At 30.7% G+C, this 72,089-nt stretch overlaps 5 protein-coding genes and 2 long non-coding RNA genes across 10 annotated transcripts; 2 read left to right on the plus strand and 5 right to left on the minus strand.

Moving 5' to 3' along the window:
* Positions 1–10,558: 10,558 nt before the first annotated feature.
* On the minus strand, positions 10,559–12,102 carry LOC108478240 (dolichyl-diphosphooligosaccharide--protein glycosyltransferase subunit DAD1-like). Its single transcript, XM_017780678.2, has 5 exons — positions 11,934–12,102; positions 11,795–11,842; positions 11,239–11,326; positions 11,113–11,156; positions 10,559–10,867 (listed from the first exon to the last, which is right to left on the minus strand). Exons 1-5 carry the CDS (start codon positions 12,021–12,023, stop codon positions 10,784–10,786), a joined length of 354 nt encoding a protein of 117 aa, XP_017636167.1. The 5' UTR covers positions 12,024–12,102; the 3' UTR covers positions 10,559–10,783.
* A 357-nt stretch (positions 12,103–12,459) lies between these two features.
* On the minus strand, positions 12,460–15,100 carry LOC108477022 (uncharacterized). The gene is made up of 5 exons (XM_017779432.2): positions 14,946–15,100; positions 14,757–14,830; positions 13,803–14,440; positions 13,460–13,571; positions 12,460–12,979 (listed from the first exon to the last, which is right to left on the minus strand). The coding sequence occupies exons 1-5, from the start codon at positions 15,018–15,020 to the stop codon at positions 12,940–12,942; spliced, it is 939 nt and encodes a 312-aa protein (XP_017634921.1). The 5' UTR covers positions 15,021–15,100; the 3' UTR covers positions 12,460–12,939.
* A 7,262-nt stretch (positions 15,101–22,362) lies between these two features.
* LOC128285302 (uncharacterized) lies at positions 22,363–23,210 on the minus strand. The gene is made up of 2 exons (XR_008275777.1): positions 23,094–23,210; positions 22,363–22,651 (listed from the first exon to the last, which is right to left on the minus strand). It is a non-coding gene; the product is annotated as an uncharacterized LOC128285302 (long non-coding RNA).
* Positions 23,211–44,804: 21,594 nt separating this feature from the next.
* Positions 44,805–50,222, plus strand: LOC108479146 (inactive poly [ADP-ribose] polymerase RCD1-like). Of its 3 annotated transcripts, none has more exons than XM_053023108.1 (8): positions 44,805–44,955; positions 46,213–46,360; positions 46,538–47,801; positions 48,071–48,309; positions 48,704–48,807; positions 49,293–49,478; positions 49,577–49,672; positions 49,772–50,222. In XM_053023108.1, exons 3-8 carry the CDS (start codon positions 46,660–46,662, stop codon positions 49,844–49,846), a joined length of 1,842 nt encoding a protein of 613 aa, XP_052879068.1. In that variant the 5' UTR covers positions 44,805–44,955; positions 46,213–46,360; positions 46,538–46,659; the 3' UTR covers positions 49,847–50,222. The 3 variants fall into 3 exon arrangements, with proteins under 3 accessions (XP_052879068.1, XP_017637056.1, XP_017637058.1); XM_017781567.2 differs by having other exon boundaries at positions 44,866–45,379; XM_017781569.2 differs by having other exon boundaries at positions 44,866–45,379; positions 48,743–48,807.
* LOC108479147 (probable inactive shikimate kinase like 2, chloroplastic) lies at positions 49,913–54,216 on the minus strand. Of its 2 annotated transcripts, none has more exons than XR_008276022.1 (8): positions 53,875–54,216; positions 53,195–53,385; positions 52,922–53,116; positions 52,448–52,509; positions 51,790–51,856; positions 51,600–51,718; positions 51,038–51,225; positions 49,913–50,652 (listed from the first exon to the last, which is right to left on the minus strand). XR_008276022.1 is itself a non-coding variant. In XM_017781570.2 (8 exons), exons 1-8 carry the CDS (start codon positions 54,085–54,087, stop codon positions 50,534–50,536), a joined length of 1,143 nt encoding a protein of 380 aa, XP_017637059.1. In that variant the 5' UTR covers positions 54,088–54,204; the 3' UTR covers positions 49,913–50,533. The 2 variants fall into 2 exon arrangements, 1 of the variants encoding a protein (XP_017637059.1); XM_017781570.2 differs by having other exon boundaries at positions 51,038–51,214; positions 53,875–54,204.
* LOC128285562 (uncharacterized) lies at positions 51,667–52,524 on the plus strand. Its single transcript, XR_008276023.1, has 2 exons — positions 51,667–51,740; positions 51,827–52,524. It is a non-coding gene; the product is annotated as an uncharacterized LOC128285562 (long non-coding RNA).
* A 10,040-nt stretch (positions 54,217–64,256) lies between the features above and the next one.
* Positions 64,257–69,708, minus strand: LOC108476811 (probable transcription factor KAN2). Its single transcript, XM_017779151.2, has 7 exons — positions 68,683–69,708; positions 68,403–68,479; positions 67,565–67,610; positions 66,996–67,167; positions 65,873–65,930; positions 64,879–64,986; positions 64,257–64,759 (listed from the first exon to the last, which is right to left on the minus strand). The coding sequence occupies exons 1-7, from the start codon at positions 69,353–69,355 to the stop codon at positions 64,745–64,747; spliced, it is 1,149 nt and encodes a 382-aa protein (XP_017634640.1). The 5' UTR covers positions 69,356–69,708; the 3' UTR covers positions 64,257–64,744.
* Positions 69,709–72,089: the final 2,381 nt, after the last annotated feature.

Raw genomic sequence — 72,089 nt, forward strand, 5'->3', positions numbered from 1 at the left:
AGGCCTTTGCATTAAATTCAATAGTTACACCCTACTCAACGCCTCACTAGTCATCAACATACATCTTAAATGAGGTGGGGAACGAGGGAATATTAAAGGCATTACCACCACCGATATGGTCCAGCCTTGGAAAAAGGCAATCTTTTCTAAAATGCCAATTTGTCAACGATGTCAAACAAAAGACGGAATATTGCCTTTACTTAAAAAAAGTCACTAAAACAACCATAGATAAGTACATCTCAATCAAACTATTAAATAAGCAGCTTAATGAGAGCAAGACAAGGTTGGAACCTAATGAATAAAGCTTGACACCAAGAAAGAAGACTCGTATTATAATGGTAGGAGGAGGAAACCCAACAAGAAACATCGATACTCACACCTCTTCTTACAAAGGTAATTCAAACGGAGGGTGTCATAGACAAGAAAACGAGGATAAGTAAAAATGTAGCCCTAAACGCTCCCTAAAATATTGTTTACAAGCTTTATCTGGTGAAGCAAAAACATCACCATAAATGAAATAAAATTTCAGAATATTAGTGCAAAAATTAAGGAAGTTACTGAATGTCAGCCCACGTAATAGGAACACCATCACCACTAGCTTATATTTCTTTTTCAAGGGTGAGAATGAAAAAAAGATTTCTTTGAAAAAGAAAGGGTGAAAATTTTCTCATTTTGTTGAGAAAATCAATAACCTTGCCATTGACTACCCATAATATAGTCAGTTGTGTCCTACAAAGGTTGGATCACATCCAAGCAAGGTATCTTATAACTCTACCATGAGTCTAACTTAATAGAGCTACTGCTCACAAGACCATGAGAATAGGCTCGACAATAGGACCCCCTCGTCACCCAAAATAGGGATTTAAGAGATTTCAATCACTAAACACTTATTTTATCTCCTAACTTTAAAAAAGATGACTTACAATGTGAAAAGTTTAATAAAAACTATATGTAAATTAACTTCACTGAGCGAATAAGATATCCACTTTTGGTATTAATCAACATGAGGTGATTTATCAAGGATAATTTATAAAATACAAATTGTATGACATAAATGTATGACTAAGTCCTAATTTAATTGGCACCAACATTATTACTAGTGTAAGAGAATGTAGGTTTAAACATATTAATATACCTTTATTTTTTATTTAAAAATTGTGGTGGGATGAAAGGAAATAAAAACGTTTAACCTTAAAAATTTGTTTACAATAATAAGATGGGTATTGGTTTTGGTAACAATGTCAATAGTAGCTGCCTTGACTTACAAGACTAGCAACATTAAAGATGTTTTTCATTTTTTGGGCGTGTTAATGCATTTAGATTTCAGACATAATCATCATATTAAAAAAAAAGTAAAATTTGATGCCAATTAAGTCAAAAAATGCATGCACGAATCATTTATGAAAACTCGAGAAAGAGAAATGGAACACCCTTTTCTTTAATTGCCAAATATCATCATTGAGCACAATTAATTATTGGACCATCCTCCTAAGCTGTTTAATTTCATCTATCTTTAATTTCGATGCAAACCCTTATTCATTTCACACTTCTTTTTTCTAACAGCAACAAAAAGAACAAGAATCATTTATTTTGAATATTAATCTGTCTTGCCTTGGTTTGTTTTAGTTTTCATATATACAACAAAGTCCGAAAATTGCCATAAAAATCATCACATGGAGCTTGGTAAATACACTCACCGAAGGCAAAACCCAGATCACGTGTGCATTTATATGTGGACACCATTTCCCACGTTCCTACAAGTATAAAACATTTTTTCCTTTGGCTTTAACCAACCTTAATATTTTCATATTCATTGCTGCTTAAGCATAAGAAAGTGAGATGAAATTTGTTTGTTAGTATTCTTCTTCTTTTATTGTTTCTCTTTCAAATCAATTAAGAGTATCAAAGCTACCTTTGACAATAAATTTAGATTTGATGACGAATTAAGTTTTTCTAAATTTGTATATTGATTAAGTTGTTCTCATGTGAAGTGTCATATGATTGACGAAAAATAAACATGTTAAATTGACAAATTTTAACAAAATTACCAATAAAGATAATAATTGGACTAGAATTTTGAACTTTTAAAATTTAGGGACTAAATCTCAAGTTATATAAAAGTAGAAGGGCTAATAGCATATTTTAACAAAATATCATATATAAAAGATATTAGAGAGTGATTTTTTCTTATAAAGAGTTGTGGTAGGATTATTTAATAATTGAATTTGAGATTTGTATCGATGAATACAAATTTTATCACTTCAATCGTAATTTAATTCATGATGTGAATTTGTTTTAAAAGAGTGATTCAAAATAATGTTTATGATTTTTTTAAGGGATGTTTATGATAGGATGAAATTGAAAAGAAATTTTTATGATTTTTATATAATTTTTATAAATATGTTTGGGCATGTGGGTGCTCTCACTTAACCAAGACAGATAAACAAATATTTATGGAATTTAATTAATAGTAGAGAAATCCGACTACAAATATTTTCCACTAGGAAAAACAAAACCTCCCTGAATTTATGATACATTAAATTTAAGTCTCAATGCTTTATTTCCCACCAAAACAAAGGTGGTTATTCAATATCTCCAAAAAAAAAAAGGTGCTTATTTAATGTAATATTAATTTTTCTTTAAAGTTATTATGTTTGTAAAATTGGATAATTTTGAAAAGTTCTTTTTTTTAAATTATGTTTCATAAATTTGGTCCAAACATATAATTTGATAGCACTCTCTAATTTTAATATTTATTATATTAGTATAAAAAACAATAAAGTAGCATTTAGTACGATGTAAAGTAGTCATTTTCTTGAAAATTTAATCACTGTAAAGTGATTTCAACATTTAATATGTCAAACTTTATTTATTTTATTTGGAATCTAATTTTCTTTTAGGAGTTATTTTCTAATGAACATGGCAATGTGATTCACATTACAAAAGGTAGGAAAATTAGTTTCTCATGTAAATTAGAAAGTTGAAGAAATATTAAAACAAAATTAACCATATTTTATATTGGTTTAAAGTATTAGTTTATTAATAAACTTAAAGAAAAAAAAGTTATTGTCTTCTTCCTTTATCCTACTACTAGATTTTCTCTATTGTTGTAACGGATTCTTCTCAAGTATTATATATACATAATTTTTAATTTAATCCAAAACAAGTTTTATTTATACATGATTGTATATGTACATCATTACATTTAGAAAATATATGTAGGACCAAATTGAAACAAATTTACTTTCAATTAACATTATAAATTAAAATTTATTATTAAATATTAAATCCAAATATTTGTTAAGAGTAAAGTTTATTATAAAATTAAATACATAAATATTATCTATTATTTAACAAGACTAATTTCATAAATTATCGTTATATTTTTAAGAAAATATGTAATGAATAAAACATAATAACTGTTATTTTAATCAATAAGTTTCTATATATACCCAACATAACATAACATAAAAGATAAAAATTGATTAGAGCAAAATTGAAAGGAGTCTTAGGTTATCCACAAAAGAAGTATGCCAATCTTATCTCATGATTCTATAATCCTATTCCTTCTCGAGAAAAACGAAAGAGATCCATCAATGTCCCAAATCTAATGATACAAATCTTTTGGTTGGTCCAATAGATTTACTTGTATTAAGAATCATTAATCTCTTTTTTTAGATAAATATAAACAATTTAAAAGAAAATACTGAATTGGCCAAATAATACCTCAAAGACTTACGAAAGGAATAATGTGGTCCGGTTCATTTAAACAAGTTATTTGTACAGTCACAAATTTAAATATATTTATCATTTTAAAATTATTCTATAATTAAAATATACGAAAAATAATACTCTAATATAAACTCTTAAATTTCTCAAATATTTAATTTTATAATTAACCCAATGTGATTTAAACAAGTTTTTTAGATTTGTAACGTCTTATAAGAATGGAAATCTGTGTGTTTTTGTGTTTAATAATTAATTGGTTGAAGGCCACCGTGTGATGATGTGTGGTTTGAAATTCCCTCCACCTGAAAGCACCAGTTGTTTCCCAGAGGAGGAGCAGATTGGGGTGGCGCGTGGGTCTCACACCCCACTTGTCAGGGGACATTAGGAGTATCCTTGGTGACCTTCATTTCTCATTTGACTTGAGGAAAGTGGAGTTGAAAGGGAATGCAATCAACTTATCCGGTGGTGATGCCTCACCCACTTCAACATTGTTCTGCATCATACGGCTCTCTACATCCCACTTCTCTACCAGTCTTTGTCCACCACGTGTTTTCATCGGGTCGACTCTGTCTTGCAATAATATTTTGCAAACAATTTTTGCCACCTTTTTAGTAATCTGTTTATTTTGTCCTTTTTTTTTCCTTATTACAAATCAATAATAAAAATCGATTTTGCCAAAATCATTTTTAGTTTTACAAAATCAAGTCATATCAATTCGAAGTAAAAAAAAAAAAAAAAGTGATTTCAAACAGGCACCTGCAAGTGAAAGTTATAAAATTAGCAAAGAAAGTTTAAAATTTTAAATAGGGCATAGATACACGGACCTGATTGTATGGTAAACACAAGTTGTAGCAAGACTTTGTGAATACAGGAAACAAATGTTTTTAAAATCATAAAGTTTCCAAAATCCAAATGGCCCGAAAACACAATTGTGTACCCTGTATTTCATAAAAAAATTTATTTAACTTTAAAATATTATCTCAAATATAATGATGTTAAAAAGATTACCGAGCTCATCTCCAATCTTGATGATTAATTAAAAATATTCAACAAGTTATAATTTTACTTTGAACAAAAAAATTAAAATTTATTATTCTGATAATTAATGTAATATTTCAGTCCGATTATGGTGTGGGATATAGGGATGTTAAATGCGAGTTGTATCTCTAAAACGTTAAAGTCTACATAGATTAGAAAGTGGGCATATGAATGCCAACCAAATATGTTAACAAGTGCATAAAATTTTGGCCAAATTGATTTCAAAGATTCCTACTTGATATGGCAGAGATCCTTGACGTTGGTGTCACTAGATATCTACCCCTCTGAAATTGGTTTTGAGTAACCCAATTTTTCTTTTCTTTTTTTTCTTTCAAATAATTTGAGTAGAAATGAAATTGAAGATTAAAAAAAAAATTCAAAATCAATTTCTCTTTTCCTTAAATCAAAAGTTTTATATATTTGTAGATAATCTCAAACTTACTATAAATTTGCAAAAGAAGAGTGTTTTGTTCGGTAGGATGAAAAGAAATTGAAAGCGTAGAGATCGACTGTATAAATAACGAAATAAAAAAGATATAAAAGATTGAATACAAATTTTAAATTGAAAACTCTCTTAAAAGATGATAAAAACCATGGGCAAAGAAAGTTTTGCCTTTTCACTAAATGAGTAAATAAATGAGAGTACAATATGGAGAAAATAAACCTAAACGTACTAAACATGCAAACTCAAACCCCAAAAACAAAGCCGTAACTCTCATAAAGTACTCTCTTCATAGTCACCACGAAAACTCTCATCAAAATTCATTTGCGACTACATCTAGTCACCTCCAAAAGAAAAGCATTGTAGTACTACATCTTTAATTGTCTTGCCGAAACAAGGATACAAGGCTCCTTTAAATAGGCAAAGTTTGAAGGGCTAAAGGACTAAAATATCTCTGAAGTAATCATAGTTTGATTAGGAGATGAAGTCCTATTTGGCTATCAAAATGCGGCTGTATTACTTGAGGAATGTGGCGTGTCGTCGTGACGTCCCATGCATACTTGTCATGATATCGCCCTATCTGTCAATCGAAGAACTCGTCACGACGTTCTGATGTCCCTCGTCGTGACGTCGCCCCTCATCAGGACATTGGTGTCCTCCACGTCGTGACATCGTGCATATTTCACCTATGTCTTTATTAAGTGCCTGCAGGCTATTCGATAAATGGGAGTCACTCCACAGAAAGGATGGGCCAATAGAAATATGAAATTATAATTTTCCTTTCCATTAGTGTACTTAATAGGATAGATGAAAAAATTGAAAAAAAAAGTTTTCTTTCCATTCATTACTTGATAGAGTGAAACAGTGGAGGAAAGAAAATGAAACTAATGAAAAATACATATTTTTTATTCCACCCCTCATTTTCTCTTATATGGTTCTAGTTTGGAACAAACTGTTTTTGTAGAATAAAATTGATGGAAAATAATCATTTATGATGTTTTCTTTCTTCTCCCTTTTCTTCCGATCAAGTATACTCAAAATTTAATTTTTTTTTCTATTTTTTCACAAAAAAAACTCATTGGCGTTGAGCGTGAGGGAATGCTAGACATTTGATAATTTCTCCTCCAGCCAGGAGAAAAGATCCCATTGAAGCAGCCAATCCCATGCATATTGTATGACATCTGTTGCACAAATTGCATAGTATCATAAATAGCTACTCCAAGTATTACCCATCCACCAGGAGAGTTTATAAACAAATATAGATCATTGGTATCATTCTCTATACTGAGATATATAATAAGAGCAATAAGTTGATTCGACATGTCGCTATCAACCTCTCGGCCTAAAAAAAAAAAATCTTTCTCGATAAAGTCGGTTGATTAGGATAAAATTGTATCCCTTAGTAGTTTTCTTTTCTACTCAGGTAAGCACACCATTAATTTTTCTTTAATAATGTTTTTATATTTAAAAATATTAAATAATTTTATATTTATTACATTTAACTCAATATATAGAAGTTGTAGTTTAGCCCACCTAATATTCGACATGTCTTGATATTTGTAATTTTTTTGAGTATTCGCCATATCTGTATTATGATTCATGTTTGATGTTTGTGGTTATTTTTTTAATAATATCATCTCCCGATTTAAACATGTATCTCTATTTAAGAATAAAACATGTCTTATCATTATATCCAAAATTATATTGGTTTCATTTATACTAAAAATATCCTTTTATATATATATATTGGATATAACCTTTTGTTTTAGTTTATTAGGAATAGGACCTTAACTAATATCAAAGACACATTTAATAACTTTGGGGTTTAATCTAAATCAAATCAGATGGAGAAAGAAAGAGATAATGAATAATCATAATTAAGGTAGAATAATAAATCATAAATAAATAAAAAAAAAGGAGATAGGGGATGGTGGAGGACACAATTAGTTGAAGTTCTGGGAAGAACATAATTAGTTGGGAGAGTAATAAGAACAGGTAGCATGGCATGGCATGCATGCCTAATGCCTTTTTTTTTTTTTTTTCTTTGTTTCTTTCAAACACGACTGTACTTCATAATGTTTTACATGGAACATAATAACCATTCATTAAAGACATCATATCTTATCAACAAAATTCAATAGGTGAAAAAGTTTTTGTTTTTTTTTTTTTCAGTCCAATTGATTAAATCTAATTATTGAATTAAATAAATTATTTAATAAATATATAATTAATTTAATGGTATTATTTCAAACTCGTCATTTATATATAAAAATATTTTTTAAAATTATATCAATATATATATATATTTACTTCAACGATTTTTACTAGCTCACTAAAAATTGGATTCATAATAATCACTCCTTTTATCAAGTCATTGACCCCTTTTTTAGGAATGCAATCATCTCTGCTTTTTGGGGCAAAGTTTTCTTAATTTTCTGTCCAACATGTAAAATGGTATAATTATAAATTGGGTACAAATGAAAGGTAGGTTTAGATGGGTGCATTTAGTTTGTTTTTTTGGCTCCTACTACAGTTTTAATTTTACTGTTACCGTTGTTTTTACAGTAATTGCAAGTAAACGCATTGCTCATCCAAACTCACGAAGCTAAAAAAAAAAAATTATAATTTTATATATCAATTAAAGATACATGATAATTTTATAATTTATTTGTAAAATTAAAATTTCACTACTTATATATTAAAGATTTGTTGTATCAAAAGAACATGCATAATGACAAGTATATCTACAGTTACTTATTGATGATATTTAATTATTAACCGATACTGATTATATTGAATTGGGTTACGGGTTAATCAAGATAAATTCAATTGGAAAAACAGTTAATATAATCTTATTAATGATAATTAGCATTATATTTAAATAAAATAACTAAAAAACCACAATCCAAGAATTAAACAAATGTTTGTTGTTGAATAAATATTTGATTTTATCCACATTCAAAATTTTAATTAAAATGAAATGTATTGATATTATTTTATTTAGTTGCATTATGGTAGTTTGAAATTTAGGAAAGGGTTTCTTAAGCTTTGAACTCTAGACGTCATATACTAACTTAGAAACTAAAAATGTGGAAGTGAATTTTGTGATTAGATCTGTTGCCTGATGACATCCATTATTTTTTATTCAATGTGATAGTAAGATGTTTATTTCTATAAATATATAATTATGAGGTGTCAGAAATCTAAGGCTAATTAATTAATTACATGCGCCCTAATTGAACAACTGTAAATTTTATTTTATATTTGTGAAGGAAGAACAACTGTAAATTTGGTTTAGAAAAGAAATAAATAAGAGAAAGACAGGCATCATAAATCAGGTTTAGTTACCAAGAAACTGGCAAATTTTAAAACATAGTTGGAGCACTCACTCATGCTAAACAAATGCATCTGTCTGTTTCTGAGTATCGTTACAAGCAAGATGAAAACAATTTTTGGACATTTATCAATGTGAGATGATACGAAAACCTCGTGCATCTAACATTATTATATAATAATATTAATAGATATGCTGTAGGGGGGTGTAATCTAATCCTCATTGAAAACTAACATCAAAAGAGTGAAAGGAAAGCATTCTCGTGCTTTGTTCAGTGCGTTTTTAGTTTAACAAATGGGAAGCTGCACAACCAACAATAAACATCGAATACAAGGAGACAAAAAGAAGGATTTTTTTCTTTTAAAAAGAAGAAGAAGCTTTGCTAGTATTTTCTGATGTTTTCTTCACTCACCATGTGAGCTGCACCTTATATATACACTAACTACATATTACTGCCTTTTGTAAATCTCCAGAAACAGACATAAACATTAGATGTATGTCAGGTCTCTTTGTTATTTAATAATGGAGTCTTTTGTTTTGTTTTGTTTTGTTTTTTCACAACTTTTGTGGTTGTTAGGACTCTCATTAAGGCCTTCGTAAGAGGCAGACACCACCCACCTCATCGCATTTCCACTCCACGGATCTCTTGCTTGCACCTGGCTCAAATATGTCATATTGGACAAGGTTAGGCCCAATATAAGCATATAGTCTTATGAGAATGCATTAGATTTGACAATTCCTACATGTTTCATGTTTTTCTTTTTGGAAATAGAAGAGAAGGAAGTTCTAAAGCCGGTGTTGCAGAAACAAGTCGTGGTAAAAGTAAAACCCACTGCATCGATGTGAAGGATGGTTTCAATCTCCTTAGTCATAGAACTTCCATGTATCAGCCGCACGATTAGATATGGTTTATTTGGACCTGTCACTGCCTATGAGTAACCTGAATAAGGTTATTTACCATGCTAAGATCTCTCCTGATCATTTCTTTCCCTGTTAGAAGCTTCACAACAGTTTCAACATCATTCGAGCTTCAAGCCTTCATACACCCCCCACAGTGCAGGCCCTAAGCTTCGAGTCATCCTGATCTCCAATCACCTACAGACTCCGCAGCTGCTCTATTTCCACATTGTCTTGCAGCACTGTATATTTAAGCTTGAACCAGCCTTCCTACGGTTCTTCCACCCAATTTGCCTCTCCATCATGTATGGTCTTCTCCCTCCATCGTTATCTGCCCTACTTGCATACCTTATCCGAGTTAACATCTCCAACAGCAAAGATTATACAATTTCTTGCTCAAGCCCACATATCCAACAAAATGGGGTCATTCGCCATTTCACGCTTACATCTTTCATTCATTATATTTATAACATTAATTTTTCATGTTTATGCAAATATATGGCATCCAAAATTAGCTTATATGTAATGTCTACGGATAAATGAAGTACGGAAAATGTTGAATTCGCATACGTTTCAAGCCCATGAATTGCCGATTGTAATGGTTGCATCGACTATCCGTAAAACTATCCAATTAAGAATTGATGTTCTGTTTCAACAAGGTAAATAGAGACCTAACTTCTTATCATAAAAATTGATCAGTTAAACCATGTATCACACAATTCTCATTGGCATATGCAACAAAAGGGTTTTTGCTCACTCTTAGGTCTTGGCACGTTACTTTTCTGCTTAAGGTTGCAATACTTTAATTGAACGAGCACCAATAAAGAATTACAGTGGCAAGTATATTGCTGTAAGAGATATTTAAGCAGTTGGTAGGCACTTCCTAGTCCACGTACCCGCTTCATTAGTCCTACAACTTTCAAATGTTCCATCCATGTATATCCTAGATTAGAAAATCATGAGCCAGTATATGCTCTTAGTAGATGTAAATTTCTAAGTTGGATTTAAGTTCAATGTGAATTTTATGTTTTTCCTTTTAAAATTTCCAGCTACAACTTGTCAAACTATGCATGAAAGAGATCCCAAAATATAAAGTGCTTGTCTAAATGACAATGATGTAAAGAAATCAGAACGATCAAATCTGTACTCAAATGTCTTTTGTTTCTCATCAAGTTATCTTGAAACTCTTTTAGCCAAAGATAAAATATCAAATTCCTACTACAGTTCTGGATCTATGCTCAAGCTCATAATGATGATCTAAGAACTTCATTTCATGCTAAAATTATGAATCACGGCCGGAAACTGAGAAAACAGCAGTCCAGCAAAACCTGGAAATTATGATTTTATCCAAGGAAATTCATGATCACCAAATGGAGCACCAAGTTGCAAAGAACAAAATCTGCAAAAGCTCTCTCAGGTGGTAGATCCTGCAATTGATATGAACATTTTCAAGTTGAGGATTTAACATGCAATCAAATGTTCACACCTATATACATACACCCAGTTGAATTCCCCCCAAATCCAAAAACTTCAAAGGAGAAAAGATGTTATTCCATGAGGTTAAATTGAACTCCTCAATTTGAAGTTGGACGGACAATAAGACCATCCAATTTTGTTTTTATTCTCCTGCCCGAAGAACTACTGGAATGTAAGACAACTTTGAAATGCTTACCTTGAATTCCTTGTTTTCCTTGTTAACCTGAATGCGAAGACAAACTGCATCAATCAAAACCAAAAGGGTGTCAGATAAGTCTTCTATCTAGTAAAGCCAAAGAGCGATGATGCAAAGTCCACTTACCAGCAAGGACAGCAGTCCCAACACAAGAAAGCACTCCAGAAAGAAAAGAGTTGAAAGGAAATGATCCCACACTAGCCATGTAAACCACCTGTGGATCCTCAAGGTAACTCAAGATTTAACAACGTATAATGAACTAAACTAAATATATTCGATAGAATTACACAAAAAAAATCATAAGATACACGACTCAGTACAACAATTAAACAGTCGGCAATCGACTAAGTACAACAATTAAACAGTCGGCAATCGACTCAGTACAACAATTAAACAGTCGGCAATCGTTTGACACTATTATAAGCTGGTTTTCATGGAATTTCATTCAAAACATTGAGCATGATTATATACAAACTCATTAATTCCTTCAATCTATACTTACATTTCCAATTTCTTATTCTGATTATCTATTTTTTTTAAGTGCGTTTCAAGGAAGACAGCTACGATGGATTAAATATAGAGCGAAGGCAAAGAATTAGAGACCTCAGAAGAACAAATCAATGTATTTCAGTCACTAAAAATGAGGGAGAGAAAACGGATTTCTAAAGATGAGCGAAAGTACCTGGATCAGAGCGGTGAAGACTGCGAAACCCACATACAGATCAATGATCTGTACTTAGAAAACCCCCCAAAAAAACACACAAGGATTAGAAAAAGGAAGTGAGAGCTAAAAAGGGAAGGAAGGAGAGTGCAAGAGAGACCTTGAGATTGACTGGAGTGGCAGCATAAGCAGAGCGAAGAGAATGGAATAAAGCTTGAGCATTTTCTTTACTGGATGATGTTCTCGCCATATTTGCTCTGCCCTAATTTCCCAATTGCCCAATGGGTTTCCTATTGCTGAACTAGCTAACGCCATACTGAATCGTCTCTCTTATAATAACAATGAACCTTTTCGGTCTACCGAGATCGATTGTCAAGATTAAATCTCCACCATTCATTCTTCTAATTTTATTTAAAATATATATTAATCAGTTTATAAAAAGAAGAAAGAAATTAAAAAGCTAACTGATGTTAAAATTCTTCAAATTTATAAGTTTGATTAAATAAATTATTAATAAAAAATATTTAAAATTAATTCAACCAATTTTTTAATTCACCGGTTTGTGAATTAGTTTCTCTTCATATCAATGCCTCAACCAATTAGTCTGATTTAAACAACCATGATTAATCCTACCATAAGAATTGAGTGATAATTCTAGTAAATTTAAAAGAACTAAATGTTTAGAATTTATTAGCTACTAATGCAATGTGACGATATATAATATTAGTTTTTTATGCCAACGATCTTAAGTGGATTTGAGCTTATGTTGAATCCAACCCAAATTAACAAAAATGAATGTTGATCACTTTGATGGCCTTCCCATTACTTCTAACACTACAAGCAACACATAATAAGCTGTGCAATCCAAAGTATCTAACAAAGTAACATGCCTAAGCGAACTTAGCACTATTTAGACTCCAACACAAATCCCTATTAACAGGATCATCAGCAAAGCTGTTCCTTAAACCATGCAGCCGTTATCTGATAATTTCTTGAATTTGTTGCAAAATCCGAGCATGTCTACTACACTTCGTATCTTGGTCATACATTCTCACGTTCCTTTCTTGCCTACCAAATAAATGTAGGGATTCCATGCAATGTGCAGGACGACTGATATCTGGGATCTCGCCCTGTAGCAGTCCACATTGCATAATAAGAATTGCTTATCACTGCCTTCTCTTAGCAATACTCTGCTCCACAAGGTACCTGCATATCAATGTTAAACTTCTATATGATTAGAGAGCTCAACACAAGTCTATTATTTTATTTGATACATAACGTTTAAAAGCAATGTATTGGCAGAGTTAACAAAATACTTTTATATCTGAGATAGGGAATGTACTGGCATACCCAATGAAAGAAATAGTCAACACATCCAGCAGGCATGTATCAACCTAATTAATAAATTCTCTTAAGAGATTACATCAGACTGGATACCTGATTCTTAGTGAATAGTACTTGCCATTTAAACAAATTATCACAAATATGTATCCCACAAGACATATTTATTAATTTCAGATGCTTGTGAGTTACTTATTAGTATTAGCGTTAATACAAGACTGTCTGAGACGAAAGATATATTTTTGCAAATGCTCATTCATCATAATCATTAGGGGAAAAGAAGAGAAGAAAGAAATGTATTCAGGTTTCTGACAATTCGAGAAGTGGCTTAGTGGAATCACTTACTTTCCTGTATAGAAGCCGGCAGAATACCATGCATTTAAAAGTACAGTGAGATCAGTTTCACAACTAGTACTTTGATTCATTTCCTCTTCACCATCTTTCTTCTCCTTGTTCTCTGCATTCAATGCAAATATAAATCTATGAGAAATTTAATACACATCAAAATAGTGCTGAACAAGATTCAACCATTATTGAATAACAAAAAAGGCAAGAGTATACTAATCAACTTGGGCTAAATTTATGGGCATAACACTTCACTTTTGCTAACACATTACGGAAACAAGCTTGAGACGGTAAAACAAAAAGCCTGATAACTCTTTACGACACTTGGGAAAGCCATAGTTACCTTCATTTACATTAGGATTAATAGAAGCTTTTGTTGTCATAGAGGATATAGCTTTTTCTGCAGCTCCCATAGCTGTTTTAACAATGTCGGAATCTATGAAAGGTGGTAAGTTTCCATAAGCCATTGCACCGTTTGGTTCAGTGCTAATTTTACCAACAGATGTCCCAGCCAAAGAACAGCAAGGATATGATGTGCATGTTGTTGCCAGAGATTGACATGCATATGGGCAACACGAACAGATGACAGTGGAGTGTGCAGCTTGACTTGTAGGAATTGGATACTCCTGAGAAGCACAGGAGGTACCCCACTGTGCAGCTGTGCTAGAACCCTCACCCGAGTATTGATAATTCCAACTACCAAATTGCTGAAGCTGCTGCAGAATCATTTGCCTCTTGTCTTCAACCTCATAATACTGGTTGAGTAATTGGTTATAATCCTGCGCAGCTTGCGAATCCGAATAGGCCATATTCCCATCTTGCTTATCCTGCATTGGCAGACTAGTTGATGAATCTATGTAAGTCTCAGGAGTCTGTAACTTTACAGTATGATTTTCTTTAACTGGTTCAACATCCTTCGCCGCCTCCATTTCCATCCCAGTATTAGCTCTGGAACTGCTGTTCTCTCCTGCATCCCTGGGTCTTTATAAACCAGAAGTATGTAAAAATGTAACTAAACAAAGAAAATTTTAAGTAACCCTAAAGAAGGAGAAAGGCAATAAAGATGGGAAGAAATCAAACTGAAATAACATATCTTGATTCTTGAAATTCAAAATTATCAAAATTGAACTTCATATCAACATCACATTTGATCAAGAAGAGAATTATTACATTCCCAAGTGGTTAAAAATATATACCGTCAACAGTATATTTCATTCAATAATAATTTTTGAATATTAACCAAAATCGTATTTTCTGCAAATAACAAAGGAAAAAGAATAAGGAAACAAAGGCTTACTTTATGGCCTCATCACCGGTTTGATGAACAGAAACAGAGACATTGGCCTCACTGTTTTTCTTTCCATGCATTTTCTGCAGCAGAAATGCATATACCATTAAAACAACAAATTATAAACTTGAAAAAAGTTTGATTGTTGCAACCAAAAACCCAAATTAAAATAAACGAAAAGAAGAGGGAGGGGGAAACCTTATATTTGGACATGGCGTTGTCGAAGGCATCGATGAGGGCGGAGTCGTCCCAAAGCTCACTTTCTTTGCCCATGTTTTCGTTCGAAGGTTTCCAGAGCAGTGGCAGGAAGGGCTAAAACCCCTGTCCCCTTTCATAGTTTCTTTTGGGCCTTAAGCCCTAAACCCCCTTTGTGCTTTTCTTCTCCATAATAATATCCCTATTAAATTCTCACCATGTTAAAGCACTTAATTATTAGATATGAATTTTGTTTGTCGAGATAATAACATTTCAACTCATGTCTCTTTAATTTTTTCACCTTTCTATTTTATCAATAAATAAAAGCTTAGTTTACTTTAAATAAAATAAATTATATTTTTAAAATATATTTTAGTCTTTTTATTTTTTAAAGACAATAAAAAAATTGCATGTGCAGGGATTTAAGCTTAGAAGTGATAATGGGTTGTGCTCATGTAAGGTATCTAGTCAATTTTTCAAGCTCGAGTAACCCAATTCAAAAAATAGGTTTATTTTTTATGCAAGTCCAGCCCAAATTAAAAAGATAAATCAAGCCCTACTAGACTTTTCCATATTTGATTTTTTTAAGATTAATCTTTATCTAAATATATTTTTTAAATATATAATACACTAAATACAGTAAAACTACCAAAAATAAATATTTTCTTACACATTAAAAATACATTAAAGAAGTATTTATATTAAAAATACCAATATAAATGTAATAATGATTTTATTATATTAAATATATTTTTTAATTTTTAAAATTTTGGGTTAGGTTATTTAGGGCCGGTTCGAATGGACGTTATAGTATTACTATAATATCTAATATCACTACTACTGTTGTTTTTAAACTAATCACAAGAAAATGCACCACCCACCTAAAGGGGCCCTTACTTGGGTAGTTTTTTTGGGCTTTAGATAATGAGTTTAATTATTATTGCACGAGTGACTCAATATAAATATGTATAATTATTATTTAATATATATAATTAATTTTTATAATACAATATATTATGAGCCGAGCTTTCAGCCAAAAAAATGTTATCTGAATTCCAATTTATATAGAAATTGATTTTAAATTTTATTCAAATCTATTTTTTTAATTAGTATTTTCATTTAAAACTTTTTATTTTTTGAATGAAACTTCAAATTTAGATGAATAGCCCCGCCATAAACATTTATAGCTAGCTACGTAGATTTGGAATGTGCTTCGAAATGATCTGTTAAACATGAAGGTTATGTGTAGTCCTTTGTTTTGTGTTTAGGCTTTACAGCCTCTTTGTCACCGAAAAGAATAATTATCCTAACCCTTTTAATGTTTTCTATAAATTTAATTATTATCTAATTTCAATGATTTAAAAATATAAAATGTTGTTTGAGACAGAACTTAAGCGACGTAGAAAGTTCAGACGTACCCCTGAAATTTAGTCCAATATAGGCCCAATATGGTTTTCCCAAGTCTTTAAGTCTAAGTCTTTGTTTTTTTTAAATTAGAACTACAATGCTATCATATTGAAACCCATAACAATACCGTCCAAAAGTTAAAAAACTAATTCGGCTTTATTGGCAAATGGCAAAGTAGTAGGCGAGAAGCATCGTCTTCATTTCTTTTTTGCTGGCGTTATAAAATAGAGTGAAATAGATTTGTCAACACGTAAAATCAGAAACACCCAAGGAAGATTCTAATGTTATTGTCCTAAAAAGACTAGACCCAAGTGTATAAAAAAATCTGGATACTGTCAGGGGCAGAGTTGGGGGCTGGTAGAGACCCCCTTCTAAAATAGAAAATTATTTATTTAAATTTTTTAAAATTTTAAAATTTTAAATTAATAAAAATAAATTTATACTTTCCAATTTCCTCCTCTAAACTAGTTTTTTAACTTCCCGTAGATAGTGTGAAGCAATAAGCACTAAGAAGGAAGCGTTGAAGAAAAAAAGGGCAGATCAATTTGCATAGAATAAAGAAATTTGAATAAGTGGAATTATTCAGTGTAGAATAGCCGGCACATAAAAAAAAGAAATTAATGTTGCGTGGAATATATTTAATTTTCTTTTTGGGTCGACTACTTGGCCAACAAGTTTATGAGATCACCACCCCGCAATTATTGTCCATACATTCCTATCCAACTAAACAAATATCTTTTACCTAATTAATTTATTCAACCTTGTACCAAGTCTTTCTTTAATAGGGATGTTTTAGTTTTCGAATTTCTAAGAGTTGGTTTCAATCTTATTTTATATATGAGTTTTATTCAATTTATATTTATTATTATATTTTAATATTAATTTTATTATAAATTTTATCATAATTATTTTTATAGAATGTTTAAAATTACATAGAGCTCATTTCAATCTTTAAATGAGAGAATAATATATTCAAGATACTCAAACTCACGACTTCTCAGACGACAATAATATCAATATTGATCGAGTTAAAATTTAATAATACCGTTTATATGTTTGAAAAACAAAGGTTGTTTACTATGAAAAGATTATAAATGATTGACATGTTTAATATACTAAACAACATCGACTTTTTTACAATTTAGGCTCCATTTGATTTTTGTTAATATAGGTTAGTTTTATTTTAGGTTTTATGTAAAATAAAAATACTAAAAAAATGTATTTAGTTTAATTTTTTTAAAATTATTTAATATATTAAATAATATGTTTGTTACCCTTAGTTTAGTGTAGTAATTACACAAATAATTATACTAAATTCTAATTACCATGCTGCTTTCAAATACACTCCTACTTAATTTAAGTTTAAGAAGTTATTTTTATACTATAACAATAATATTTTAATTTTAGGTCATATATATATATATATATATATATATATAATTATACGTTATTTTACTAATTTCATTTTAACAATCTATAAATTTTATTTACTAGATAATTATTCATACATTTTGATCTACTAAATAATTAACTAACTTAAATAGTATTATTACACCTTATATCCTATGAGACGCATGGATCTCCTCCCTCGTTAGAGTAACTTGTTATAAAGATTCTCCTGTAAAGGTCTAGTTCCACGTCCCCGCTTAAGCTATATCGACATTCTTTTCTCCCAAATATCACAGCATTGGGACCCTTGCAATATATATATATATATATATATATATATTAGAAAAAAAAACCCCACGAAGGCACCCATCAATCCATCACATATTATAGCTCCTTTGCTTGGTCCCTTCAAGTCAAATCTCAGAGCACCCTTGGCTAACACCTACCACCTTACCATGGCACTTAAGCTCGGTGGATACTTAACATTACTCTCCTCAGATCTCTCTTCATCACCTCTTTAAGTCTCCAAGTATAGCTATTCTCTACACCTCCTACAATATGAATCATCGTCGCCCTAGCAGCTCTTTGCATCCAATATAGTGTAAGCAGTCATTACAAGCCACCATCATATTTTATGTTGTAACAAGTATTTATTGTGAATTAATTGTAATTGCTTTAACTAAATTATAAAGCATTTACTATTGATTATCTATACTTAATCAATAATCAAGCGCTGATGATAAAGAGTACACGTTTAATTTTAGAGAGGGAATAACCTAACAAATATAAAATGCTTGAGTAAATAAATAAATTTGCATGGGATGTTTTATTTTTTGTTAATTCTACTAGTAATCATATTGTTGATTACTACTAACATATTATATTTGATGATTTGATTTTAAATAGTTACTTGTTTAGAGATTTTTTCTCAATTACAATTGATCACTTTTATAATAATTAATATATTTTAAAAATTTTAAAATTATGTAGTTATATAATTACAATTTATGCTATCAAACATGACATAGAAAATTGCAATCTAATTGCATTTCAGTAAATCAAACACATCTAGGTAATTAGAATTATCTAATAATTACACTTTCATCTAACTAATTCGTGATGTCCAAACAAACTCTTAAAAAACTTCATTTTATTGAAAATGAAAAAACATTGACATCAATATTTTAAATGTGTTTGATGAATGTGTTTTTTTTTTTATCTAATATAAAATTCTCAACAAAACTTGGTAACTAAGATAAGTTGCCACCTATCTCTTAATATTGAAATTGTAAAGTTGTTTTTTTTAAATAATTATATTTGAAATAAATTATCTCTATTTCAATTTCGACATATTACTTTTAGGGACAATAGCATATTTGCCCCTTGCACTTTATCAAATCTTTCAATGTGGTATTTACAATTTCAAATGTTTAATGTTCCCCAATAATTTCATTTTGTCTTCTAATATGGTATTTAGGTCTAACGACATTAATGCTTGACTTGTTAAGACACATAGACCACTCTTATGACGCCACTGTCGATATCATTTTTTATTTGAAAAAAGAGAGTCGACTTAAAAACAAAAATGGAGTTGCCACCGATCTTTTTTTGAGATGTGATCGGATCACCTTGAGATTGATCATTTTAATAAAACATTTTGATTTATTAAAGCAATGATTTTGGATCTACGAAATTCGAGAAAAAAGGGTTCAGGAGTCGGTTCCTCACGAGGAAGGGTTAGCACCCTCGTAACCCCCAAAATTAGTACCAATTGATTAATTAATGTCCTATTGTCTAAAATTTAAAAAAATATTTTGAACTACAATTTCTTTTAAAACATTTGAATAACTCAAATTGAACATTAAAATTCTCTTGTTTCGAAGGAATATAATATCACATCCAGTACGTTAGGACATGATTATTTCAACCTTCGAAACCACGATCAATTCTTGATTTCCAAAAGCTCATACATTTGAAAATTACAAAAGGTAATTCGATTATTTGGTCCAACAAAAAATCGAAACCCAACACGTTAGGGCACGATTTCTCAAATTTCCAAACATAAAACATTGCCTTTATTTTTTTAGAAATCTTTATCTCGAGATTCAAAATGTCATATCAAATGAGTTAGGACACAACACCTCGAATTCCTGAGAATAAACTTTTATTTGAAACTTAAGCGTTTTGATTGAAAAAGGGGTACTCGGTTACTTATATTCAACGAGGAAAATTGAAACCCAGTAAGTTAGGGCACAATCTTCTCGAAGATGCCAAATACCGAGTATTGCCTTATTTTGAAAACTTTTGAATAAAATGATTTTAAAACTTAAACGATATTAAAACACGACCTTTTAAGCGAATAAAATGCGATAGAATAATAATGTACAACATAAAGTAATAATTCATAAACAAAATGTTATAATAATGAATCACAAATAACAAATAAATACAAAGTAATAAAATCTAAAATAAAATATAAAACAATTCTAAGCAAATGATACATAAAAAGAATTTAAAATGGTTGTTATAAAAGCGATCTAAAGTATATAAAATAATTTTTAAAAAATTAGTATTCATTCAAGATAAAATAATATATAAAACTCTTTAAAAATAATATATAAACAATTCAAAATATATAATGTATAAAAAAATTTTGAAATACATAATATATGAAAATATTAAAGTAAATAATGTATAAAATTTAAAATGAGCGTTATATAAAAAGTTAAAACAGATAATAACAAAAAATGTAAAATAAATAAATAAATAAATAGAATGTTAATAACAAAAGTAAAAAACATATATAAGAAAAATAATAATGAAAATAATACTAGTATATATATAGAAATAAAATATAATAAATAGAAATATAATATTAGTAGAAATATAAATAGATAAATAATAATAGTATTAGAATAACAAAATAAATATAAATAGAAACATAATAATAATAGCAATAATATATTAAATTAGTTAATTTGATAATAAAATAGTGAAAATAAAAAAAAAGATTAAATCGAACCTTAAAGCAAAATTTTGGGGCAAATCAAAAATAAATAAAAGGAAATGGACCAATTTGAACATGTGAATAACAAGAAGGGACCAAAAAGGGAAATAATCTCCACCCTCCAAAATGCACAGTTTCAAGGAGGACCAAAATGCAGTCAAAACAAATTTTAGGGCAAAAAAATGAAAACTTAATTGCAAAATAATAAAAAAATAGAAAGGCTAAAAGCAATTGGACGAATTTAGAAAAAACAAAGAAATTGAAATGAAATGGATAAAATTCCCACGTAATTGAAAGAGAAAAGAAAATAATTCAATTCTAATGGAAATAGGAAAAGAGAGAATAATCCAATTCTAAATTGAAGTAAGAATACAAAAGTCCCCTCTTCAAAGAACAAAATACCCCTATTTATATACATAGATTTACTAAAAATAGCCTAAATAATTTAATAATAAAATAAAATAAAATAAAATATGTAACACCCCCCTAACCCCAAACCGTCGCCGGAATGAGGTTATGAGGCATTACCGGACATATCAGACAACTTACGAATAATTTACAATTAATATAAGTTTCATAGTATAATATAATAATTAAGTCCCTATCTTGAATTCTCGAAGTTCAAACACATATTAAAAGTAGAACGGAACTTGTTCGAGTATTCCAATTTTATTTTTTTTTATAAAAATTTCGGCAGCATTTCTGCTTATTTTTACCTAAACCTCCTGCAAATTCAAACCAAAACGACCAACACCAATATTTCGCATTCATATAACAACTTAATGTTCATGTATCAAAATATCATGTACTTTCCTTACCATTTCATTTAACCATCTAAATCTTATAATTTATCCTTCACTACTCAAAACAATATACATATTCGGGTGACTAAACAACACCTATGTACATGCCACCTTTACCCAAAAGAAAAATATACATCACCAAGTTTGTGTTGGAGTCGGGATTGTTTTGGATGTTGAGCGGGACACTTGACTTCTACTAACTGCTGCACGGAAACAATCAAATGCATTTGAGTATGGATATACTCGATTGGTATTACTATAAATCAAGACTATTTAACATTAATAAATTATAAACATCAACCATAAATTCTATAATTATTTAAACTACTTTTATATATAATTATTTTACTTCATAAATCTTAAATTCATAATTCATTTTTCTCATACTAACTCAATTCATAATTTAGTTCATACATTCTTTCTCGTACTTTTCAATAGTGCTAAAACAAATAATCTCATTTTTAAAATTTCATTTCAATTATTTACCCTATTAACAAAGCTCTGACTATGATGAGATACACGGATTTCCACCCAAACACACCGAATATCCAACCCAAACACACTCGAATATTGTAAATCCTCCGTAACACACGGTATAATATATCCTCCCAACACACCAATAAGGCATTAAATGCCTATTCGGATAAACCAAGTATATAATAATGAAACATCTTCTCTACGAACTACAATCTCTTCATCACATCATAAATCCAATGGCATGCCATTTGTATCGAATCTAGTCCGACAAGTTAATAGGGTATTATTTTACTTTTTTCTAATTTCAATTTAATTTACACAAAATTTTCAATACTCATTCAATTCAAATATCTATTATCTTAATTCATATACAAATTAATTTTCACACAAGTGTATACCATCAACACCATACAATTGTCACCATTTATTTATTTTTCAATCAATACACTTTTCAAATAATCACATACTTACCTCAAGTCTTACTTACCATACATAACAATTAAAATTTCAGCAATCAATAATAATTAAAATTTGAATTATAGTAATACACACCGTAATTCTCCCGTTTTAGTCCTCGATGACTTTCTCATTTCCTTTCGATGCTGATGCTTCAGGTTCTTTGTTGGCTACGAAAATAATAGTAATTTACATTATTATTTACAGCATTAATTATAATAAATAATTAAATTTCTAAATAATTCCTACTTTATTCCCAATTTAATCCTAACTAAACTTAATTATTTTCTTAATCCAATTCACTCTCTTTTTCTATTCAAATTTTGTCTAAACTTATATTTAACTATAAAATTTCCAGCATATTTCCCTAATTTCGAAATTTCTTCAATTTAGTCCCTACAACATAAAACTTATAGCCTAGTTTACAATTTAATCCCTTAATCAATTCTAACATAGAATTCATTCAATTAAATCCCCAATTCCATAATTTTTCCAACATGAACCCTACTTGGAAACATATGAACTCTTGAACTATCAACTTAATTTCATCAAAATCTTGTTTCAAAGCTTCTAAAACATCAAAATTAAGAGAAAAAAACTTAATTGACTTACCTTTTAAAGCTTCAAACCTTAAAACCCTAGTTTTTCCTTTCCCTTTTCTTTCTTTCTTTTTCTTTCCCTGTTTCGAAATGCTTCTGTTCTGTTTCTTCTTTGTTTCTTTTGTCTTTCTTTTTATTCTTTTATTATTTCATTTATTTTACTTATTTATTTTATCATTTAACTAATATATATTATTATTAATTTAATAACAATATAATTAACACATTTGTATATATGTATCTTTGTACATTTGTACACTATTATTACCATCCATTTGTCTTTCTTTTATTTATTTAACAAATAAAAATCTTATAATATTAATATTTAATTAATAAATATCTTTAACTTAAAATTTAAGTAAATACATAATTATAATACAAATGTATATATTTATATTATTACAAATGTCATTATTTAATTTGTTTTTCATACCAAAAATCTTATAATTTAATTATTTAATTAACAAATATCTTTATACTTAAATTATAAGTAATTAAATATTTAAATTACAAATATACCAATATAATTTTTATACATTTATATTTTATTACCATACATTTGTCAACTATTTAATTTATTTAAAACATAATATCCATTAAATAATCATAATAATTATAAAACCATAATAATAGTTTTATATAAAACCATGATAATAATTAAATATATTTAATACATATATTTAAGAAAATCCTGATTTTTTTTACTAATTACTCTAAATTAAGCTAAATTCACCTAATTAAAACCTAATTAGACACACCACTAAGCTCATAAATATTTTTAATAATTATTTTCGAACTTATTTCACTAAGACGGAGGCCCTATAACTCACTTTTCCGGTGCCCGTGAATTTCAAGTCATTACAAAATAAAAACAAAAAAAAATCATTTCTTCCTATTTTTAGCCTTTTACCAAGTCAACAAATTTTGAACTCCTTGGCTTTCTCCATCTTTTTTATTTGACCACAATTTAATGGTTGTCTTTCAATTTGGCCCTTTTTGACTCGTTTTCGACCAATTGCATCCTTTGACTTTATTTATTCAGTTATTATTTTTTGGGAGCCCAGGCCAAAATTAGCCCATTACATGTCACATTTGTACAGAAAAATAAATTCACATGTCAAGTCAAAGGACTTTGAAATAATTTTACAAATTTTTCTTTTCCAAGGCAAAAAAATTCATACAGTAATAGAAGCGACGTTAGAAGTAAGTCGGCTATCTAAAGGTAAGCCTTTTTCAAGTTTGAGTGAAACGCTGAAAAAGTGAATTTTGAACATTTTCATAGTGGCAATTGTTTTGATGCCAACATAGTTGAAGAGAGGATTGGGAAATGACCTAAAGATTTATGAGATAGAAATGTGACCAAATAATTTATTTACAAGAAAACTCTTGTAAAATTTATAACAGCTCTTTTTTCAGTAATGTAGGAAATAGTGGTTTCGGGGCTATCAAATTCGACGAGTAATTTTGTAAATATTATTATTTAATATTTACGAGTTAAATGTGATTTAAAAAAGATTTTTATTTGATAATTTATGTTATATAAGTGATTTATTAAGTTCAAGTGGTTTTAAAAATGAGGTATTAGAGCCTTATTTTTTATAAACCGAGTTGTAAATATTTATAAAAATATTTACATAGTGCCATTAAGGTGATATTAAAGTTTCATTGAAAAATTTTAACGCTTCGATACTTAATTAATTAAAAGAACCAAATTAAAAAAATGCATCCCTGGGACTCTATTTTCATAATCGAACTCGTAAATATTTATTAAAAATATTTACAAATCTAGTTGTGTAGTTAATTAGGTTTCGATTAAGTTAATTTGCTTGAATTAAAAGTAATTAGGTATAAAGACTAAATTGCATATAGGGTGAAAGTTGAATTATAGATTAAAGAAAAAGTAGAAGGGCTACATAAGAAACTATGTCATTGCTGATAAATGAGGTGGCATAAGTGTTTATTATTAAAAAAAAATTAAAGTTAAAATATGTATTATAATATTGTAATATTATATCTTAATGTTTGAAATAAAAGAAACACAGAAGCAAAAACGAAGTAGGAGAAAAAGAAAGAAAGGAGAAAATTGAGGTTTCAAAGTTGCAAGTTTAATTGGTTAGTCAATTTAGTCTATTCTTTTATAATTTTTATGTTTTTGGAATCCTGGTATTAAATACTACCCGACTCATGTCAAAATTTTAGAAATTACTGAGTTTTTAAATGTTGTTAATGTTGAATAATTTTAGTATTAGGGATTAAATTGATAGATTTTTAAGTAAGAAGTAAAAAAGGATTTAATTGTAGAATAAATTGTAAATTTTGAGTAATAGAGACTAAATTGTGAAAAGTTTGAAATTTATGGATTTAAGTGGAATTAGAGAGTTAAATCTAGTTTAAAGTGAAAACTGAATGAAAATATACAATTTATTGTGAAGAAATAAAATTAGTCTCGATTTAGGGACTAAATTGGAATTTAGACAAATGTTGAGTAAAAATTGAAATATGCAATATGAAATTGTATTGTATTGTATTGTATTGATGAATTTTAATTGTTCTAATTCTATAGCTAACGTCGTACCGGAATCTTAGACTAAAAAGGGAAAAGATAAAGTCGACGTGGAATAGCTCGGAATTCCTGGTCTGTATTTCTATAATCCGAAATTAGTTATTAATTGTTGTAATTTTTATTTAATGTATATGGTAAGTGTTGATGTGAGTAATTGATATTTTGATAATTGATTGAATGAATTGAATTAGTAGATATATATATATATTGAATTAATTAATTTTTAATTAAAATAAATATATGTGTAATTATGTGATTATATGAAAATCAGTATTGGAAATTGATTATATCTAAAATGTGAAATTAAACCTTATTAATTGTATCGGGCTGAGTCGGATATAGATGACATGTCATAGGATTGGAAGAGTTTAGGGATTTCTTCAACTTCGAGTCGATGAGACACTGGATGTCAGTTTATTTCAGTTAAGCTGATGAGACACTGGGTGTCAAATTATTACTTCGAATTATCCAATGAGGCACTGGGTGTCAAACTGGTGTGTTTTGGTTGGATTCGTATATCCTTTCGAGTCCGAGTCATGTTAACGGGAGTAAATGAATAATAAAGTTTTATAATTTATATTGAAATGGTATGGTACGAGAAATGGAAGTGAAATAGTGAATTGAAAATAGAATGTGAAAATATATGGAATATATGAGTTATATACTCATGAAATGACTATGGAATGGATATTACAATTGTATAATGAAATGTGAAATAAATTGTGAAATGCTATTTATATAGCAAGTATGAGAATTGAGATATTTGTGAAACAAATGAAATATGATATAGTTGTTGTAATAATTAAATATTAATATGTGTTTATATTTAAATTGCATATTTGTAATTTCTTATCTTTAAATATTTGGATTATAGAAATATCACTGAGTTTATACTCAGCGTACGGTTTTGTTTCCCGTACGCAAGTTAGGTACTTAACTTTTGATTGTCGATTCAACATCCAATAACGATCCCGAACTCAAAGGTGGTGATGTTTATCCTTTGTGTCGGCAGGTACCTAGGGCGTCTAAATAATAGTTATTTTGTGGTTTTATTGTAAATGAGGTTATAAGTTTAATTTTGGTTGGTTTAATACATGTAATTATGTGTTTATTTTTGAAGTCATATTATAGCATGGTAAGTTGAACTAAATCTAGATAGGTGCATGTGAATTTAATTCTATGTTTATGTGCTCATGAACTAGGCAAAATTGATTTTGATTTGATATGTTTAAAATTTGGATTAAAATGATGCTTTGATGACTTGTTTGATGATATGAAATGTTTGAAAATTCTGTCTGTTTGATCTGTAAACTTCGGTATTGCTCCGTAACCCAGTTTCAGCGAGGGATACGGGCTGGAGGTATTACAAAACTCTTGTATCATTTTCCTATAAATAGGAGCTATGAATGGACCTAATTACACAAGAAATTGGGTGTCGTTATTCTATTAGAAAATAGTGGTAATTTATTCACAAGAATAAATTCTATTTCTTGAAAAGCTCAAAGTTTCCCGTTTCCATAAAAAGAAAATTAACTTTCTCATTGAAAGTTAATAAAATTTTTCATTATATGCATTCAATTCATTTTTTTGTACCCATGCTTAAAACAATTTAGGGTTCAAGGATTATAAAGAAAATCGATTGGTAGAAAGCCAAGAAACAACCTAGACCACCACGCATAAAGTACATATAATAATTTGATTTAAGGTTTATTACTATAAATACCTTAAGGCTCAATTTTGATAAAAAATTTAAACTTTCGCTATGCCTAAAAAATCTATTTTCAAAATCAAAATTTCCAATAGAGATTTGCTTTATGGGCTTGGAATAATATTCTTGAAAGAATAAAGCTCCTGAAATGATAGTTGTGTTGGAATGTTGGAAATGGTCGTAACATTTTAATTTGGTGGGACTAATGGATCCTTAGCATTGAAAGATCTCAAGTTTCAAAGAACTTTACCAAGTGGATGCTACTTTGGTGAGTGGACTTACTCTAGTGACTCTTTTCTCATAAAAAAGTTGAAGCTATTCACACTGGAAACATGTAAAAAAAGGGTGACATAATGTGGTATTTCACAAATAAGATATGAAGTATATAGTGAGGTAAAGGTATAATATACTAGTGAATTCACCAATGGGAGGCATAATGGATTAAACCTTTAATCAAACCACCAATAAAACAAAAATTTAGAAATCTATTTGGAATCTCAAAACCACTCCTAAGGTTAAAATTTTTGTTTGATATATGTGTATTGATGTTATTGCTTCTAAAGAAAATATGACAAAATGACATAGAAGTTTCATGGCAGATTGTCATAGGTGTGAGTAGGGTAAAGAATATATGGAAGACATTCTTTTCTATTCCTGTTGGAGATCGATCTGTATAAACAATGAAAGAGAAAAATATAGAAGATCGAACATACAATTTTTTTTTGTGGAAAACTCCTCCGAATAAGATAAAAACCATGAGTAAATGAGGTTTTGGCTTTTCACTAAATGAGTAAACAAATGAGAGTATAATATGGAGAAAATAAACTTAAATATACTAAACATACAAACCCAAAACCCCTAAAATAAAGCCTTAACTGTAACACCCCCTAACCCCAAGCCATTATCGGAATAGGGCTACAAGGTATTGCCAGACTTATACACTAACATTTATACAAAACCGAGTCATAAACTTTACATTCCGGATCAATATTCATTAAACTTCATCATAAAGTCCCTAAAATCGGCCTACGGGGCCCAATATATGTTTTAGAAGTGATTCGGGACTAAACTGGCAACTTTAGAAATTTTTTCTTGAAGATAGGGACACACGCCCGTGTGGCCTGGGACATGACCGTGTGGCCTGGGACATGGTCGTGGGGCCAGGCCATGGGCAGATTCTGACTTATTCACACGGCCTGGGCACACGCCCATGTGACTTGGCCGTGTGAAAACATGATTTTTGACTATTTTTAAGCTATTTTCACATGCTAAACACATCTATTTCATGCCCAAACATTTATTAATAGTTCTTAAATCAAATATCATTCATTATGCCATTCAAACTTAGCAAATATTCATTCATTCACTCAATACCTCTTAAGAATTATGTACTACAATTCATATCAAAATTATACAACATTATCATACTAGTCAAACTCATGTAAGTTTAACTTCCAAAATATGCATATTTCATACCATGCTTCAACAACTTTCATGTTTATACACTATCATATACAAAATAACATCTTAATAACCTAGGTACATGCCATTTTGACAGAATAAAAGTATTCACTACTTTGAGTTCAGGATTGGCTTGGATGCTGAGTCCTTAACTTTCTTTCGTACCTAGACCTGCGCATGGAAACATACCGTACGCTGAGTATACACTCAGTGGTATTTCTATAAACTAATACTTAAAACAATAATAAGCTATGTATATATATTGTAACATAACTTTTTATTTCATAATCTTATTAGCTTCATCACTTACCTTTAACTAAGAGCTCTTAAATGTATTTAAACTATTCTTTTTATACTTTTCATATCCTTCAATATCTTTTAATACTTGTATAACAGTCACAGGCATAATCAATAGCAGTCAGTCTTTGTCTTTAGTACTTTCAATTACCCCTATTAACATAACTCGGACCTGGACGGATACACGGATCCAACCCACACACCGGGGATAATATATAGTGCTTTATCGGCCGAAACCGAAATAACCAGTAACAGTCATAGTCAGGTATAGAGTACCTCTTCGGAACGAATCTGGAACGGTCACAGTAGTCGACACATATAGTGTCTCATCGACACACAGTCGAAATATCCCTAAACACTTCCAATCCTATGTCATGCCAATTATATCCGACTAGTCCGACACTTGTTAATAGGGTGTAAAATCGTTACATTTCAATACAAAAGCAGTAATAATTTCTATCATATCATTCATTATACATTCTAACTACTAAGAATAGCAATTATATTGTATCAAATCATTAAGCATAGTTTATAGAAATACAAACCAAATTTCTCGAGTTTACTCGATATCCTCGATCACTTTCTCCTTTCCCTTTTTTGATGACGTTTTCGGTGCTACGTTAGCTACATAAAATTTAACATTTAAAATTATCAATATATATTATTTAATAACACACTCTTGTATTTTCATGGATCTTTTACTTAAATTTCAATTTAGTCCTTCCACCATAACCATTCTTTTCTTCAAAACAAATCCTATATTTTCATCCAATTATCATTTTAAACTATTCTAACTCTTAAATTTACAGATAAAACACTAATTATAACATCTTCTCAATTCAATCCCTATTATTGCAAGACATATATTTTCTTTTACAATTTAATCATTCTCCCACTTCTAACTTGAATTTCCATCAAATTAATACTTAATTCTTCCATTTATTCAACTTAATCAACATCTAAAATTTAATAACTTTCTAAATTTCAACATAACTCGAGTAGTACTCTTTCCTAGATTCCATAGACCTCAAAATTACAAGAAAATGGATCAAATTGACTTACCAATCAAGTTTGGAACTCCAAAACCTTAAATTTTCCTTCTTCTTTTTCTTTCTTTCTTTCCTGCTCTATTTCATTTTCATTCTTTCTTTTATTTCTTTCTTTTCGTAATAACCTAAATTTTTAGTGATGTTGGAGCAAGTGATTTGAGATCACTAAATCCGACAAATGAGTAGAAAATATTAATAATTTAGTGAATATAAGTTAAATGTGAAGTTAGAAAAATTTTTGAAATAGCGAATAGTGTACTAGAAATAAATATTTAAAAAAATTAGAATCGAAAACGAGGTATCGAGAGTTTAAAATTTTAAACGAGCCATAAATATTTTTATAAATATTTATGGAGTGTTAATAAGTTAGTATTAAAGTTTCATCAAGAAATTTTAAAGTTCCGATAGTTAATTGAATAAAAAGGACTAAATTGTAACAAATTTAAAATTATGAGAAATGATTAAATAGCTTAAATGATAAAAGAAAAAGGGTTTAAAAGGCAAAGAGACCCAAGGTCTATTTGGGTTGGACGGCAAGGGGCATGAAATCAGCAGGAAAATTGATGAATTAAGGGAAAAATTGAAATATTGCAAAGTTTACTTAATAAAGCTAGGACTAAAGTGGAATTATCTAGATTTCTCTTTATTTTTCTGAATTCTCATCAGCAAAAACACCATAAAAGGGTTTTCTTAAGCTGGTTTTTCATATTTTTACTGCAAGTAAGTTCAATTCTTGATTATTTCTTTAAATGTTTGTGTTTTATGACTTTTACAACTAGGTCCACTTGTTGAATTCATTAGTTTTAATTCTATGTTAATAGGGTGTAAAATCGTTACATTTCAATACAAAAGCAGTAATAATTTCTATCATATCATTCATTATACATTCTAACTACTAAGAATAGCAATTATATTGTATCAAATCATTAAGCATAGTTTATAGAAATACAAACCAAATTTCTCGAGTTTACTCGATATCCTCGATCACTTTCTCCTTTCCCTTTTTTGATGACGTTTTCGGTGCTACGTTAGCTACATAAAATTTAACATTTAAAATTATCAATATATATTATTTAATAACACACTCTTGTATTTTCATGGATCTTTTACTTAAATTTCAATTTAGTCCTTCCACCATAACCATTCTTTTTCTTCAAAACAAATCCTATATTTTCATCCAATTATCATTTTAAACTATTCTAACTCTTAAATTTACAGCATAAAACACTAATTATAACATCTTCTCAATTCAATCCCTATTATTGCAAGACATATATTTTCTTTTACAATTTAATCATTCTCCCACTTCTAACTTGAATTTCCATCAAATTAATACTTAATTCTTCCATTTATTCAACTTAATCAACATCTAAAAATTTAATAACTTTCTAAATTTCAACATAACTCGAGTAGTACTCTTTCCTAGGATTCCATAGACCTCAAAATTACAAGAAAATGGATCAAATTGACTTACCAATCAAGTTTGGAACTCCAAAACCTTAAATTTTCCTTCTTCTTTTTTTCTTTCTTTCTTTCCCTGCTCTATTTCATTTTCATTCTTTCTTTTTATTTCTTTCTTTTCTGTAATAACCTAAATTTTTAGTGATGTTGGAACAGTGATTTGAGATCACTAAATCCGACAAATGAGTAGAAAATATTAATAATTTAGTGAATATAAGTTAAATGTGAAGTTAGAAAAATTTTTGAAATAGCGAATAGTGTACTAGAAATAAATATTTAAAAAAATTAGAATCGAAAACGAGGTATCGAGAGTTTAAAAATTTTAAAACGAGCCATAAATATTTTTATAAATATTTATGGAGTGTTAATAAGTTAGTATTAAAGTTTCATCAAGAAATTTTAAAGTTCGATAGTTAATTGAATAAAAGGACTAAATTGTAACAAATTTAAAATTATGAGAAATGATTAAATAGCTTAAATGATAAAAGAAAAAGGGTTTAAAAGGCAAAGAGACCCAAGGTCTATTTGGGTTGGACGGCAAGGGCATGAAATCAGCAGGAAAATTGATGAATTAAGGGAAAATTGAAATATTGCAAAGTTTACTTAATAAAGCTAGGACTAAAGTGGAATTATCTAGATTTCTCTTTATTTTTCTGAATTCTCATCAGCAAAAACACCATAAAAGGGTTTTCTTAAGCTGGTTTTTCATATTTTTACTGCAAGTAAGTTCAATTCTTGATTATTTCTTTAAATGTTTGTGTTTTTATGACTTTTACAACTAGGTCCACTTGTTGAATTCATTAGTTTTTAATTCTATGAAAGAAATTGGAAGTTTCTATGAATATGTGCTGGAAGTATATGATGATTTAGCATGGAATTAGACTTTAAATTGTTTATATGCTGATTTTATTGGAAGAATTGAATAGAAAGTGAATGTTTGGGACCTAATGGTGAAAGAGTTTGAAGTTAAAATTTTATGTGGAAATTCTGAATTTTAATAGTTGTGAAATAACTTATAATGTCTAGGTAAAGTATTGATTGAGAAAAATCAGCTCAATTGAGAGGCTAATTGAGTAGGGATGAAATTGTTATTTATTAAAAGCTTAGGGGAAAAATGGTAATAAACAGCTTGCACTAAAACAAATTTGGACAGCAGCAGTAGACTAAATTTGAAAAATCACCATAAATTGTAGAAATCGAATTAGAAGGTGAAAAAATATGAAATTAAATCCTATTGAGTCTAGTTTCTCATAGAGAAATTATGTAAGCAATGGATTTTAAAATCATGAGATATAATGAATTTTGTGAGATAAGGTCAGAATAAATTCGGGTTCCCCTGTTCTGAATTTGAAAAATCATAAAAAATTGACTAAAAATAATTAGGGGCTTAAATTTATATGTATAGAATCCTGAATGAGTATATTTTCAAGAGAAACAAATGGGAACATCATCCGAATTTCGTACGAGGAGATAATTAATTTTTAGTGAAGAAGGGCCGGAACTGTCAGATGGCAAAATAGGGGGTGACTTTAAAGAATAAAATGTACTTATTGGATAAACCAAAAATTCTAAAAAATTTATGATAAGAAGATATGTGAGTCTAGTTTCAGGGAAAATTAGCAGATCCTAATTTAGAGTTCTGTAGCTCAAGATAAAAATAATTTAGTGACTATGACATGGATGGAGAGCATTGAATATACATAGATAAATAGTGAAATTGCAAATAATGTTACTTATAAGCGAGTTATAAACTTTAAGGATGTGAAATAGAATAAATGTGAAGTCAATACTGATAAGTGAAAAATTTTTATATTATAGATCAAGAATTCGAGGATAAACGAGGAAAAGAGAAAATTCCGGAATAGTTCCAGAAATCTCTACAACTACTGCAAATTGTTCCGAGTAAGTTCGTACGGTTAAATTATTAAATTTCAATATTATTTTATGAATGGTGATTAATATTTATGTATGTTAATTGTTGAAAATAAGTAAATTGTGTACAAAATATATGAAACTGAACTGAGTATTTCGGAGGAACGGAACGTTGGAAATGAGTACGATCTTTCAGTGAACAAGATGAATTGACGGTAAATTACCCAAGTAAACCGAGATTCAGCATTTGTTGCGAATTCTTGTGTTTGTTTTCTGTTTAGCTCTTACGAGCTTCCATTAACTCATATTAGTTTCAGTTAACCCTTTTGGGGTTTCAGTTCAGCTCTGGTGAGCTTGATTAGCCTTCTAAGCCCGCTTAGCACTTATGTGCTTCAGTTAGACTTCGGGCTTCAGATCACAATGTACTCAAATCCGTAAGTCATTCCTTAAATGGACAAGTTGGTAAGTTGTAATTGCAACGTGTGGAAAAAGAAATGTAAGTAATATTATCATTATTTTTTAGCTCAATTAAGTAATTTATTTTTAAAATGAGATTATGACTTAAAGGATGAAAGTAACTTACTTGAAATGTCCATATGATTTGAATTTTGGAAACTAATATTTGGTAAGGTTTATGGTTTAAGCCGACGAACTTACTAAGCTATAGTCAGCTTACTTGTAATGTTTATTGCTCTTTGTAGATTAATGAGAGGGTCAGAGGATCGGATCATCACGCTCAAGTCACATTATCTCGAATTTCCGGTAGATTTTGTTATAAGTACTTTAAATGGTTTAAATCGCATGTATAGGAGCTTATATGACTATGTTTTGTATCAACTCATGAATATATTAGTTAAGTTAATATAAGTTGATATATGATATGAATGGATATAATGTTAGATAAAATAAGGATTAGTGATATTGTTATGAAACGAATGTGATCTGGATGAAGATTGTAGTTGTTGAGTTGTTGTTGTAAATTTGAAATTGCAGGGAAGGTTAGATGTTTCTAAAGGGGTTATATATTGAATTTTTTTTAAATAATAATTATTATATTACGAAAAATTTCCGGAGTACTTGAATAAGTCCCTATTCATTTATAATACGTGATTTAGGCCTCGAGGGTTCATAAAAGAGACCTAAATATTTAATTTTAATATATTTGTTGTTTATTCATGAATTGTTTGTAAATTAACCAATATGTTCGGTAACGCCTCGTAACCCTATTTCGACGACGGTTTGGGATTATGGGGTGTTACATTTTCTTTTATTTGTTTTATTTAATTACTTTATTATATTATATTATTATAATATACTTTAATCATTATTATTATTTTCTTATAAAATAAGTAAATAGACATGTTTATTACATGTGTACCATTTATATTTTTACACATTTGTCACCTTATAGCCTAATTGCTAATTTAGTCCCTTGGCTTTCCTACAGTTTATAATTAAACCTTCACACTTTATTCAATCTAGTCCTTTCACTAAATTAGCCTTAATTCAAGCTAATTCACTTAATCAAAGTCTAATCAACTACACTACTAGCTTCGTAAATATTTCTAATAAATATTTACGAATTCATTTTGCAAAAATAATGACCTGAAAATTTCAATTTTTCCAATGACCTTAAAATTTGGGTCATTACATTAACTCCCATAAAGTTCTCTTAAAAATGGTAAAAAATTATCTCCATAATTACTACGAAAACTCTCGCCAAAACTCATTTATGACTATGTCTTGTTGTTTCCAAAAGAAAAGCATTGTAGTACTACATCTTCAATTGCCTTATTGAAACAGGGATACAAGGCCTCTTTATATAGGTTAAGTTTAAAGGGCTAAAATGATAAAAATATCCTTAAAGTAATCAGAGTTCGACTAGGAAAAGAAGTTCTACTTGGCTGTCAAAATGCGATTATATTACTTGAGGAATACATCGCGTCATTGTGACTTCGCATGCATGCTCTGCACAACGTTGCCCTTTCCATCAATTGGAGAACTCATCGTGTCATCACGACGTCCAAACAACCCTCGTCGTGATGTCACCTTTCGTCACATGTCGTTGTCATGATATGTATCATTCTCATACTATTTTCTTATAAAAATATATCATTTGTTTTCCTCCTCCTCCTCTCCATTCCACATCCTTAATGTATATAACATTCTTGTGAGTACAATTTCACAATTTACTTATTAATGCTCACATTAAGCTGTTCACACGAGTTATAGTCACTCAATCATTTATAATTCAAGATACAGAGCTCCAAATTAAGATCCGTAAATTTTCCCTGAAACTACACTCACATATCATTCCACCATAAAATTTTCAGAATTTTTGGTTTAGTCAATTAGTACATTTTATTCATTTAAATTTCCCCTATTTCACTATCTGACAGTTCTGACCTCTCTTCACTAAAAATTAATTATATCACAGTACAAAACTCAGATAATGTTCCCGTTGATTTGTATTGAAAATAGACTCATTGAGGATTCTAAAAATATAAATTTTAGCCTCTAATTAATTTTCTCCAATTTTTGGTGATTTTCCAAAGTCAAAATAGGGGAACCCAAATTCATTCTAACCTTGTCTCACAAAATTCATTATATCTCATAATTTACAATTCAATTGCTTACACCGTTTCTTCAATGAGAAACTAGACTCAATAATATTTAATTTCATATATTATTAATCCTCTAATTTGATTTTTATAATTTATGGTGATTTTTCAAAGTCAACCTACTGCTGTCCAAAACTGTTTTAGTTCAAGATGTTTATCATCATTTTTCTTCAGCAAAAATGCCATGGGAGGTCTGAAAGCTGCTGGTTTTTCATACTTTGACTATGTGAGTTCAATTCTTGCCCTTTTCTTTGAGATTTTTATGTTTTTGTGACTTTTACAATTAGGTCCAAGTGTTTAATTCATTAGTTTTTGATTTTATGAACAAAATTAAAAGCTATCATTGATAAGTGTTTGGCTGTTTATGATGAAATAAAATGAATTTGAAGCTTTGATTTTGTTTTTTTGATGATTTTATCAACTAATTTCAATAGAAATTGATTTTAGGACCTAATTGTGAAAAAGTTGTGAATTAAGGTTTAGTGTTAAAATTCTGATTTTCAAAGGTTGTGTAATAGTTTAGAATGATGGAATAAAATGTTAATTGAGAAAAATTAGCTTAATAGATGGGCTAATTGAGTAAGGACTGAATTGTATATACGACTAGTTTCAATATGATGCTTGTTGGGTATGAAGTTGGATTGAAATGTCTAAGGCAAGTATTTTATTCCGCGCATCTGAAATGTGGTATTTTATAAAAATATGATCTAGCTTTAAATATAAATGCTTGATAATTAAGCTAAAAATATTTGGTAATATGATAATCATGGTATAAAAGTATAAGTGGTACCATAATAGACAAGGTAAAATGAGTATGAGAGACACATGTATGATGACATACAAATGCTATGTTTGTAGTTTAATTGAGAATGTTTAATCATTAAATGAATACCATGTTATATGCTTTTGATTTTGTATAAGTGTGTAAGAGATTAAGATTGACCAAGGCTTGGAAATAGCTTAGATATTGACCACATAGGTAGAGACACGGCCGTGTGTCTCAGCCGTATATGAAACAAGACTTTAGGACACGGGCGTGCGATGTGGCCGTGTGCCCCTAAATTGATGATGATGTCATAAACAGAAAGCTCCACGGACAAGGGACACAGGCGTGTCCCAAGCCACATGGGCGTGTGGAATTCACACGGCCTAATCACATGGGCGTGTGGGTATTGTTCACAAGTAAAATTTTTTAAAAAAAAATTAAGCGGAATTTTTTATGAGAAATCAGTTGAGCTCCGACTTGATTTTAATGTTCATGTTGGGCTATAAAGGTCGTTATATATATATATATATATATACATATATGATCTCAGAAAGTGAATAGTAATGTTTCGATTAATCTGTAAATGTTCTGTATGTACTGGTAACATTATGTAACCTTGTTTCGGCGACGGATACGGGTTAGGGGTGTTACAGTCGTTGTCCTCCACGTCGTGACTTTGTGTCTATTTCTTTTGTCTTAGTTAAGTGCCTGTAAACTGTCTGATAAATGTGAGGCACACCCAACAAATCTTCACCTTAACTCATATTTATCATACATTCTTCTCCAGGCCCCTTCACGGGTCGAACTCAATATTTGTAAAATGTCAACCAAGCCCAAACTGTTCTTGAACTTGGAAACTGAAAGACTCTTAATCTTCAAATCAAGGTTTTATAATGCAACCACTGCTAGTGATACATGAACGGACGTGTGCTTCACAACAGTAGAGAAACACATTGAGTAAATCAACTCCCTCCACTTGACTGTCACCTTATACGACCAACCTTGCTTTAAACATTCTACTTTATCTGAAATTGTTACAATCCAAAATCTCTGACTCCAACAAACTTCTTGATATTGAAATTTGTTGTCGCCATCCCTGAATGAGTCAATTGCGAAAACATAACCTTGCTTTGATATTAGTTTGTTGGGGATTGTCCTGTATAAACAATAAAAGAGAAAAATAGAGAAGATTGAACACACAAATTTTACGTGAAAAACTCCTCCAAAAAGGATAAAAACCACGGGCAAAGGAGAATTCGACTTTTCACTAAATTAGTAAACAAAAGAGAGCACAATATGGAGAAAATAAACCTAAATGTACTAAACATACAAACCCAAAATCCTGAAAATAAAGCCCTAACTTTTATAGAGTTCTCTCAAAAGGGGTACGAAATTCTCTCTATATTTATTACGAAAATTCTCACCAAGACTTATCTGTGATTACATCTTGTCGCCCTAAAAAAAAGCCTTATAATATTACATCTTTAATTGTCTTATCGAAATAAGGATATAGGGCCCCTTTAAATAGGCTAAGTTTAAAGGGTTAAAACGATTAAAATATCCCTAAAGTAATCAGAGTTTGACTGTGAGAAGAAGTCTTGCCTGGTTGTTAAAACACGACTGTATTACTTGAGGAATACGTTGTTGTTGTGACGTCCCATGCGTGCTCGTCACGACATCGCCCTCTTCGTCAATTGGAGAACTCATCACAACGTCCCTCGTCATGACATCGCCCCTTATCACGATGTCGGTGTCCTCCACATTGTGACGTCTTGCCTATTTCACCTTTGTCTTTGTTAAGTGCCTGCAAACTATTCGATAAATGCGAGGCACACCCCACAATTCCTTTTTTCCCAATAAATGTGGAAGGCATCTAGTTTTATTTATACTCAACCTTCAATAATTCATTTTTTTTCTGTTGATTGGCGGGTTAAAATCTTGGACATGATCAATTAAAGTGGGCAAGGTAATAACCTAAGCCCTATTGCTTAGATTTGTTGGAGCATGTGAAAAGCTTGAAATGATTCTACTATTAACAGAATCAAATCAAGTCTAGATGGTTTGGTAATCAACCATGACCAATCACCGTGAGTTCATAAGCCATAATATATTTATTTCTTCACCAACAAAGAAGAGTACAACATTCATTGAATGGTACCCTTCGACAATTGATACAATCAAGATTAATATGAATTTTGCTTGGCAGATAGGATTGATGCTTTTGGTTTAGATATCAAAGTCAAGGATGGCAATATTTGATCATGGAATTTGATAATTTGGGTTTGATTAATGTGTTTAATGGTAAATGTGATGCATTTAGGATATTGATGTGATCATTTATGATATCCAACAACAATTGTTGTCTCCACACTCTATCATTAAGTTTCTCTATATCTTTTGTTTAGGAAACAAAGTAATGGATTGGATGGTTAAGAAAATGATGAATTGAATCTACCCTCCTAATTGAATTGTATCCGTCCTTAATGAGTTGAAATATTTGTTGTGTTTTTTTTTTTTTGAATCAAAAATATTTTCTACTTCCATTTTACAATCTACGGAGACTTAATATTTTTGAGTTTTATGATTACCCTTTTTAATAATGTTATTTTCAAAGTTTGAATCGAAATTCTCCCACTAAGAGTGTGTATTACCATTATACTCAACACATACTTGTTAACATTAATTTTTTTATATATAATTCCTACTACTCATACCCACAATTTTTAATTGGAAGCCAATCCTCCTAATTGTTGGAGCAATAATAATAATAATTGAGTTAAGACTTAATTCACGTTATTATTTTTTTAAGGAAAAGAAATTATTGTTAGAGTGTGGAAGGGGCTATACCAAGAAGAAAAACCCTTAAGAGTGAGTCACCCAAATCCGATCCTAAAGCTTATTCGACATCGAAGTCATTAACTAGAGTTGATTTTTATTTCTAAGCATATCTCCGTACAGTTGATCCCTACAAATATCACCTTACTCGACAAGCCACATGATTTAACTTTACAATACAATTTCCATATGCATACAGTTGTATACGTTTGGTGGAGGAAGCTTCTCTCTGCTACTAAGGCTCTTGGACCCTTCTCATTTTACCCGAAACCAAATAATTTAGTACTAACAAGAAGTTGATAAATCATAAGAGCAAAGAAATATTTGTACTAGTACGTAGGGCTAATAGCAAATCGATTTTAATTCTACTGTTTGGTTTTATTTTATTAAATTCCACTTGATTTTTATTTAACTATTACTTAAATTTACTCAGTTCGATTTATAAGATAACTTTTTTTTTGTTATTGTTTAAATCAAATCAAATCAAATCAAATCAAATTTTAATTTTTATTTAATTTATAATTAAATTGCAAATTATTTTATATTTTATATAATATAAAATAAATATTTTAAATATAAATTAGAAAAATAACATAAAATATATGGAATTATACTTTTATTTTTTTAATAATCATTTAACCGAAACAATTTGAAATGATAGATTTCGGTCTGGTTAAATTAGTTTTGATAGTAAACAATATGATTTGTACGCTTTATGTTAAGTTGATTCTTTATTTGTAAATTATAAAGTAAAGATTTGAAGGTTAAAATATGCTCTAAGTCTCTATACACTTTTTATATTTAGAATTTAGTCTCTACTTTTATTTTTAGGAATCTAATACTTCTACTTTTTAAATTTAAAAATTTAGGTCCGATTGTTATCACTATTAAAATTCTTCTATTAAATTTACTGGAGTGACATTTTGAAATTATATATATATATATATATATATATATATTCAATTGGTAGTCATGTAACAATAAAAATAATGTTGTAAATATTGATTAGGATTTTTTTTGTTAAAAGCACTTGTTCGAATTCATCATGATAAAATAATTTTTTGTTGTAGTGTTCTTAAGAAAATTGATGTCCACATTTGGTTTATACAATCATCAATATTAACTATTTAGACTAACCAATGACATTATAAAGTAAATGAACCAAATTATATAAAAAATATTAAATCTCAAGTTTCAACATAGTATGTGAATCAAATTGAAGTTTCACCATGATCTTATAATGTCAAAAAGAAGAAGAAGAAGGTAAACTCAAAAGAAATGGAAGCCACTCTTCGGTCTCTATTTGGACTAATTAATAGTGTTATAAAAATATAAAGACTAAATTATGTTAGAAATTAAAATATAGAAATTAAATCACAATTTTAGGCATAATAAAGGGACCACAATTGAAATTTAGCCACTGATATAATGTAAAGAGACAGAAGAAGGTGAGCACCATGACTTGCCATGTGTTGGACTTCCTTTCTTATATAGAGTTAATAATATTTAAATAATTTAAAATAATAATATTTGTAAATACAATTAAATAATTTAATATAACAATGTATAAAATAATATTTAATATATTTATACACCTTTTAAATACTTAATGTCTAATTCTCCATTGATATTTTGGTTAAAAATGTCTTTTAAAAGTGTTACGAAAAATTGTAATTTATTAATTAAATATTTTTTAGATATGATGTTGAAAATTAAAAATTAGTTAATTTATATAATATTTAAATAATTTAATATGATGATACATAAAATATAAATTTTAAATACCTTTTAAATAATTAATATAAATTACTTGTAAAATTAATTATACATAAACAAAATATTTTAAAATTTTGAATATAATGATAAACGATATTTTAACAATTTAATATAATGATATTTTAATAATATTTAATTAAATCAATATAGTGATAAATGATATTTAAATAATTTAATATAACCATACATGAAATGTTTAAATAATTTAATATTATGATACATAAAATATAAGTTAATCTACTTTTTTATATAGGGAAGGATCCATTTGCACCAACTTAAAATTTAAGTAGTTTTGCACTATTTCATAACCTTTTATATGATTAATACTTTAATGATCCTACCATTGAATTTATTAAGATATTTGTACTTGCCATGCATGTAAATTTTTAACTGGTCCGATATCTCTATCATATCAATTTAAAATATTAGTTATATATTAATATATATTTAATGATTGAAAGTTTTTTACATAAAATGAATCGGTAAAAATTTTAATTTATGCAAAATTGAACATGCATGATCTATATTAATGGAGCATGAAAGATGAAATATATCAATTGGATTGTTAAAATACTAATAGTATAAAACGTTACGAAAAGATATAAAACCATTTAAAATTTTATATTTGTAACAATCTGCTTTCAGTTGAATCGAAAGCAGTAGTTTTGGAATCACAAATCCAAATCCGAAAAGAAAAATATTTTAAATTTATTTTATGATCTACAGTATGATAGGAATATTGTATAAAAATTTAGTTAGGAAATTTTATCGATTACATGTTTAATTGATAAAAGGACCAAATTGTATAAAATGCAAAAGTTAAATTTTAGTAGCTAAAATAATCAAATAGCTATAGAATTCAAAATTGAAGGTCCTTATATGGAAATAGACCATTAAGAGGGGTTAGTAGATAAGTATGATGATTCATCCATGAAAATTTAAGAAAATAAAAGGACTAAATTGGAATGTAAAAATAATAAAAGATGATAAATGATTAAATAAAGAAAATGTCATCTTTTTCATCATTTTTCCCAAATAAAAATACATGGAAACCCTAACTAAGAGAAGAGAACTCAAACAAGCTATTTTGGCTTAATTAGGTATATTTTATTGTCCCATTTTTAATAATTTTCATATTTTCAATATTGTAATAGCTTAATCTAACTATCTCGTGGATTAACTTATAAAGTTATCAAAGTATTAAAGTTTTGCCATGGATGAATATGCATGAATTATGAAATTTATGGAAGAAAATGAAAGGTTGTTGATAGATAAACAACTTTTGTAAAGTAATTTTTTATGAAATTGTGGTTTAGGGACTAAATTGTAAAGATATAAAATTCATAAAAATTTTGAATTTTATGAATTACATGAGATGTTAATGTTACATGGGAAAATCGACTAGGTTTGGAACAATGATTAAATTGTATGAATTTCATTTTTTGAGCCTAGGGATTAAATCGTAATTAATTTTGACAATTTAAAGTTTGTACACTTCAAGTGTACTTCCTGTGTATCCATCGATATTTCTAATAAATTAAATAGGCAAAGTCCCGACATGGAATAATCTGAATTTGAGATGAATTATTATGGAAATGTCCATGTTATATTGATATATGATGTAGAAAGCATATGTATATGAGAATTTTTATTTGATGAGCTCATATTTGATTCTTGATATTCACATGAAGTACATGACTAACATATTTTTTTGAGATTATATGTGTTTAGACAAATTATCAAAATTTCTTTGGATGAATTTTGCATGCTTACTTTTAATATAAATGAATGGTAAGTTAATTTCTCGTTATATGAACTTATTAAGCATAATATGCTTACCCTATATTATTTTTCCTGTTTTATAGTAATTCGGAAGCTCGAATTGATTAAAAGAGAGTCGGAGCATCTTCACACTATCCTTCAACTCATTTCAGTATATGTAACGAACTAAATTTTGGTATAATGGCATGTATAGGTTCAATTGGGCCATTGATGGTAAATATGTGTTTTGATTATAAATAGCCATTGAAATGACTTTAATTGGATATACTTTTGTTAAATATATATATGTGTGGCTTCTTCATGTTTGTTGTGTTTGATGTGGTTGAATGATGGATAAGTTATAGGCATATTGATGTACGAGATGAGGATATATGTCATGTTTATAGCTTGATTTTGGTGAATTTAAATGTCTTGGATTGGCTTTTGAATGTGTTGGAATGCTAGTGTAGGTGGAAGACCAAATGGGTGAGAAATATGGCTTAGAAATGACCTTGTTTTGTCCAAACGAGCGTATGCCGTGTGTAACACACGACCTAGCACATAGGCGTGTGTTTTGGCCGTGTGTTCCCTGCATCTTTAAAATTTCAAAACAGAATGCTCAGAATTGATCACATTGGCGTGTGGCTTGGCCGTGTGACCCAAGTCAAAGAGTTACATAGGTACGGATATGGGCTGGAACACGACCGTGTGCCCTATTTCGAATGCCCATACGAACGTGTGTCCCCTGCACCTTCGAAAATTTTTGAGATTTTGCGAAAAATTCTCTAAGTATTTAGTTTAGTCCCAACTTGTTTCTAATGTATGTTTTGGGTCTCGAGGGCTCATATAAGGGACTTTATGAATAATTTTTGACATAAATGTTAAATAGTGTGAAATGTCTGTATTTGTTCTGTATATTCCGATAATGCTTCGTAACTCTGTTCCGACGACAGATATGAGTTAGAGGTGTTACAATACCAGTAAAAATGAATACCTCTTTTATTTTATATATCTTTTAATTATAATTAGTATAAATAATAATATTTTGATAATTTTATTTTAAAACATAAAAATAAAAAATCTAAATTTCAATGTTTATGTTTTTAAAAATAATTTTTAACAACATTTCAACTCTAAAACCTATATATTTTTCATTAGTACGGTGAAAAAATAATTTTGATTTCGCCACAACAATGAAAAAATCGTTAAGTATTTTTGATCGATATTGCGACGAAAAAGCATTTTTGAACTTTTTAAATAAAAAGGACCCACAAATTTTTAGAGCATCGGCTACGAGACACGCCGAAAGCCATCGTGCGTTAGGCTGTGGAGTCCATGCGTCTTCACTTGATCACAATTTATAAGGTTGCCACGAACCTCGCTTATCTCCTTCTTTTCAACTGGGCCCACTCTATGAATTATTTTGTCAAGGTGATCATTCAAAAAAAAATTATAACACAAGTTATTAAGAGTGTATTCCCACTCTACCCCAACAAAAAGTTTTGATTCCCCAAATAACCCCTCGCAACAACCGCCTCCGTGTATGATTTCTTCAATCCCGAAAATGACCCTTATCTACCCCAAACGCCAAACCAATCAAAATGTTTTTCATCCAGGGCTGAACTCCGGAGTCAAAGCAAACCACGGATCTTAAATACTCCAAACAAAACCGACATGGTGGTGACAGAACAATGTATGACAGCAGGTAACTTTATCATCCCCCCGCGCAATATGGAACGTTGATGTTCCGATTCGCCCTTGCTTTTTGTCCAAGTAAGGGAGATTAGAAGAAGAAAAAAGAAAAAGGAGAAAAAAAAAATTATTCACGGAAAATATCAAAAGCAAATGAGAGCGGAGAGATACAAAGACCGCCGACTCTGAAAACTCCGTCAACGCTAGAGCGATATAAGAGGAAGACTCGTTTCTATAACGGCGTCGTATATCATTCAGTGTTAGGGCTTTTTTTTTCTTTTTTTTTTCTTTTTCTCTTTCCCTTCTTCCCTCCCCTCCGCCTTCTCAAAAAGAAAAAAAAAAAAGAAGAAAAGAAAAGAAAGATAAAAGAATAAAAGGAAATGAAAAATTTCTCTCGTTTGAGAAGTGAATCACTATAAAATATATATCTTCCGCAGGTAATATCTTTCATTTTCTTTTAGTTTAAGGTTAATTTTCTTTCTTTTTTACTGGATTCGATTTTTGAGGGTGGATTCGGCATAGATCGGGCCAGATCTTGCGATCTGCATGTTGTTGAATTAATTTTGTTGAACGACTAATTTGTTGATGGTTGATTTCTGTAAATATTGCTTTTTATTTGGGGATCAAGAAAGATATTTTAGTATGTTATTTTGAGAAAATTATGCTCTAGGGTTTTCATTTAAATTTTTTCGATCTTGCAGTGTTTGCAAGAAATTAAGATTTTCTGAACTCTTTATTTTTATTTTTGATTTGTTTCAGCTTTTCGAGACAAGAAAAATGTTTAGTTTGTTAATTTAGTTTGTCAATCCTCAATCTCAAGACTCTCAAGTTTTTTACGAGAAATTACTAGATTTTTTTCTTGGTTTCTGATTTTTGGCTCAATGTTTCTTGACTGTAATCGGCGTAGAGGATTTAAATTTCTAAGATTCTTTTGGTTGTTTTAATTTTGCCTCGAAGGCCAACGGTGTTTCGTATAAATTTTCGTATTTTGTTACTCTTGTAGAAAGTGCTCATTTTTTCAAGTCAGCGCTGTTTCTGTTTCACGATTATGTAAAAAGTGATGTGGCTACTTACTCTAACCCGCGTGAAAGTTTACGATTTATTTAAGATCAACTTGATGTTCGATCTGTAAAATATGTTGCTAAAAAATAAAGAAATAAAAAAGAAACCAAATAATTGTTGAACCATAATTTATGAAATTCTTTGTTGAACCATAATTTATGAAATTCTCTGCCACAATATTCTTATGTGCTTTTTTTTTATGTAATAGGAGGCAGAACTACTTAGGGCTGTAGAGTAGAAACCGGAGGTTGCTTTCTCTTTTATGAATTTCTTGTAAAGAATAAAGAAGAGAAAATGTACAAGATGAACATGTGCGACATGGATATGTACAGCATCAACACTAACTGCAGTTTTAGGTATGTATTCCTTTGTCTGTATGGTTATTCTGATAAGTTCCGTTTGATATGCTCTCAGCCACTATGTTTGAAAAATTGGTTGTGCGCAGTCTGAACTTTGTTACTTATGTTCCACGGTGTGAGTTGTGATATTTATGTCATTTAATGTCCTAACTATTATGTTCATTTCATTTTCAGGATTTTCATAACAAGTTTTAGGAGACAGTTTCTTTTGGTTTGGTAGAAGATAGGCCTCATAGTCGTTTTTACATTAGAAGCGTTGGTTTTAAGCTTGTTGATAGGGATTGATCTAGGTAGAAATGGAAGCACGGAACGCCATGGTATCGGATAATAAGCCTGGGTTTCTGCACAATAGGAAGAGAAAGCGGGCTGCGCAGCATTCAACTTATTTTCCTGGAGCTTCGCATGTGATATTACCACAATTGCCCAACTTGTGTTTACCATCCGAGAAGCGTGGCAAGCTGAGGAGATTAGAGGATCACAAAGGCAAAGTTGTTAGTTGTGCTCATCCTTCGAAAAGATCTTTGCTGCTTTGCTATTCAAATTTTAAGAAAACTGGCATTCCGAAGCGCATCATGTTCTTTGAGAAAGGTGAATGGACTGATTTTCCCAAGGATCTCATTGCTTCAATTAGGAAAGATCTCATCACAAAGAAGCCATTTATTGAGCTGGAGAAAGATGGTCAATCTTTTGTGCTTGATTTCTTGCATATGTTTCGACTGGATGGGAAAACTGGCTTGAAACAACCAATTGCTTGGATTGACGAAGCAGATGGCTGTTTCTTCCCGGAGACTTTTTCTGTAGAGGATGAACTATATCAGGCTCATGAGTATGAGAGTGATCATGAATCTATGTATAATGAATCATATGTTCCCCCTGAGATCAAGCTACATCTTGAAATTGACATTAATGGTGATCAATCTAAGTTGAAGGAATGTAGTGGGGAGTCAAGTTCTTTTGTTAGCAATTTTCAAATTGCTCAGAAACCTGCCACCATTTGCTGTGCCATAGAAGCTGAGGATAATTGCAACAGGGATGGTGATGCAAAACACAGCAAAATCATTGAGGATATTCAACAACCAAGGTTAAATTTTCCTGAAAAGGAGTTTGTGGATGTAGAATTTGGAGAACAGTTGGATTCTCAAACTGTGGAGACGATGTTCCTGTTGGGCATGAGCTCTTCTTGTGGTTCAGATATTATTGATATAAAGCCCTGCTCCAGTTCTTCAACACAATATAGGTTGGAGCGTTTCCTGAAGCAGGTTCAAATTATGAAGAAGTATCGTGGTGATGCAAATGTTCAGCATGCTTGGCTTGCTTGCTCTCAGTCAGACTTGCCAATCATCATGATGCACGGGCTCGGGGATTGTCGCCTTTCCAGAATTCCACACAAATATGGCACTGGTGTTCATCTTGCCACAGTAGAATTTACTAATACCAGGTCGGAGTTATTTTTTATTTATTTTTTTGCTATGAATTCTTTTGAATATGCAAGTCTTCTATTGTTTGTTTTTCTGAGAGAATGATGAAAGGCTTCTACAATTATTCTTTTAATGACATAATACCTGTGAATGAAGGAAAGTACTATTGAACTGTCTCCTTGTTGCCTTTTTCTTCTACTATTTTAAGTTTCTTGACAGGGAACATTATCAACTTCCACCTTTTTGGTTAGTGGTTTTGAGGACTGAAGTTTATCTTTTGTCTGTGCAGTGCAAACTATTGTGATGTTGACGAAAATGGAATAAAGTACATGATACTATGTCGTGTAATAATGGGAAAAATGGAGCTTCTTCGTCCTGGAAGTGGACAGTGTTATCCTAGCAATGAAGATTTTGATAGTGGAGTGGATGATCTTCAGCATCCAAAGTACTATATTATCTGGAACATGAATATCAGCACTCACATTTATCCAGAGTTTGTTGTTAGTTTCAAGATCTCCAATGCTGAAGGTGATATATTTCACCTTTAGAATGTTGTTTATTTGATGAATATGTTCATTCTTCCTTTCTTTCATCTAACATCAAATTGGAAACTCTACATGGTGTTAAATTTTAATGGTTTGCAACTTAAATGTCCTCAAACGTTCTATCTCCATTTCAAACATGGATGGAAAATGTTTAAGTTTGTTAATTTAAAGAATCAAGGCTTCTTCCATGATGCGTTGATATCTCCTCTGGTGGGGCTTTTAGTTTTTTTTTCATTCCAGAATAACAGATCACTCAACTACTGGTTCAATGAGTTGTAGTTGGCTGTGTCTTCTGCAAATTCTGTATGACTATCATATGTTTCCTTTTTTGAAATATTTCAGTTCTTTAGTTCTTGAGGTTTATGTTGTTCCCACAGGGCATTTGATTGGAAGTGAGACTAATCATGCTGTTTCAGGCGTCACTGCATCTACTCCAGGACTTCAGGGTCGTTTACCAGTATTATCATCTGCCGGTGAATTGGTGAGTAATATATCTGAATTATGCTTTTCTTCTCTCTCTCTCTCTCTATATATATATGTATGTATGTATATATGAATGTATATATTCAGTTTGACAACATGATGGCCTAGGCCTTATGGTAAGTAGGATAATTAAAAGACTTGATCCTACTCTGGTGGACGACACTGGTGTCTGACAATGTACATACTGTGGTTATGTATCATGCTATTTATGAACTTGTACAATCGGGAATAGTTTGGTTATTGTAAGGGTATGTGTTTCAAATTTGCAAAAGTTGCAAAATAGCATTTGGCTGTTTTTAATATCCCGACTTATGCTTGGTTCCTGCTGATTTATTTGTCTGCTTCTTTGTCCTGCAACAAAGTGCCATTTCTGGTTGCTGTGTGCTGTTTTTAGCACTCAAGAGTTTTATCATACGGCAACTCAAATCACCTCTGCATTAATGATAGTTGCTGTGTGCTATGTGATGTTTTTTTTGTCCTTAGGGGAGTATTAATCACCAAACCTCAGAATCAGGTGGATCCCACGAAAATGATCCTAGCCTGGGTTCAAACACTTCAAAGACCCCTAAATCTCCTTGGATGCCTTTCCCAATGTTGTTTGCTGCTATCTCAAACAAAATCCCTCGTTCAGATATGGATCAAGTTACTAATCATTATGAACTATTCAGGGTATGTTGAATCAGATGATTGATTGTTAGCTCCATATGCTTAAAAAGAAAAAGGTTTTTGATTCTTTTGCATTATTGTTTTTTTTGGACGCTTATCAGGCAAAGAAGATAAGTCGTGATGATTTTGTCAAAAAGCTGAGATTGATAGTCGGAGATAGTTTGTTGCGATCAACAATAACATCTCTGCAGTGCAAGGTATGATTTAAACTTTAGGAATGATTTATCAGCTCTATAATGCAATAGGTTGATTTTGATATTAAAGTTAAACTAATCAAGTTTTCTGGCTATTTTTAGTTTCCATCTAGACATGAATTAGAGGCGGCAGCAGCGGCAAAGCAGAAGAACACGAATGGTCCTGGCGGCCTTTGAACGTGGTGATCTCAAGTTGACGGTTGTCTTTCAGTTTGGTGCTTGTTACAAAATGTGTCGACATGATGTGGATATGTTTATTGAAGGTAATGTTTCTCGTAATAATGGTGTAATTGCTAGGTGTCTCTCTAGTAATGAGGATTTGGCTATGCTGACGACTTGTTTTCATCGGAACTGTCGTGGTAGACCCGCGCATTCTAGTGTGTTTTTTTTTTTTTTTTGTGGTTCTCAATGTGGACTCGTTGCTTTGTTATCGTATAATACAAATTGTTGTTGCCTGGGACTTACAATTTTTTTTATCAGAGATGTGATAAAGCGGAAGTTTGAGGTGTTTCAAAAATGAAGACGTCTTAAAATTCCACTTTGTTAAGTCAAAGATGAGCCAAATCTACTTAAAATACGGTGTGCCTTCGCGGATATGCATGTATAATAAAAAGACTTTAGACAGCATGAGAAAAAAATGCTCTTTCAGATCACATATATGATATAAAACTAGTAAACCGCGTGGAACGTTGCTTTTTTCTATTCTGGTAGGGTCAATGCCAGTGCCATAGATAAAAGATAAATCTTCACAATAGATAAATTGACCTAAAAAATAAGCATGATAGAAAAAAAAAAAAACTCTCTTTTAGATCACATTATATATATGATATAAAATGCAAAGCATGTTGGTGTTTAAAATGAAAATTAATTTTGCAATGTAGCAGGCGGGGGTGCATCAGTAGCAGTTGATGGATCCCACCCCGGTGGTTTGATGTTTGGCCAATCCCCGCGACATCCTAACCTTATATAAAGGCTCTTCTTACCTGCTCAAAAACACGCTACTTAGCTCACTGAGCAACAGCAATTTCTCCTAAATAATTGCTTGTTATTATTCAAATTAGATAATAAGAAATGAGGTTTAAGTTATTCCTTACACGATTGGCTAGTTCCTTAAAAACTTAAAAGCGCAAAGGGTCTTAAGGCCAAAGGCCACTACTCACTGTTTAGGAGAGAGGGTTTTGGGTGGCACCAATGCGGTCTTTCCAGTCAACACCTACAGGACTGCTTATTCACCCGGTCCAAAATATCTCCTTTTTCTTTTTTTACTTGGAAAGTAATTTACTCATTGGAATATCTTTGTGCAACACAAGTATGCACCAGAGAAAAACTGAGGACTAAGGAGGTCCTATAATTTTGATGGATGGATACCTGGAAGTTTCTTGTCAGATAGAATTAAGCGTTTGAGGGCACTCAAGGATGCCTGAGCTACACTTTTGGCATGATCAGCATCCCAACCCTGGAGCTTCACAACCACATCTGCATTCGTGTAGCCAACATTACCATCTTCAATGTGCCTTCTCGCTTCCTCCTTTGCTGAATCCTCATCTGCACAGTGACTGCACGACTTAATATAAAAACCATTCTACTCCCTACTTTTTATCCACCTTTACTTCTTCCACAAGTATTAGGGGCCTAATTACAGTTAATGGTACTCATACCAGCTAAAATGAGATGCTTAGTATGCATTTTGATGCACCCAAAGCTTATAACAGGATTGCTTCATGTAAAACTCAGGTTTGACTTTCTAGGTAATCATTTATATTTTTAAAGAAAAAGATATTGCGAAAACACAGGATTCATACTATGTCAATAAGCAAATCAGTTGGCCCGAAATTGTCTGAAACAACTTGACCAGCAAGAAACAGATTGATGACTGTAGCTTCAGTCTGTGACAGATAAATAAATTGATACAAAGTAAATGCAAATTTACCTGTAGCTTCAGTCTGTGACAACCAAATACTAAACCCTGAATAAAGATGTCTCCATTTATCGGTCCTTCCTGCAGCCCCATGAGACCCTCCTAAGGTTGCAACAACAGCCCGGACATGACTGCCAGGACAAGCAAGCCAAGGTGATGCCTTTTTACATGTTTTTAATAATAACTGAGACATACACCTTACCAACTTAAGCTTTCTAATATTGCACTTTCTGCTTCAGCCACAGAGTCAGAGCCTTTAGCGAGCACCCCTGCGACAGATCAAACTAATTAATAGCTGCAAGCTGGTTACGACATAGCACAATGAGTTTCTAGAAAACTGTATATTGAAATATCATTTCATGAAATAATAGTAAATCTCATTTTTCTTTGAGAAGTATAACTTCAAAGTAGCAATTAGCGAAGATATCTATAATCAGTGGCTAACATGATCGCGTATGAATTACATAGCTAAATTGTGGGAAAAGGTGCGCAAGCTCTGACATAAGGATTTGTACTGCCATACTGTACAAGACAAGATGAAGAATGGCAACTACCTTTCTCATCAGTGATTTAACGAATCCACTCAACATGTGCATGGAGATTAGATGTAAATATGAGTGACATACTTATAGACTTGTGGTGCTTCTAAAGAAAATTTTATCGACTTTTAGAACTACAGATACAGAAAGACGGAGAGGAAAACCAGGGAGGCATATCCATATCCATGAATGTGTATCATTTATGTAACCATGCATGAGTGATGGAATTGAGGTCCAGTCATGTGCATATCCTTGGGACTAAGGAGCTAGTATTAATGATTAAGCATCCCACATTTAGTGAAACAGAAAGATGTAACTCACATGAATCAACAGTTTGCTTGGCAAAAGTTTCTAATAGTTCTTTTGTAACGAGTGGCGTGTACCTGCGATCATATAAACTTATTAAATGGTAAGGGCAGAGGACATGTGCGAAATAAATGTTTGTTTGTACTCATTTATAAGCTAAAATATAGCTATAACACAGTTTTTGCTTTTAAAAACTAAACCTAGAGTATTACTATGCCACTCGAATTATTAACTTAGTTTGAGGAACAATGGCTACTTTTCATTTCATCTGCTGAAATTAGGATGACAGGCAGGAAAAGGAGACAGTTTAATTTAAGAACACATGAAATGGAAATGTTATAAAGGAGAAGAAGCAACAAATATTCATTTCATCTGCTGAAATTAGGATGACATGCAGGAAAAGGAAGACAGTTTAATTTAAGAACACATGAAATGGAAATGTTATAAAGGAGAAGAAGCAACAAATATGTAGTAGGACAAGTGGGATACCCGAGAGCAACAGCGAGTTCTCGGGCCACTTTTTGGTTAATTTCAGTGGAATCCCCAACAATGTAAATTGATGTTCCTTTAAGAAGTTGCATAGAACCAGCTGACAATGATTCCCATGATTCCATAATATCTGGCCATTTCAGATTCGGATCCTGCTTCTTTAAGCTAATAACAAGTTGATCATCGTCTATATACCTGCTTAAGACAAGACGGTAAATCTAAATGCGTAGTGATCTTACATTAATGAAGTTCATTCAAAATTCAGCGACAAACCATATTGTTTCAGCAGGCTTTATTTTCTCAAACAGACTATTAGTATCTATAAGTGTGATGATGGACCCAGCTTGCTGTATTTTGACTGTTAGAGAAGTACCATCCACATCTACAAATATATCTTTAGCACTTAGAACATCTTGACCACCAAGTTGCAACCTTAGTTCCACTTCAGAAGACCCATCAGAGAACTGTATCATGCTCCATAGTTAAGTATGGCTAAACAACAAATCCCAAATTGTAAAAATGATTGGGAAATCAAAAGAAAAACATTCTCAAATTCATGAACTCCGATATAGAAGGATACCCCTTGCAAGGTTTGTTATCATACATGGGCACAGTCAATCTAATGAAATGAATTACTATACAAGTTTCATTATAGGTAAAATTCAATGGGCATAATTATTTGGTTGTACTGATAACTAAACTTATAGTGACCCAAACTAGAGCTATATACAAGTTTGATTCGTTCAGATTCAACCTTGTTTGGATTATTACACCATAAGAGCCCAACAAAAGGAAAGCAGAGAGAAAAAAAACTTAGGAATAGACGAACAAAAAACAGTTCTAGTTCCTGTATCAGTCTTTACTTAAAGCAGTAGGCCTAGTCAATTTAGCTTTGAGGAAAACAAGTAAGAGGAAAAAAGGAAAATAGATTAAAAAAGGCAAAGATTGTTGACCTCATAGTGCGTAGTGTTGGTGGAGGAACAGTTGCAGGAGAAGCCACGAAGTGGACTGATGGGTGTGACTCCCGCAGAGTACCGACGAAAGGCAGGAAGGTGGGGTTTTAAGAAGTGAAAAGAATGTGTTTTGATAGAGAAATGAAGGGTTTTGGTTGGGTTCTGCAATGACAAACAAAGCATGGAACTGGCGCTCGCAGCTGCACTAGCCATTGCTTTACTTTCATCTGATATTATGGGCAATCAAAAGGAGAGAGACAGAGTGGATAAGAAATCAGACAAGTACCGTGTTTCAACTACTGGGCTGAATCCAACAGATTGAAGTTGGGTTCATGGCTTAACTTCCAACCCAAACATGCTTTGTTGTTTTCATTTCATCTTTGAGGTTAGAGGTGGGCCAACACACAACTTGTTATGGATTTATTTTTTGATCCGATCCTATAATACACCGGAAGAAGCAAGAAAATGTTCCATTCGCTTTAAATGCTTACATAGAAGCATCTGAAATCTTCCCCTTCCCCCCCTAAATTACTAAAGCATACCCCCAAATTCCTAACTTTCCTTTTCAATCTCTTCATAAATAAAAAAAGGGTGGGCATATCATCACATGAAATGTTGTTAAAACCATGGGATATATCATTAATGCAATTCCAAATTAATACAATTCAATACTCTTCTTCTTTGCCTTTATATGTCCATATATCTAACCACTCCACCATCTTATTTTTTAATATTTCCTTTACAACATTCTTTTGGTGTCAGTCAATTAAAGAGCTTACCAAAACCGCCTTAATTAACACTGTAATGCATATCATTAACTTTGGACCAACATTACAATCAATGTTGTATTCTTTACACGCCTTTAATACCTTATTTAATTTAGACATAATCTACTCATTGATTTTAAAGTTATATATATATATATATATATATTATTTTAGTATTTATTTTTTTATCAGTCAAGTCAAGCAAGTAAACCTTGATGTTAAAAATTCATCTCCAATGTCTCAACTTCGAGAAGGAAAACTTCGAGAATTGTTGGCATTACTAGGCATTATAAAGGAGGAACAATGAAAAATAAAATAAAGAGATAGAATGATGTAAAGGAAAATAAAAGAATTTTAAAAAGTATTTTTTAAAGTTTATATGACGTGGCAGACTATTATTAGTTGGGATTTTTTTAACAAATATAAAATTTTGGTATAAAATGGGTAATGAAAGAATAATTTAGATACCATTTGTGATTTGTGACAATAAAATGTTTAGGCATCAACTTCGGAAAAAAAAAGTATGGTTTTAAGTATTAATTCGTGAGTTAAGTTTTTCTTTGAAGAAGAAAATAGTCTTAACGACATAACTAACGGTTGGACTAACGGAGGTGCCAACTTGTGAAAAAAAGTTGTTTAGCTATTACTTGTGGCTAAAAAACTTGGGAAAAATAGTATAATTTAAGTACTAATTTGTGAATTAATCTTTTTTTAAAGAAAAACTTTAAGAGTTCAATTAAAGGAGGTATGGACTTAGATGAAAAAGAAATTAGGTAGTATTTATAAGAAAAGAAAAAGAAATAGAAAGATGAAAAAAAGGATTAAAGTAGGAAGAAGTGAATTAAAATTGTAATTAAAAAGGGTTGGAAAATTATGGAGGAATAGAATTTAGGAAATAAGTAGGAATATGGTGGTGAAAAAGATAAGAAGATTGTTGGTGGTGTTGTAAATTGTAATTATTCTATATTTAGTTTGTTTGTACGTTAGAGCCCTTATTAAGTGCCGGGCAGATAAAGACAGGACTGCCCTTAGGAAGGGGAAGAAGGGACGTATGGTCGCCATCACACTGCCCGTGTTGCCCCTTTTTTTTACATATATATTACTAGTTGAATGAAACGACAGAGCTTTTGCTGCTGTTTTTCTTTTTTCTTTGTTGCAGCAGCAGCTGCTTCTGCTACGCTGACAGCGCTGTCAGCGAGGCATCAATCATAAAGCAATGGATTGCAATATGATTTTTGCCTTAATTCTCGCGCCCTTTTTTCCCCTCTCTCTTCCCTGACAGTGACCCTGTGTCTTTGACCATATCCACCCCCTTTGGCTTCCACTTTCTGCAACGTGTGAAATGCATTTTAAGAAAATGTTGCTTATCAACGTTGTGTAATTATTTATTACATGCCTTCTGTTTTGTTCCACAATGAAGAAGAAAGAAGAATGGCTCCCGCGAGATTCTCGCCTTATTATTCGTCGTCTTGTAACCAAATTCACACTCGCATAAACTAACTTCCTATATTACACCTTCAACGGGAATTAGGATGTCAGAACAGATTTTATAACGGTCCAAATCCTTTTCTTATTTACTACTTTTAAAATTATCATTCCACCCAGTTGAAAAGGTAAGAGTTTTTGATTCACTCCTTCAATTAAATTTAATTTTGATGTAATTATAGCTTAGGTTTTCACAAAAATGTCTAGACTGTGTAATGATAATTCTTTGGGTGGGGTTGCATAAATAAATGATATATGCTGGCATCCAAAGAGAAAGTTAAAATTATTTAATTACTTCACGAAATTGAAATTTCCGACATGTAAAGTTGGAGGTGGACCAATATGCTTTTGCATGGTACGTGATAGTAAGGTATAATAGGGCTCTTCTATGCATGACAAGGATTTTACTCTACTAATTAATTTCAGTTTTCACCATTAATCTGGGATTGAATCTTAATTCTAAGGTAAGATTATATTATTTTCAAGTTAATGTATTAAAGTACAATTGGGTCTTTGTAACGGGCCATTTATTACTGTTATCTTCTTAAAAAAAATTTTCCTCATTCAATGTCTAGTATTAGGTTTGGACAACTTGGAAAAAAGTAGATTGATAGACAGCATTAAATAACACCTTTTTGTTGGGATCTAAAATTGAGAAAAGTGAGTGGATTTTTTCTTCTTTTTAAGTATTTAAATCAAGTTTTTGAATCTTGAAATTGGCAATGTTAGGATTTTATTACTCAATCCCATAGATATAGACTTTTTTTTTTAATAAGAGGGAAGGAGAATAAAATTTTCTAAATTTAGATTTTGGAGTTAAAATGAATAGTAATGTTTTAGCACTAAACAAATGGGGCTGGTGGACTGAAAAAGGCAAGTTTGTTTGAGGAAGAAATAAATAGTTGTAAATGGCAAGAGCTAGAAAAGGCAAAGAAGGGAGTTGAATATACCATGCATCCATTGTGTGACATTATGACTTTAACATTGGGCCCTCTTTCCCTCCCACATTTTCATGCAAAAGTTCTCGAGCTACTCAATCACTGCAAAATATTTTAATTTATGAAACAAATTCAAAAAAAGGTTTCTTCATTAGATGAAAACAAAGAGCGTCAAATATATAGGTGGAGGTGACAGGGTGGGTGCAGGGAGGGGTCACTATCCCCTTATTCAAAGAGCCCAATAAATCCGATGGCTGACACCCTCTCCACTCGTCCACATCAACCCAACTTGATGTTGATACGTGTTCAAAAGATGGTGGACAGGGAATGAATGAATGAATGAATGATAGTGTAATGATGATAAAATTATTATTTTGACATTCTGTAGACTGTGTTTTCTGAAAATATAACACTGGTGAGTGCTGCAGCTTTGATTTATGAATAATGGATGGATGGATGAATTTTTACTGGCTCTGACCCCTATAACCAAAACAAGAGTAAAAATGAACCCCACTGTACGGCCTCTCTTCCCAATACTGATGGCCCTGGTTTCATTTGTTTGAGTAGCTCAAGGCTTCTAGCCTCTGTCTATTGTTTTACTTGTTCCCACTGCTACTCCACTTTCTTCCTTTGCTTCTCTCTGTTTCTACTCCTCCCTCCAAAATCAGCAATTTGATTTTGATACATCATTTCTTTCTCTTCTTCAAATTCATAAAAACGTTTTAAAATTTTATTTAAACTCATGGCATGTGTGAATGAGTTTGTGCTTCTTTTTGTTCTATCTATTTTTCTTTGAGGGAATTGGGTACCGTCCTATATGCCATATGAGGCCGGAGAGTGTGGTGCATATCTTGGTCAATTTCAAACTTTTTACTGTGCTACTCTCTCCCTATACGTATAGTTGAGGCCATTCAACTATATATAGTACACATTTTCAGCAGCTGAACAAGAGGGATTTAATGTTCTTTCAATTCATTAATATTCAAAATTAATCCTATTTCAATATATGTTCTTTTCTCCATCAGGGGCTTGCTTGTTATAGACTTCCTCTAATTCACTTTTATTAGCCTTCGTCAAGACCTCAAATCCAAGGAGTAGTTAGCTAGTTAAATCTGAAGTAAAGCACCCAAATCCTGTTGAGGTTCAATATCTGAAAATGAGAAAACCTCATTAATGGCTACCAAAACAAGTATTAATTAATCTTGAGGGTTTCTTAAATATTCATATCTCTTGGCGCCCTTACGACCCATTTGAGCTTAAAGTTGTTAAAAGTCAACAATCATGACTTAGTGCTTCATTACTGGATGAGTCGACGTTTGATAATTGAAGCATAGCATTGCCAATTCCCTTCATAATTTATTTGATTTGTCACCATCAAACTCATTCATTACAAAATAAAGTCTTCCAATTTGTCTTTTGCATTCAATTCCTCCAACTTTGCTAAACATTCTATTTACACGTAATTCCATTTATCTTTACAATATTAAAAGAGAAGAGATTAAATGACACTAATTGAAATCGTGTCATTTAAATACCACACAACATACTACTATATAATTATAATATCTAATAAAATAATATGACCCATTAAGCTCAAATTTTACCAGATGAGTGAGATAAAATAACAAAGGTTGTGGACTTATTGGGCTATCAAAAAAATTATTACAAGTTCTTGTATTTTTAAAAGTTATAATTTAGTCATTCTATTTTTATTTTTAGGAATTTAATTCTTCTATTTTTCAACTGTAATGACATTTTGAAATAAAAAAATACTTATTTGATAGCCATGTAATTAAAAAATGACATTATAATGAATATAAATTTAACAATATAATTTTAACCGTGTTAATAGTTTCACTTGAATTTTGATATTTGAAAAATAAAAGAACTAAATTTCTCTAAAAAAATGACTAAATTCTAAACTTATAAAGAATACAAGGACATATGTTATATTTTAACCAATTACAAATGGTTGAAAGGTCAAAGTTAAAGAAAAGCAGTTATGATCCGGCCCTGATAGTCCAACAATTATTGAATTAGAAAGATGAAAAGCAAGTCTACAAACTAGAAAGCCTATTTACTCACCATGATTAATTTTCAAATTAATGCCATAAATTCATTCAAACTTCTCAACTCTGTGAAATGAGGTCTACTCGTAGAATTATTTCATACTCTAAATTTATATAAAAAATTATTTATTTATTTTATCTTTTTAGTGTTTAAATTTACATTTTTATCAAATCACTCTAAAATAGATTAAAAATTAACCGTTTGTTAACTTTACTGACATGACATACGCGTGGATTACCACATGAATGTCACATAAGCAGTTAATTAAATTTTAAAATTTTAAAATTAAAAATATTTTAGAAAATCTAAAATTAGTAAAATTACTAAATAAATATAAAAATATAAAAAATTCAATCAATTGTTGATGTAGCATACATGTGGCAATTCACGTCTATGTCACATCAGTAAAATTTAAGAAATTTTTTCGTTTATTTTGAAGTGATTTGACAAACAATTCAAATTTAAGAAATAAATGAAGTAAAAAATTAAATAAAAACTAAAATGAATTTAAAAAAAATTAAAGATTCAAATAAATTATTATACCTAGAAATAAAACTTTTGAAGAAATTGAATGCAACTCCCTTCCCCAATTCATAAAATAACGCACCGACTAAATAAATATTGCCTGTAATAAAACATATTGCTAATAAATATATTTGGCACACATGTAATTTTGTAGCCAATGTAAAATTTAGCAATGATGTTTACCTATTTTGTTAGTTTCGAGTTAAATTTAACTCTCAATTTTTTAAAAAGTTAAATTTGGTAATCAATATTTTGTAAAAGAGTTAAATTGATTTTTTAACGAAAATACGGACTAAAATATTAAAATTTTAAACAAGATAGTCCACTTGACAATTCAAATGTGTTTCATGTACTTTTTATTAACTTTTTATATTTTTTTGATTTTTTTATAATTTTAAAATTATTTGTTGGCATATACGACAAATAGTACCATGAAAACATGGAGTGCACGTGAATTGTCAAAAGGCTAAACAAGAAAAATCGAAAAATCAAAAACCAACTTGAATTGATGTGTTTGTACGATTTATGGAATGTTAGTTTAAAAACCTCAATTATTCAAAGCCAAAACAAAACCTATTTTTTATTTAGTTTATAATTAATTTTATATTTTTATGGTATAAAAATAAATATTTTATATTTAAAAATAGTGAAAATATTTTAAAAGTTGTTGAAAAATTATTGTATTTTAGAAATTTATAATTTTTTTGAAATTAAATAATATTCAAAAGCTATAAAACAAAGTTCATTTTAATATTGATAAATATAAAATTCTAAAACTAAAATTTAATATGAAAAACCCTAAGATCTTGAACTGAATTGAATTATAACGGACAGTTAAAGAGTTTAAAAAATCTGATTGAATTGAACTAATATCATCCTAGACTATCATGCAGATAACCACATTAACATTGATAGAAAAATAATGTTTTAATTAAAAAAATTTAAAAGAATTAATGGTGAAATTAATAAAAATGTAAATATTGAAAGAATATGGGTTAAATTAAAATGAAGTGAGTGGCATGTGGGTGAAGCCAAGAATAGGGATTGTGAAAGAGTAAAGAGGCAAAAGTCAAGCTTCCTTCCCTGGACCTTGCACAAAAAAGTAATAGTAATTTAACTCACCATAATTTCCATTTAAAATAAAGAAACGAAAAGATTGAAGAAATAAAAGAAAGAGGGGGAGAGGTGTAATGATGAAGGCAATAATTGCTAAAAAGCTACCATGCAGGGAGGAGTGTAATAAAACGGCAACGTGGCGGCACCACAATCATCATGTTTCTAATGAAGACAGCCGGCTCTTTCTTCGTTTCATTCTGTACTGTCCACTTCAAAAGTTTGAAAACTCCCCGCCACTACCCTTCACGCGCCTATGGTGAGTGAGTGAGTGAGGGGTCCATTTCTCTGGTTTATATATTGTCCCATATGACTTTGAAAAAGAAAGACCGACAAATTTCTTATTTTTAAGTAAAAATAATTTCCCACCAAATATTCACTTGTCCATGCAAAAGCAAAAGATAAAGCTAAATTCCATGCTACGCAGGTATTGGCCTGCATGCACACACACAAAAAAAAACCCACTTTTTTCCTTTTGTTTTGATTTTTTGTTTTTTGTTTTTTTTTTTTACTTTGATCAAAATATCAAATCATTGTTCCTTTGTCCGAATTTATTTCTCAAAATCCCATATTTATTTGGTCAAAATATCATTTAAATTTGAGTATTATCGATAAATAACAAGAATTTTTTCATTAGTTAAAATGTTTGATCCAATTCAATTGAAACCCACATGATTACAGAACACCAAACATCTCGTACCCTTAAAAAGAAAAAATCCCAACACGTACTTTAGTGAGGGTTGGTAAGAATGATTACTTGTTTAAGGTAGATTGTAAATTTTAACTAACAAATTTAGTAGTAATGATTAAGTAGATGAATGATTACTTGTTTAAGGTAGATTGTAAATTTTAACTAACAAATTTAGTAGTAATGATTAAGTAGATGACTTTGAAGTTAAGTTTGAATTAGAAAATGCTGGGGAATCCTAATTACGATCCATATAAAAACATTGTACGATCTATAAACATACATCTCCAGCATTCAACTTGATCCAATTGTGTAGGATTTCTTTTTTACATAGCAATAACATTAGAAGATAAATAGTCACATATATGTTTAATTATAGTGTTGATATACGATTTCAGAAGGTGGTAGGAAAGTGTTATATGGACGCAAAGGTTAGGTTACATCTGATTTGGTTGGTGGGTAAAATTTTTATAGATGCATTTTCATGATTAATATTATACACAATACTAACATTTTTATCATGAGATATGGACAATAACTTTCATCAGAGGAATGTAATGTATCGATTCTAAAATAAATAATACTTTGAAAATTGATATATCATATGGATCCTTAATTTTAAATAATTAAACCTTAATTAAATTCTTTAAAATTTTTTTTCAAAAACCCAAAAAGTATAAGGATTGATACGATGAATTGGGTTTACATTTTGTTGGTAAGAAAATGCATGAAATGATGTTTTATAGGTTGCACGGTTGAAAATTGATGAAATTCCTAATAGCTTTTTAGTATTGCTTTGATTTTTTTGGCCATAACTTTATTTGATTCTTATGGGTTGTCTGGTTAAAGCTAAATCCCATTATATCACTTTCTTCTTGCTCAGTTTGATTTTAATTTATCGGTTTTCTAGCCTGCATTTAATACTTACTTTGATCCTTCTGCTCCATTAATATCTTCCTCACATGTATATGGCTTTCGGTGGTATATATATGTATATGTATATTTCTTCTTAATCCTTATTAAAAATAAAATACATGCACATCACTTATTTCAATTCCCAATAAAATAAGTGTCTCGTGTGACAATGGGGCCTGTAAGCTTTAAGCCAAACCTCCCTTTGTGTAAGACCTCAGCAAAGCAAATAAAAGTTGAAAAACAAAATAAAGGAAAATAAAGGAAAAGTTATTCCTTCTTTTATTCTCGTGGATTTTAACACCAACACCCTCTTCCCCACCCCTTTCTTTTATTTTATTTTATTTCCTTTTTCTTTCTTTTCATCTAATCACTTTATCTTCTCCCATATGTGCTAATGCTTAAAGTCTTCAAGTAACCTAATCAAAGCAACTCAAAAAGAGAGAGAGAGAGAGAGAGAGAGAGAGAGAGAGAGAGAAATCCATTTCCCCCAAAGGTTTTATGAATTTTAACCCATTGCCTTCTAATAGAGAGTATGCAAGTTATCTCACAAAAGCCTAAAAGTTTATGGCTAAAGTTACATCCAAACCTAAGTAATGAGTTAGAATCATAAGAATTACTTATTTATAATGTGTGAATCAGTAATTTTGCTTCTGTCTGTGAACCGTCACGTAGCAAAGCTTTCCTCTTCGTCACGTACTTCTTTATGGTTTTAGTAAGGAGTAATGGTTCCTATTGGACCATACATATTTTTATTATTCAACCATGTATCTTGTGCAAGGCTTTACTTGTTTTAGGGATTGCCAAATGTTGAAGGAGATTAAAAGATTAATAGCATCATTTGTGGACCAATTGATGTGGGGTGGGGCGCATCGATTTTGTCTTCTTTTGTTTTGTTTTCCAAAAAAGAGAAACCCTTAATTCCTCCCCACAAAATTAGCTTAATAAAGAAAGATTAGGGGTACTTTAGTCATTTCGGATGTTTGGAATTTGGGGTCCTTGATCCACGATTGTGACCAAACAACAAATATATATTGGACCCATTTTTGTGCTACCTGGTAATCATAACTTGAGCCATGCAAATGCAAATTCAAATCGAAAATTATACAAGCTATCTATGTAAGCCAAAGGCATAAAATTTTGTGTTTATAGAAGGAAACATCTGACTACAAAACAAATATTTTTGGTAGGAATCTTTATCTGTGCACAAGACTATATGTTGTTGTTGTGGTGGTCTTAATTAAAACTCCCTATCCTTCTCTATATTTACTACTTTTTTTTCTTCAATCATTCTGTTTGATTTTTGTGTTTAAAGTTGTGTTGTGGGGTTCTTCACACCCTCTTGATTTCAATATTTTCGGCTTTTAGATTCCTTATTTTTTGCATAACAATCCTTCAAATTTTTACATAAAAATTAAATAACCCTAACAGAGTAAATTTTAAGTTGTTAATTAGAAAATCACACACACACACATGTACAAAAAGAAACAACCCATAATATTTTCCATTCTTCATGGAGATCATATGGAAGCTTACAAAGACTAAATTTAAGAGGGGTTCATCATTCATATCACGTTGTATAAAAATTGATTTCTTTACTAAGTTTCTTTTTTTAACCTTTTGCTTTTGACTAGTACTTTTTATAACCTTTGATGGATATGTGATTTTTTTGAGAAAGGGAATTGAAAGCTTTTACTTTTTAAACACTCTTTCTTTTTGTATTTTACCCAAATTAATTTTAGTGTAATAATTATACCTTTATATACATATTTCCTAGCTCATGTTCTTCAAAGCTTTTTAGTATTCTTTTTATTTTTCCTCAGAAAGTGTAAAGCATGTGACAATGCCTAGGAATTAAGAAAATGGAGAATAATTGAAAAACCCTTTACTCAAAAAAAAAAAATCTAAAAAAAATATTTTATAGAATGTAAAGTGCTCCATTACAATTACCAAGGATCACTTCATAGCTTCAAAAGATAGTTAAAGGGTCACTCACTCACTCACTCACTCACTTTTCTCTCAATTTCCTTTTCTTCATCATCATGATCATCCTCCCTCTGTCTCAAAGTGCTAAACATACAAAATCAATTAGATTGATTATATTTACTTAGTAACATAATGTGTTGATGATTTGGATCTCTCACAGTCACAGACAGGCACAGTTGCAGCAGCAGCTTGATAGGAAGGACGTGTGCTTTTTTTCTTTCTTTTGTTTGCTTTTGGTTTTTGGGGTTAATTTTTTTTAACCACTCCCATTCTCTTCCTTTGTCGCTTTCTGTCTTTCTTGTCTCCTTCACTTTCTTTAGCTTTCTTTTTCTTTTCCTCTGAATATATAATTTTTTCTGAAAGGGTACCTGATTCTCTTTCACCAGCTACTTCACTTCCCTCTTCAGATCAGAGATTATAATCATTTCAAAATGAGTAGTAGTACACACACAAAGATGTAAAAAAAATATTCTTTTTTTTTGGTTATATAGATATTTCTTTTATATCAATGTGGCAGTACCCCCAAGGTAAATTCCAAATTAGGCTTCTTAGGGCTTGTCCCTGATAGGCTTGATGAGCTTCCATCTGATACTCTCTCATGGCTTAAGCACTTTGGATCCATATCCTTCTGCAACAATACAAAACAAAATGAAATAAAATAAAGATGAAAATCATGAAAACAAGACAAAGAAAAAGCAATAAAGTAGTAGCTAGCCTAATACTATATATGTATGAGCATTCATTGAGCAGTCGCCACAAGGCAACTGTGTTTGAGGAACTGAGGTAATGGGATAATCAAAGGACACTTTGACTCGGGAATATATATACATATATTTATTTTTAGGGAAAAAGAAATTTAAAAAGGAAAGCTTTAGAGGTATAGGGTACAAAATTTTGAAAGCCTGCTACAGTCCCTCTTCTGTGTGCTACTCCCAAGACTCTATCTCCATTATTGTTATCAGTCTTTAACGTTATATTTTATGACTGTTCTGCTGCATATTATCCATCTTTTAACCATACTCACTGATCCATAACCATAAACCATGAATGTTTAAATGTGAAACCCAATGAGGTTGATGCATGGGTCAAGGGATTAGGTTTTGAGGTAAAATACAAGTGCAGTGAGAGATTGGTGATGCATGGAGAAAGGATTCCTTAGAGAATAGGGAAGAGCTTTTTTAGACATAATTAAAGCACCTTTTCTCTTTTCTTTTTCTGCCAAAATTACTAAATAGCCCCACCTACTAGACTTCGTAAATATCTGGATATTAGAAAAATGGGTTCAACATTTGAAAACCATAGCATGTTGAAATTGTGCATGGCTCAATGAAGAAAGAAGAGCAAAAAAAAAAGTTACTACTTACTACTACTATTATGCCTCTTTCTTACTACACCTTTTTTCTTGGGGGGTTTAAATTATTTGGTTCATTGCTATAAATATAAATTTGCATCAGAATGGGGAAAAAAGTTGGAAACCAAAGGTTATTAAGAAAGAAAGGGTTTGAAATTAGTACCTGGAGAGATGGTACGTTTCCAGCAGAGTCCTTGGGTTTCCCATGCAACCAAGCTTCCCTGTTTAAAAATAAATAAATAAAGAGACAATGAGAGAATATTTCCTATCAGTGGGAAAGGAAACAATGAAGAAGAAAAAGCAAAGTGAGAAAAGAAAGTTATCTTTTACTGTCTTTGTTTATGTTATGTTAATAGTAGTATACTTGCTCACACTTTACATTTTTATTTTATGCTGATTGAAATAAAAGTGAAGAACCCATGTGATTGCCCATTGCCCATAACCACACACAACACACCACACACAAATAAGGTTCAAAGTGCATGTTTATAAATATAATTCTATAGCTTTAATACCAACAAGATTTCCACTAATGGGGCCATCTTAGAGTTTAGCTTTGACACTAAGTTTTCCATTTGTAGGCCCCATTTATTAGCCCTATATATGAGCCCACAAAATCCAAAGGAGAGAGATATCTTCATGTTTTTAGGATGGATTTGTCTTTCAGGATTCTCAAGTCTTGGAATGTTATAGAGGGGAGTGGGTGCTTTCCTTTTTACCGTTACCCACACCAAAACAACAATTTGTAGTAGTAGTAGTTGCATCACTATTATAATAAGTGTAACAAATGCATTTTTTTCGAGATCCTTGCCGTAAATTACTCTCTATCACGGAGTTTCAGCCTTTTATGGTAGTCCAAAACTCGACAGACAGAACAAAGTACCCAAGTCACTTCTTCTTTTTGTGATTTCTTGCATGCAATGTAACTATGTTTGTTGTATTTGCATGCATGTGATAGTGGAGAGGAAGAATATTAATGGCTTCTTTTTATTTTGATTTTATTACATTTCTTAATTCATCAACTAGAGAAACAAAAGATCCCTTGAAAATAGATAAGCTGTTTGTCTGTTTTTGTCAAACAAACGGACAAATCAAAACAAAACAATCTTGTCTTACTGTACGATTAACTTATATATGTTTTTAACCCTATATACGAGATATTAATGCAATACAAAACGACCGCAGAAACGGAAACAAGATGATATAAACTAAACTAAGCTTGAACTACATTAAGTGAAGTGTGAAATACTGTATATTAGGAAGGAGGGTAGAGAGGAGATACTAACCTTGATGAATTGCTCCAAAGGCCATGGTACTCCTTGTCTTGATAGGCATTTGATGATGATGATGATCTTCCCTGCTGAACTGACACCTCAGATCTCCTTGGGTTTTGAATGTCCATCATCAAATCTTCAGAAGTATCCCCAGATGATCCATTCTCAAATGCATCTGATTGTCCTGTTTAAATTAATTAAACAAAATTAAGTTTTATTTAAAACCCAAATTTATGGAAAGAAAAAGGGACCAGCTTTAGCACTGTTCTCGAGACCATTGGGAACAACGGACTCAAAAGCTGCTGAATATTGGTAGCTATTAAAACTACTTGGGAAGTGTTTCAGTGTCAATGGTTTGGTCATTGAACCAAGCCCAAAAATAGCAATCCACTTGTGCCTAAAATGGAACTGTATGGTTTCTCAAAGATTGATGGCATGATGGAAGCAAGAGGCCAAGTGCAATTACAACGTGTATTGCGAGAGGAAATGGTGGGTTCGCTGATGCATTAGCATAGATTGCCTTGGATAATGCTTATTGGTTATATAAAATTCAGCATGATGAAGTAACATTGCATACTTACCAGAAGATGCAGCTGCTCTGTCTGTGGTCTTCACAGTTCGATACATCTGCAAGTAGGGAAAAAAGGGATAATTAACTAGGAGTAAATAAGATTAATGCGTTAGGGTAGCTGAAGAGTAGGGTAATAAAATAAAACTTGATCACCATCATTTTTATCCCTTTTTGTAGGTTATTTATAAAAAAAGGATAAATAAAGTAAAAATCAGAAAGTAGACCAATTATAAACGGTTCTCTATGTGTAACACAGTGCATGCAAGTACTTGCTGTAAAAAAGAAATGGGATATATGTATATATAACGAGGACGGGACTGGTGGGGGGTTCTCACTTCTCTCCCAAAGGCTTAAAATTCTTTTTTATATTATATGAAGTTTAATGTTACACTCTGACCAAAAAAGAAGTTTAATTTTACATTGATAAAAAAATGGCTTCAAACTGAAAAAAGAAAAATCCTGATCGGTTCAACATCTTTGAAGACGAGAAATGTTAAACAGGAGGGTTTAACCATGCTTAAGGAAGAGATTTACAAGAAATTTATGTGAGGAAGATATCATTGAGAAATGATTGTGCTGTTGTACTTGAATTTGTTTATATTTAGCTTTTTTTTTCTCTCTCTCTTTCTTTCAGTATTTCGAGAAAAAATAGTTTTTTTAAAAGAGAAAAAAGGGAATAGTAATGGAACTGGGGTTGAGGAAGAAGTTATAGTAAGAAAAGGAGAAAGCCAAAGTTGCAGATAGCTTAAAAGTAAATATTTGAAGATTATAGGTTAGATGGAAAGCCTGCAAGTAGATGAAACCCTGGTGAGATTATACGGCAAACAAGGATGACAAAGTTATTTTACCTGTAGATGGGATTTAACATGTGCTAAGGTAAGATCTTTGACATCCATTAGCTCAAGAACTGACTTGGGTGTAGCTCCTAAAACCCCCACAAGAAGAAGAATACAGAATAAATATAAAATGGGAGGACTATAATAGTTAATATAACTCATAACTCAATTAAAATAATACCCTTCCTTTTTCCCCCAAAGATGCTTGAAAATCAAACGAAGCAATGGTGAAAGAAAAGAAGGGCTGAAAAGTGAATAGTAGAAGAAGAAAAGAAGGATAAATAAAACATACTTTCGTGACCACCCAATAACTCAACAGCATGAACAAAGCGAGCATGGAGTGTAGTCGTCCACCGCATCCTTGGAGCTCTCATGCTTCGTTTGGCTGGAAACCTTGACATGAATCTCGATCTCATCAACCCTTGAGACTGAAAGTGGCTCAAGCTTGTGCTGCTGGCATTAATAGTATTACTAGCCAAAGAAGAAGGAGAGGAAGCTAAAGATGAATCCAAAGGTTGTTGAGCAAATGGAAAAGGCGGAGGAGGAGGGTTTTGGTAGACGGGAATTCCCCTTATGGGTCGCAAGAAGCCAAGCTCTTGCCCCAGCTCTTGTTGTTGTTGTTGTTGCCGCTGCTGCTGGTGCTGATACAGTAGGGGATGTTGGAGATGCTTGTGATGGTAGGGGAAGTGGTTTTGGTTATAGGCGTGGAAAAGGTTACCATTGCAATTGGCGGTGCCGTTGTGGAGGAGTTGAAGGTGGTTGGAGTTGGACTCTGAAATCCTAGGATTGGACAAAGATAGGTCGATGCAGTTATCAGGTTTAGCCATTGAAGATATGGAGTTCCTTGAGTCCAGAGGTCTCTTCCAGAATCCCAAATCCATGTCTTCCTCCCTTGTCCTACATGAGGATGTAGGTTTGGGGTTTGGAGGGCTGATCTGCAAGGATAAATCTGGGAATAGCTCCATCTTTTCTTTCTTAACGCCCAAACAATCACTTCCACACTCCTAGTCACTCCTCCTACTCTTTCCCACTGTTTGTGGTTCAACAATAAGTATTAGGTCTTTCCTTTATATATCTATGAAGTTGAAGAGAGGTGTTAATTGGGAGATATATCCTAGAAAAGAGAGAGAGAGAGAAAAAAAAGGGTTTGAAGTAAAATAGATTCAGGTGAAAAATCCTTGGGGATTCTTCAGATTGGGTGTGGTGATCAATGGTGTAGAAGGAAAAGGGGGGGAGGGAGGGTAGTTGCAGGGATTGGAGATAGAAAGATAGAGAAGAAATGACAAGGTATGAAGTATGAAGTGAATGGTTGTTGAAAATGACACTTGATGAGAGGAGGGGGGGGGGGTTTACCATACATACATTACACCAATTTTAATAAAATTTTCAAAGAAAATAATACTTAAAAGAAAGAGAAGAGAAAAGAGGCCTACTCCTAGTATTTCTCTACATCTTTCTTTCTTGCTTTTGTGGATGTGATGTTAAAAGGTTATTTAGGGTGAGAAAGGAAAACAACAAACAAATTAAAGAGAAAAAGTAGTAAATACGTTTTGAGGGACTTTGATTGATTCCTTTTTACTGCTACTCTTTTCCTTCTTTTTTCCTTTCTTCTTTTCTATCTTTTCCTTCCTTTTTTTCATAAGCAAAAGTAAGCCTATATTTTATATTTTATATTCATATACTACAATTACCAATGGTGCAGGAGGGACAAAACTACACTACTACTTTTCCTTGTATATCTATTTCAATTCCACTCCAATTTTTATTAAACAGCTGCTAAATTGCAACACCCTCAATACTTAAAATTCCTTTTTATATATTACTATATTACTCTAACCTCTTAATTTGCCCACCAACTCAATAATTCATATGCTAACACCTTCCCTCCAAGTCCATAGATTATTTTATGGATCTTTCTTATCATATCATTTATTATTTATTTTAATTATTTAATAATAATTTAATAATTTTTTCATATCATTAGTATATAATATTAGTAATTTTTAACTCAAGCCCGATTCTAGAATCTTAAACCTCAAACTCTACATTCAAGATTTAGATTTTGAGGTTTGGATTTATGGTTCAAGGTTTATGGTTTGTGTTCGATGTTTAGGGTTTATAGTTTGGAGTGTTTGAGATTCAGAGCTTAAAGTTAAGGCCGGAGTTCAAGGTTCAGAGTTCAAGGTAAAAAAAATTACCAAAACTATGATTCAATGATATGAAAAATTTACTGAAATATCATCAAATAAATAAAAAAAAAGACTATAAATAATATGGTAAAAAAATCCATAAAATAATTTATCCTCTAAACTAGTTGGCTGATTCCTAAATTGAAAATATAAACAAACTTTTTTCCCATTAGTTTCATTCTATGAATTAAAAGTTTTTAAGTATCTTTAAAATACAAGAACCTATCTGTTTCTTTCTAAATATTTTCAAAGTAGTCCAAAATTTAAGTATATTGAATTAATAGTTCTTTAATACAATCCATCTAGATTAAATTTAGACAAAATTTAAAGGTAAGTTTACAAGTACAAATAATGTACAATCACAAGTACAATATAATTACAAATGGTTAAAATATGTTCTAGGTTTTCATGCTCTTTGTATATTTGGAATTTCGTTTTCTTATTTTTATTTTAAAAATTTAGTTATTTTACTTCTCGATTTAAAATACAAATTCAATTGTTAATACCGTTGAAATTTATTTATTTTAATATGTCATACTATTGAATTAATAGAAGAATTATAATGATGTTAACTGTTAGACTTGAATTTTGAGATCTGAAAAATACAAAGACTAAATTCAAAATATATGAAGAATATAAAGACTTGAAGAATATTTTAACAATTAGAAATACAAGTACAATCGATTAAAAAATATAATCTCACAAAATAAAATTGAAAAAAGGTCATATATGACAACAACATACAATAAAAATGGAGACAAAATTAGGCATAATAAAACTCAAATTTGAGTACTTAAAACCCAAAAGTTTTATGATATTTCAATTTTAATAATTAAATTGGACGGATTATATTGGTAGTAGATGTTAAAATTAATATCAAAATACTATACGTTTTAAATAATTTTATGAATACACTATATACATATTTCCTTGTAAACATAAACATTAATTTATACACTCTTCTCCAAATCCAGTACGCAGATTCCAACCAATTCCCACAATTTTGCTTTCTATATGTATGAAATTTCTCTTTCATTTTCTCTTCCATTAACTATATTATTATATAATCTCGTCTATATTGAATTTATCGATATTTTTAAATATATTTAACATATATAAATAAGATTCTTAAATATTAAATAACTAAAATTAAATAAATTTTAAAATAAATAATTTTTATAAACAAACAAATAAAATAAATCATCACATACATTAAACAATAAATTTATCTTAGGCTAAACATATAAAATAGAAGTTGTAAGAATATATACATATAAAAATGTCAAACTCAAATAACGAATAATATATTAAATCTTTCTTACTATAAATAGTAAATAAATTAATAATTTTTATTTATAATATTATTCATGCATCTACCGTATACAATATTACAACAATGTGATCAGAATTAAATAGAATGAGACAATACTATCTGTACAAATTAAAAATTTTTAGATGTGAAAAAAAAAAAAAAAAGTGGGTTCTAATTTTCAACTAAAATAGTATGCAC

Source organism: Gossypium arboreum, chromosome 12, assembly GCF_025698485.1.
Source record: "Gossypium arboreum isolate Shixiya-1 chromosome 12, ASM2569848v2, whole genome shotgun sequence".
Taxonomy (NCBI): Eukaryota; Viridiplantae; Streptophyta; class Magnoliopsida; order Malvales; family Malvaceae; genus Gossypium; species Gossypium arboreum.

Bases quoted from the DNA above. Each gene is read 5' to 3' on its own strand.
- LOC108478240 (XM_017780678.2), bottom strand. From the start codon at position 12,023: ATGGCGAGAACATCATCCAGTAAAGAAAATGCTCAAGCTTTATTCCAT. The intron at 11,327-11,794 runs GTACTTTCGCTC...GAGGATCCACAG, and splicing joins TCTTCACCGCTCTGATCCAG to GTGGTTTACATGGCTAGTGT. The intron at 10,868-11,112 runs GTAAGCATTTCA...TATCAATTGCAG, and splicing joins AGGAAAACAAGGAATTCAAG to GATCTACCACCTGAGAGAGC.
- LOC108477022 (XM_017779432.2), bottom strand. From the start codon at position 15,020: ATGGGCAAAGAAAGTGAGCTTTGGGACGACTCCGCCCTCATCGATGCC. The intron at 14,831-14,945 runs GTTTCCCCCTCC...TTTCTGCTGCAG, and splicing joins ACGCCATGTCCAAATATAAG to AAAATGCATGGAAAGAAAAA. The intron at 14,441-14,756 runs GTAAGCCTTTGT...TGGTTTATAAAG, and splicing joins ACCGGTGATGAGGCCATAAA to ACCCAGGGATGCAGGAGAGA.
- LOC108479146 (XM_053023108.1), top strand. From the start codon at position 46,660: ATGGAAGCACGGAACGCCATGGTATCGGATAATAAGCCTGGGTTTCTG. The intron at 48,808-49,292 runs GTGAGTAATATA...TTTTGTCCTTAG, and splicing joins TATCATCTGCCGGTGAATTG to GGGAGTATTAATCACCAAAC. The intron at 49,673-49,771 runs GTATGATTTAAA...GGCTATTTTTAG, and splicing joins TAACATCTCTGCAGTGCAAG to TTTCCATCTAGACATGAATT.
- LOC108479147 (XM_017781570.2), bottom strand. From the start codon at position 54,087: ATGGCTAGTGCAGCTGCGAGCGCCAGTTCCATGCTTTGTTTGTCATTG. The intron at 53,386-53,874 runs GTCAACAATCTT...AGCATGATACAG, and splicing joins CCAACACTACGCACTATGAG to TTCTCTGATGGGTCTTCTGA. The intron at 53,117-53,194 runs GTTTGTCGCTGA...TGTCTTAAGCAG, and splicing joins AAGCCTGCTGAAACAATATG to GTATATAGACGATGATCAAC.
- LOC108476811 (XM_017779151.2), bottom strand. From the start codon at position 69,355: ATGGAGCTATTCCCAGATTTATCCTTGCAGATCAGCCCTCCAAACCCC. The intron at 68,480-68,682 runs GTATGTTTTATT...TGGGGGTTTTAG, and splicing joins GTTATTGGGTGGTCACGAAA to GAGCTACACCCAAGTCAGTT. The intron at 67,611-68,402 runs GTAAAATAACTT...CCCTACTTGCAG, and splicing joins ATGTTAAATCCCATCTACAG to ATGTATCGAACTGTGAAGAC.